The 72,089-nt window shown below is 39.2% G+C and overlaps 1 protein-coding gene and 1 long non-coding RNA gene across 4 annotated transcripts; both read right to left on the reverse strand.

Moving 5' to 3' along the window:
* Positions 1-7,574: 7,574 nt before the first annotated feature.
* wnt7bb (wingless-type MMTV integration site family, member 7Bb) lies at positions 7,575-35,643 on the reverse strand. Of its 2 annotated transcripts, none has more exons than XM_017701189.2 (4): positions 35,243-35,643; positions 25,076-25,302; positions 12,561-12,832; positions 7,575-9,269 (listed from the first exon to the last, which is right to left on the reverse strand). In XM_017701189.2, exons 1-4 carry the CDS (start codon positions 35,311-35,313, stop codon positions 8,790-8,792), a joined length of 1,050 nt encoding a protein of 349 aa, XP_017556678.1. In that variant the 5' UTR covers positions 35,314-35,643; the 3' UTR covers positions 7,575-8,789. The 2 variants fall into 2 exon arrangements, with proteins under 2 accessions (XP_017556678.1, XP_017556676.1); XM_017701187.2 differs by lacking the exon at positions 35,243-35,643 and adding an exon at positions 31,535-31,861.
* A 6,990-nt stretch (positions 35,644-42,633) lies between these two features.
* Positions 42,634-57,281, reverse strand: LOC108429452. Of its 2 annotated transcripts, XR_001858009.2 has the most exons (3): positions 57,052-57,281; positions 45,104-45,192; positions 42,634-43,736 (listed from the first exon to the last, which is right to left on the reverse strand). It is a non-coding gene; the product is annotated as an uncharacterized LOC108429452 (long non-coding RNA). The 2 variants fall into 2 exon arrangements; XR_001858010.2 differs by lacking the exons at positions 42,634-43,736; positions 45,104-45,192 and adding an exon at positions 55,603-56,027.
* Between the last annotated feature and the right edge of the window lie 14,808 nt (positions 57,282-72,089).

Below are 72,089 nucleotides of genomic sequence, written 5' to 3' on the forward strand. Positions count from 1 at the left end.
CAGTCAAAACAACGAAGATGATGATGAGAGGCATGATTTTCAGACCAAGCTGCAAGCTGCACGTTTTGTGGCCCAAAGCTGGGTAAATTCTTGAAGTTGTCAGGAAAGTCTGTGGAATTTGGGAAAGACCGAGCTTGGTGTATTGCTTATATTCACACTAAAGGCAGTTAAAAGAATATGAATTTAAGCAGTTCAGATGAAGCTTTGCTAAAACCGTAGAAATACAATTTAAATGAGTGTCTGTAAACTAGCAGTGTTATTTTATGACATTTACATGACGTGTAATAGAAGACAAATGCAAGTGGTGATTTCCCAACCTTCCCCAAATGCCTCCAGTTATGGCAGTTAATCTTTATGACATGGATGCCACTTATAATGCATTGCTGCACTATTTAGAAATATGACTCAGATCATGCTGAACAGCTTTTAAGTCAGTTCATTAGGTCATTCTAAATGGGATCTAGGGAACCTGTCTTTTGGTGGGCTTGTCAGCCTCTGCTCTTCAAAGTAAAACAAAGAATGCTTGTGCATTACAGTGTTCACACTAATGTCATGTTAAGAACTGACAGTATAACAGTTGCACTAATCCCTTCATTTTGAAGCACAGTAGTGCAACCATGTTTTCTTTTATCACTCCATCTCATGCCATTAACTTCAGAATAACAAACATAAAAGCCATGGGTAAGGGCTTCACAATTGATGCATTGCCCCATCTCCTCTTCACACGATGGGAATAGGGCTTAAGAAGCTGCAGAGTAGATCGTGTGGTGTGTGTGCAGGACAACGGGCCTTTCTTCACCACTCGTCTCTGGAAAATCTCAGATGTCAGTTGAAAGGACCCCTTGACTCCTTTGACTTTTCCCCTCACTCCCTCCTCATTTTTTTTGGTGTAATTTATTTTTCACCACCCTTGTCCTTCTCCCCCTCACAGCTGCATGTTATCTCTGCATGTTAGCAAAGCCCAGCTCATCCAAAGACTGTGAGTTTGATACAGATTGCTGGGAGGAGCTTTGCAGATCCACTCTTTCAGAGCTGTGGAATCTTCTGTTGTGTTAATGTGCAATGTGCATGTCACCTTGAAAAAGTTGTGTAAAGCAAGACAGAACACTGAAAGAGACAGAAGCAGAAAAGAAAAGCAGTGACACTGACAACCTTGGTAATATCGTCACTGTCATATTGAAACCTTTTTTTAAACTATTTAAAATGCCTCCTGCCCTGTACATTTTCATCAGTGACATCTAGTAGGTGCAAAATTGGCCATTTTAGCCCTCTTGCACTCGTATTGCCAAGTAATGTCTTGTTGATTTATTCGTAGGTCTCATGTCAGCACTATCCAGTGTAGTCTCCCCATCTGACATTACTGATATTACAGGCAATGCTGGCCTCTTTTACCTACTTAAGACACAACATCCTTAAGTGATAAATTCATCATGGCAGTAGCAGGAAATAACTATAGTTTTAGCAAGAAGGCCATCATAGAAACCATTTAAAAGTTATATTTGAACAAGAGATCTACAATAGCAAAGTTATAACAACAGCTGGGGTTCAGGCTGAAACTGTTAGTGGCTCAAATACAAATGAGTGGTGTTAATAATTAGTAATGTAATTGCATTATCAAACTGTTACTTTTGACACTGCTAACTAATTCACATCAACTTTTTTCTTCTTCTGCAAAGTTGCCATTTGGGACTTACAAGGTCTTGTTAAAACATTACCTAAATTCCATGATTAACACCCAAAGAACACCATTTGGTGATGTCTTGTGTTTTGTCATTTCAGTTCCATTTTCTCATTCCCAAGAAAATAGGATAATTTGTATTACTTAAAATTTAGCAAATAACCATTTTTCATCACTCTGTCTTTAGTTGTACCTTTCTCAGTTTTCAAAATTTATTTCTTACAAATGTATTAAGGTATCAAAAAATGCTGAATGTCAGGCCAGGTTTTGTCCAAAGAGATGTCTCACTATATATGAGCCTCCTTTAAGGTGTTAAAGAACGTTCTCAGACCCTTCAATAAAACATATGAACTCGTTCACCCTTGTCTGAGTGTATGGCAGTGAGACTACACAACTGCCCTCTGCCCATCTAGTCTCTCAGCATCTATAACCTGCTGTCTGCCTGATGCCTGGCAACTGCTTTCAGCAACACTGCCAGGCCTTTGGTGAAGGAGACCGATGAGGCCCATTTCCAGAAGTCTTGAAAGAGGACTTTGTGCAGTGGATGAGAGAGGGCACAGACGGGTCAAGCCGTGGGCACCTCTCTTGATTCTAGTGGGGCATATTGCCCTGGGGAAACAGGGAAGGATTTTATCTATAGCATCCGATTGGAGGCTCAAGAGAGGATCCTTTTTTTATTTTCTTCTCTTATTCTCACCCTCTAAGAGTTTGTGATGGGAGCTGAATGACAGTTGGCAACCATTCGGCTGTTCGTTAAATCCTTAAATAGCAGCCATTTGCAGTGGAATCGGAAATGTCTCACAAAAGAAACTGCACTCCTCACTGTCACTCACGTTTTACATCTTAACTGACTGCTAACTCAAGCGTGCAGTAAATGTAGACTGAAGAAGACTATAATGCGGTTTCCTATCACAGCTCACTCGTGAAAGCACTGCCAACAGTTAACAACAGATTGTCCTACTCATATTGTTCCGCCGAGTTGGCTACACTAAACCACCCATGATGCTGTTGAAAATGAATGAAGATCTGGGCTCGGTTTCTCAGATCCATCATAGTGTTAAGATCAGCTATCAGAGAGTGTATTCCAAATGGAAATCTTTGTGCTACAGTGGTTTTGGGAACCTTTTCAATATGGTATTCTATTACAATAGTGTACTACACTATACTACTTTAATGCTCCTATTTCCAACACTGCATGAAATATATTTACAGCAGAATAGATACTAAAGTGAGAGGGGGTTCAGGATATAATATGGGCTGGTGGGAGCTTCCTGTCTTCTGTTAGAGTCTCACTGGTGGCCGGTGTAGTCCTGCTCTGAATCAGCACTGCTGCCTGTGTGAAAAAGACCACAGGCATTAGCCTGCAGAATGGAACCCCCAGTGAACTAATGATCCTGACACCTCAACAATAGGCGCTTTAGAAGTGAACACATACGCAGCGGGCTCTGTTTTTCTCTCTCATATTTTTTAATGACAAAATGTTTGTCAGAAACAAACGGATTTATTTTGGTCAATCCCGGGTATAGTACAGGAGCTTAAGTGGTTCCGGGCCCCAGGGTTTCAGACTACTAACAAAACATTCCTTACTTCTGCTTTGCTGCCTGTCTGTAATGCTTTTCAGCCAAGCCTAGAGCCACTGACACCGCAACATCTAGACAACAGTGACACAGCCTACCAACCCCTCCCTTGAAATACAGGACTGTATTTACAACAGTTATGAGGACAGAGAGATGCATTTTGTCTGCAGCTTGGAACGAACTATTTAGTTTGTTTGTTTGGTTTGTTGTTTTCTTTTGTGAGTCTTTTATAATAGTATCCTTTGGATGAACTTCACATATGTAAATTAATGTGTATAAGTAATTACATTTCTTCTCAAAATTATTGTAAGTTTTTAATCTTAATCTCTAGATCTTGTGGACTTCCAATGATAGACTTGAAAACATTGTTAATGTTATAAAGGTTTTATTTCTTGCATCTTTAATTCTGTTCCACTCTTTGAAGAATTAATGTCCTTGCCAAATGCAATTGTTAGATGAGAAATTACATATTTATTGCCAAGTATATACAACTGCTAAGACTGATTGACCAAATAAAATCTGAATGTTAAAGGAAGTTTATGGCTAAAAATAGTGGAGCAATACTGCAGGTAACCAATATAATAGCAGTCTCTTAGCAGACTGAAGATGTACCTTACCAGTGGGCACCATGTTTGAATCCCAACTGTACTATGTTATGTTAAGGGAAGGACAGTGAGGACATTCTGCACAGATTTCATTTCTCTGTACTAGCTTAGACACAACATTGCCAAAGCTATGTGGATTCATCTATTTCAGCTACACCCACTGCTAAAAGGTGCACAAAATCAAGCATATAGCCATTTAATTTTGATAGACAAACATTGGCTGTAGTCTGTAGTATAGAAGAGCTCAGTGACGAAATATCAGTGCGACATTGCCACAGGTTTGAAAAGTGCCTGCTTTCTGTTGCAACTTTCACCACTGACTTCCATACTAACTTTGGAAACAACATCTACATGGAGCTTCCTGGAGTGGGTTTCCATGGCCAAGCAAGCACACACATTGCACAATGCCAAATGTCACTGCTTGGAGTGGTGTAAAGCACATCACTTTTGGACTGGAGCAGTGTTCTTTAGAGTAACTTTTCATGCTTCATCAACTCACATCTTGTCTGTTTGACAAACCTGAGTTTGTTGGATCTGCCCAAATGCATAGTATCAGCTTGTAAGGTTTGGTGGAGGAAGAAAACCGGAACAGTAAACAATAATATTCTAGATAAATGTCTGCTCCCAAGTTTGTGACAACTGGTTTAAAGAAGGCCCTAGAAGGTGCCGTTTCACAAAGTGCATTCCATAAAGAAATGGTTTCCCAAGTTTAGGGTAAAAGAAATTGACTGGCCTGCAAAGAACCCAGACCTCAATTTCATCCTACACCATTAGAATGTATTAGAATGCTGGCTGTGAGCCAGTTCTTATCAGCCAACATCAGTGCCCAACTTCACTTATGTTCTTGTGGCTAAATGAAAGCATAATTCCTGCAAGTTCCTGCAGTCATGTTATAAAATCTAGTGGAAAGCCTTCTGAGAAGAGCATAGCAAAGTGGGGAGCAACTCCATATTAATACTCATAGTTTTGGAATGAGATGATCAGTAAGCACATAAGTATTTTGGCCATATAGTGCAAGTCTGCATAGTCAGTTGGCACTGCTAATCACTTGCTTTCCTTGAACCCACATGAATATTGCATTTCTGGTTGTGTGAAATGATGTAGTGGTTCACGTGCATTGTCAGAGACATGTGCAGCCTTTACCAACCCAGTCTGGCACTGTGGACAAATGATAGAAAAGAGAATCTGGGAATTCACTGTAGAAAAAACAGAAAACTGTTTAAAGAATATTTGTGGGAATCCATTAAAATATTAATTTGCTGAACCACCAAACCCTTCAAAGATCCAAAATGGATTTCTTGCTGTGCCCAGTGGAATTCTAGGAAAGATACATTATTGCACTGTAGCCATCATTTAAATTATACAATGCCTTAAAATTATATACTGTCAACTGTTCAGAACTTCATGTAAAAATTGTGGACTCTCCTTTTAAAATGTTAAGGATCCCTTCCGAGGGCTCTTTCTGTGAGTGAGAGATGGGCTCCTGTTTGTAATGCTGGAGATAACTTTCTTTTGTTCCATGCATGCCATAATCAAGGGATCTGACCACAGGTTATTATGACCATGTGCTGTGTACAAAATAAAGTCCAAGTCAGCAAGTTGTCAGATTTATTGTGTAATGATGTTTTTAATGACTTATGTTTCATTCGCATGGCCATGTGGTCATATTTAGGAGTGGTTGGAACATCTGAATACGGGACTTTTCTCAATCAAGCATTAACTCAAATGTGTTATACAATGAATTTCATTGCGTTGTTTGAGGAAACAGTCGCAAATAAGGTCTCAAGACATGGGAGTGGAAAGGAGGCTTTGACAAGGGGAACAAAGTGACATGCTCTGACAGCATCAAGTAACTAATATACTACATCCTTTCAGCTGTAGGTGGAAAATTTGAGGGACATATTTTTACCCTAAATGCTGAAATACACTGCTCAAAAAAATAAAGGGAACACTCAAATAACACATCCTAGATCTGAATGAACGAAATATTTTCATTGAATATTTTGTTCTGTACAAAGTTGAATGAGCTGACAACAAAATCACACAAAAATCATCAATGGAAATCAAATTTATTAACCAATGGAGGCCTGGATTTGGAGTCACACACAAAATTAAAGTGGAAAAACACACTACAGGCTGATCCAACTTTGATGTAATGTCCTTAAAACAAGTCAAAATGAGGCTCAGTATTGTGTGTGGCCTCAACGTGCCTGTATGACCTCCCTACAATGCCTGTGCATGCTCCTGATGAGGTGGCGGATGGTCTCCTGAGGGGTCTCCTCCCAGACCTGGACTAAAGCATCCGCCAACTCCTGGACAGTCTGTGGTGCAACGTGGCGTTGGTGGATGGAACGGGCGGGCCAGCCCATAGCTTCAATGCCTTCATCTTGCAGGAACTGCTGACACACTCCAGCCACATGAGGTCTAGCATTGTCCTGCATTAGGAGGAACCCAGGGCCAATTGCACCAGCATATGGTCTCACAAGGGGTCTGAGGATCTCATCTCGGTACCTAATGGCAGTCAGGCTACCTCTGGCGAGCACATGGAGGGCTGTGCGGCCCTCCAAAGAAATGCCACCCCACACCATTACTGACCCACTGCCAAACCGGTCATGCTGAAGGATGTTGCAGGCAGCAGATCACTCTCCACGGCGTCTCCAGACTCTGTCACGTCTGTCACATGTGCTCAGTGTGAACCTGCTTTCATCTGTGAAGAGCACAGGGCGCCAGTGGCGAATTTGCCAATCCTGGTGTTCTCTGGCAAATGCCAAGCGTCCTGCACGGTGTTGGGCTGTGAGCACAACCCCATCTGTGGACGTCGGGCCCTCATACCATCCTCATGGAGTCGGTTTCTAACATATGCACATTTGTGGCCTGCTGGAGGTCATTTTGCAGGGCTCTGGCAGTGCTCCTCCTGTTCCTCTTGCACAAAGGCAGAGGTAGCGGTCCTGCTGGTGGGTTGTTGCCCTCCTACGGCCTCGTCCACGTCTCCTGGTGTACTGACCTGTCTCCTGGTAGCACCTCCAGCCTCTGGACACTACGCTGACAGACACAGCAAACCTTCTTGCCACAGCTCACATTGATGTGCCATCCTGGATGAGCTGCACTACCTGAGCCACGTGTGTGTGTTGTAGAATCCGTCTCATGCTACCACGAGAGTGAAAGCACCACCAACATTCAAAAGTGACCAAAACATCAGCCAGAAAGCAGAAAGGTACTGAGAAGTGGTCTGTGGTCCCCATCTGCAGAACCACTCCTTTATTGAATGTGTCTTGGTTATCGCCAATGATTTCCACCTGTTGTCTGTTCCATTTGCACAACAGCATGTGAAACTGATTGTCAATCAGTGTTGCTTCCTAAGTGGACAGTTTGATTTCACAGAAGTTTGATTTACTTGGAGTTATATTCTGTTGTTTAAGTGTTCCCTTTATTTTTTTTGAGCAGTGTACTTTGATGCGCATAATGTGTCAATCTTATATTGTTTATGTTACTTAAATTACACAGAAAAAATCCACTATAATATACCTAAAAGCACAAGCAAAGCAAACCTCATGTTGATCTTCAGTGTAAAGAATACGAAAATGGTTGATATTTATAATGTACTTGTTTCTCTTGTAGTTAAAGAAACAAACTGTAGTGAAAAACTGGACTACACTGTACAAAGAAAGTCATTGTGATTCAGCTGTGGTTTATCTCTGCAATAAAATCCCAAAGTCGGTCAAATGGATATTTATTTAGTTTCATTTGCAATGTACCAGAATAGAAAAAAATATCAGTGCAGCACTCGACAACACATCCAGCAACATTTTAATTTCATGAGTTCAGGAAAGATTTTTAAATATTTTGTCTATTTTTGTTTTTGTTTTTTTTTGTTTGTTTTTTTTTGTTGCTATTTGCTAAGTTTCAAAAAGTAAAACGATCCAAATTGCAGATTGTAGTGCATACCTTACTGCACACTAAGGCTAGGCTACAGCAAAGTAGAACCAATGTTAAATAAGTAAACTGTAAACTGTCCTAAAAAGTGGTTTCTGAAGTCAACACATCATTAATGGTTAAACGATTTCAGGAAAATAAATTGTCAGAGAACCTGGCGGTTTTTTCTTGAGGAGACACACACCTTCAGTCATGAGTTTTTTACAAAGAGTTTTTTTTCCCATTTCTCTGTTTCCTTACACTTAGTACAAAATAAGACATTTCTACCCGTTAGTGCTTTGCTTTTTTTAAGAGACTATAACATAAATAAAAAATTTATTTTCAGTGTTCAAACAGACAGTTCCAGTGTGACTGGACAGCTAACATATTCCACCACATTCCAGTTGGCAGCAGGAGGCTTCTTGTAGCAACATCTCCATTTTCAGTCTGCACTGTCCTTGTTCTGTAGTTTTATTTTAATTTTTACAGAGCTTAACATCATGAGTTAAAATGTTCGTTCCTCCCTGCTCCATTCTATCTCTGTCCCTATCATAAGAGTCAGGCTAACTTAACCATTTCTTTTTTCCCAAACAGTTCCGGTCATTATTGACTTGCTGCCTCCTTTTTGTCCTTCGTTGGTGAGCTTCCTATAGAATTGAAAATATACAGGTCCAAGAATGCAATGCACAGGTCCAACGCACGGCTTGTATCCTGCAGTCATTCTGTTTGAGTCAGTGTGGATACATCAGTGCATGAACTTCTGGTAGTTAAACTCAGCTAAGAGCTGGGCTTAAACCTACTGACAGAGTTTAGCATTTAACCTCTATTGGAAAGCAAAAATAAAACATTCTGCTGTGCAAAACGATGCCATGAAGAGCCGATAGTGTAAAATACTCATTCCGTTTCCATTTTGTGATATTACAAAAATAATATCTATTTCATTCCATGGGTCGTCCACCCAAACTGTCTCCACCCTTCTATTCCCAGCTCACCTGTAACTCTCCCATTCATATTTGTTCATTTGCAGGTGAACACCTCCGTCCTCTCACTACAGGTGTTGCATTTGACAAAGCAGCACCACTGAAACTTGCAGTTACACTGCCATACTTTGGTGTACTGGTGCGTATTGTAGCCTCGGCCACAGCACATGAGGTCACAGCCATCCGTGTGTGGCGATGTTCGATTACACAAACGTCCCTGTGTCCCCACACTGCCCGTCTTGGCGTCCTCCTCACAATAATTAGGTGAACGCTCAATGTAGACTAGATCTGTCTCCAGGGGTTTTTGGTAGCCATGTGTCTTCTTCACCTTGAGAAAGGTGGGCTGGCGCAGTCTGCTTGCCCGGACCACCTCCACATGGACTGCTTTGTTATACTTGTCCTTCAGCACATAGCCGATCTCTCTGAATTTTGGCAGCGTGGTCCAGCATGTCTTAGTGGTGCAGGAACCTGATACCCCATGGCACTTACACTCCAGCTTCATCCGTTCTTCTAGTGCCTGAGGACAGCAATGCAAGAAGAGGTCACGACAAGCAGCTGAATTAGAGTTTACACTAACAGAATCAGCCTATGCTCTTATAAATAAATCTTGACTTGGATATTATGGTTCTAGGAAAAACCTGTAATGTGTAACGAAAATTTATATTATGTGGAGGTTCTTAAACTTTGAAAATGCTTTTCATACAGAGATATCTCAATTAGAAAATCATCCATCAAAAGCTTCTTTGAGGAACAAAAAGTGGTTCTTTTTTTTTTTTAAAAAAGCCATTAACCACTGTTGTTTTTGTATTTTTTTTTCAAACTGAACTCATTGTCTATGTATATTATTGTATCCATCCAGAAGCGTGAAAATGTAAAATGTAGAAGTTTATAGTCCATTTTTGGCCATATCATGTTAATTTTTATTAAATACAACTTTAGTAGAATTATAATTCATGTGAAATAGCTCCATCTTTACTGTTCTGCAGTAAACAAATCCCTGCAGTTCTGTAACTTGCGAAGAAACGATAAACTGTTGATGTAGTTTTCAATGCATTATCCAAGGTTAAAAGGACAGTTTGTTTTCATACGATGGTTATTATAGAATCTCTTGGCTTTGTCATCTGTTTTGTCTTCAGATGTCATATGTTAAAGATTGCCATGACATTTTTAGGATACATGTAAAACAAGAGTTTTACTCTTAGTAGAAGCTGAAATTTATTTAGTGCCTCTTTCACATTCATACGTGCATGAATGATTGCCTTATTCATTCATCATTATTGTTTTCACTATGTGCAGCAGTTACAAATTAGAATCCTTATTATCAGTGACCTCTTTTCAATGACGTTTGAGGATCTACTGCATGTCCACTGTAAATGCAGTAGTTTAGTCTGCTGGCATACCAAATGCTTAATATTCAACATTACTGATGACTTAAGACAACCGCTGAACCAGGCTGAATACATACTGAAAGCAAGAAGCATATGCCAGTTATATGTCAAAATGGGGGAAATAGACTTAGCAGTAATACCCTACTCTGTAATTCTCTCTACCTTCTTGGAGACCACATCTAAGGACATGGAAAATAAATCTAAATTTCATGTAACCATTCACCATGATGTTAAAAGGGGACCATTCTGTTTTTTCATGTGTTGCAGATCTTTTGTAAGGCCATACCATTTAAATGACCATTAACCAGCCATGTCTGGATCAAACCGATTTAGGGATTTGGTACAATTGAAATGAAATAAAAACACTTATAAACCATGTTATTTTTTTCTTTATTTAAGTTAATGCCTCACAGTAATCCAGACTCCCCCTTGTTCCCCAGTATATAGCATGGCAGTGGTGATATCCTGTACTGTCTAGGACTGAAGAAGTGGATGGCATGATGGCATTGAACATGTATCCTAGTATATGACCAGTGCCAGACCTACGTTTGACATTGATATCTATTAATGTGAAAAATGGTATAAAATATCACATCTTTTGATTGGGCACTTTTCTAGTTTCTTGACCTACTCTTGTACCAAGCCAATTATTCTTTCCCTGGAAAACTTGTGCAAATGAATTAATTATTACAACAAAAAAAATACTTTGACCAATGTTAGACTATTGTCAGTTGATTTTAAGAAGAATGCATTCAGTCAGCGTAATCTTAACTGTATGACCACCAAAAGGGCTGCTAGCTCATCCATGACAGATGTTTCTATAGTTCTGAGTTACAGTTCTGAAGTTTTCCCCCACAACAGGCCTTTTACTTTAATGCCTGCATGGCTGTACACATTCGAGGGGATCCGTTTACATTCACTGGGCTGATGTGCACCAGTTTTGCCCCCAATCCTTCAAAGCTACCTCTAACCACACACACGTCTGATTGCAATTGAAATTCCAGAGCGGCAGCCCTGATCCAGCCCATTGCAGAGTCACATGGTAAATTCAAATCCTCACAGCCTCCCCTCCTTCTGCTGTGATGCCACTGCTCAACTATTAACATGATGGGTCCTTTATAAAAGGCAGAAATAACCCAGCGCAGTGGAGCGAGGGCTGTGTTTTCAGTGCAGCAGAGAGAGGCTCGCAATAATATCCTGTTACTGACTTTACACTTCATGATTCCACGCAACGGACCGGAGGGGGATTGGAGAGGCTCCATCTGGCAACCGCAGGCCAGGCTCCGCTCGGCTGGCTCTCCCAGCTCACACAATAAAGAGCAGCATTATTAATTAGATCCATTTGCCACCAGAGCACATTCTGAAGTGAAGGAGCAGTGCTGTTAGGGTGCATGGTATTTTATGTTCTTGAATGACTAATAACAAACAAACATGGCCAAAGAGGAGCAGAGCCAAAGCCAAACTGGAATCAGGAGGATGCCACAAGATGGTGGAGGGAAAACACACAGTAATTGGCTAAAGCAAAACAAGCTGTCGAAAATGTCTGACTGTTACTTATCAGTCAGAGCCTCCCCAAAATCATAGCCTGTAAGCCCTGTTGTGGGGTTTTTTCTGGTATATTTTCAGCTTGGTGTGCATAAAAAACACCTCAAACACTTGTTCTACACAAGCAGAGCACAAACAAACTATACCACATGCAGACTCTTGCACACATAACAAGTATTTAGCATGTTTTGAAGTTTCACCACAGTGGACACAGCATAGCATGAACATGAATCAAACAGATAAATGCTGAAAAGACAACTAGTAGTCCTGGTTTAATTCAGGCATGTTTTAAAAGCCTGTGTGGTGTTTGCCAGAATCTCTGCTTTCTTGGGCTACCATAACCACATACTGGTGGAAACGCGTGTGGGTTGCTGTGAGGCTCAATGCGCTATAGATTTTTCTAACCATGTTATGCTAGGACAGCTGCTCACTGTGTATTTACATTACAAGACATTCATCAGAAAATCCACAGTTGTTCCAAGATTTCTGCACAATTAAATGGTTAAGATGTAAATAAACTAATTCAGAGTGATTTAATATAAAATGCTTCAGTCTAGAGAAACTTACTGACTCAAAATTTTTGACAGTGGTGGTGATAGGAACCAAACATCTGAACATTTCTCTACAGTTGCACTGTTTTACATCCAACCACTCTGAATGATTTTGTTTTCATCTCAATAGTTTTTGATAAATGTGTGTAATTAATTTAATCCCTTAAACTGAAAGCATCTTAGTAACTTAATAACTTAGCATATTAATGTCAAAGCAGTTACCAAGTAATTTACACTAGTTACGGAATAAAAATAAGTAACTATATAAAAGCTTCAAAAGGAGTTCAAAGGGTTAAAATGTGATCAGATGCTTTCTTGAGTTACCTTTCTCCCTGCTTCATTGTTGTGAAGGTTCATCAGTCGGCGGGCATTTTTTTTTATCTCACGAGCATCCACAAACCTCCGGGAGAACTCAATGCCATATTTGATGTCAGCTGAGCAGCCCCCCCATTTCCAGCCTTCCTCCTGGTTATAGTAGCCCTGTTTCTCGCGGTCACAGCCACAGTGGCTCATGTTGCCCTGGCTGCAGGCCGCCGTCACTGCGTGAGCCACTCCTGCTGCTGTGATGGCGTAGGTGAATGCTGCCTCCCTGCTGCCTGGGGGAAAGAGAGATGAGCCTGTGAAATCTACTCCAGTTACCACACATGCTCATTCTAACAGTTTATCACTAATCCACAGTACTGGGCAGGAACCTGCAGCCCTATGAAGCTACAGTTAAATGTCTTATTGTTTCAATGCAGATGATTTCCGAATAGTAATTTGATAAAATGGCTTTAAAACATAAAATCTCCTTTTTTTTAGATATCTGTTGCATTTTTTCAGCCACATTTCATGAACTAATACTAATATCAAGTGCCTGGGGCCTTTGAGCGTGCCGTATACCTTTTTCATCCTCCAGCATTTTTTCAATGTAATCTCAATGCTGCATCTGTAGCATATGGTTGATTACTGTGGATGATATTTCGATGTGTTTCAATGTACTCAGTAAACAAACAGAAAACCTCAGCACCTGCCCACTGGCTTCTATTGTGTGTTTTCAAAGGACAGGGAAGTGTGTCAAAATTGCTATATGTCTTTCGTAAACGACTACGATACTGATGAGGCAGATGGAGATTAGGCTTTAAAAAAAAGCATGTGTATTCCTTTAATGTAATGACTGCACAGAGAGAGCTATGAAGCCCTAACAGACCGCTTGTTCAAGCACCAAGCTATGGCATTCTGTGAGTGTGAGAAAGTAGCATAGGTGCTGTCCAATGTGCTGAATTCCTCAAGTAATGCACCTTGCCAGCTGGCCACAAGAAAGAGGAAAGGTCTGCAGGGCTCTCTGCCTCTGGAGATGGTTAGAAATTCTTTGTGGGTACAAAATATGTTGCTAATTTTGTAAGAAAGATTCAGTTGGCTTTGCTAATATCATTAAATGCACCCTTGTCTTTTGCACAGCAGGTATGTAGGTGTGTAGTTGAAACACACCTACTCTGTATAATTCTTGAACATAAATGTATAGTACAAGAAAATCATTAACACATATAAGCCCAGGGAAGAACATGGCACACATGCTATAGGCTTTAGAGAAGAATCAGTGTTAGTCCTAGCCTATGCTAATTCATGCAGTGCTAATGCTTCTCATAGTGCAGTTCTAGTGGTGTGGAAGAGCCTGGTAGACACCCTGTCCTTATAGGATATTTTATCTGCTGTTGTTTTTCTGTTTCATCCTCTGCTCTCTTCTCTTCTCTGACTCAGCCAGACATTGACTCACAACCTACTGCTCACTGCCATTCTGCTTACCAAGAAAACTCTGTATAGCCAGCTTGTTGTAATACAGCAAACCCACACACATACACACCAGCTAGTGTGTTGTCACACACACACACACACACACACACACACACACACACACACACACACACACAGCTTAACAAACATATAGTGCCAGGATAATGGTAAAAACACATACGCGCTGCAGTATGTTGGGTCTGGAACTGTTGAGCCTGGTAATGAGAGCATAGTACAGCAGTAAGAGAGAGAGAGAAACTCTCAGTGTTTATAGGATAACATGGATAGTATGATGATCAAATCATTTTTTTAAAGTTATATTAACAGATGTTCAGGACATGTGTTCCCTTCTCCTACAAGTTTGAGGCCTACTTACAACAATGGTAATACATCACTTTTCACCATTACACCATTAAAGACTATTTTCAGCCTCAAACATCTGCACTTTGATTACATCATGGTGTACCAGTGGGTGAGGGAAAAATAATCAACCAGTAATATCATGTTTCACCTCTCCATTCCACCACCCCCATCTATGAATGAGTGAAACCGATCAGCAGGCTCAGAGACCATCCCTAAAACTATGTTTCATTCAGAAATACATTACGGTGTGGACGGAAAATGCTTTATGATTTACAATTCAAGCTGACTTAACTCCTAATACTCTTATGGGCCCAACACCATTCTGTCTTTCATGAGCAAGAAAGAACAGGAACATACTGTATGCTTTCATTAGAAGCTGAGGCAAAGAAGTTACTTATATACGAAATCTCTCATTACATTATATTGATGAATAGGGCTTTCTTCATCTCATACCCGCTCCCTGTATGGTTCCTGAAATGCTGAAGTGAAAAAAAGAACCTGAATATTCCAGCCCCAAAAGCCCTGTTCCAGGAGGAACCACCCTGGGATAGCCTTGTGCACTGCCAGTGGAAAACTGGACTGACCAAAAAAACCTCAATTAACTTGGAGCAGTCCAGAAAGAAGAACACAGAATTATTAAACCATGTGGCTAATAGAGTTTGGTGGCAAGTGTCTGTGACAGAGTCCAAAGTCGAAGAGAAGAGATGCCTCAGATCAATATGAAACAAAAGTGACTTCTCCTCCTTTTTCTGTTTCTCTCTTTCTGTCTCTTCTCTTTTTCTCCCCCTCTCTAGCCTATAGATAGACTCCCTGCACCACTCCATCTGTGGAAAAGGTGGGCGTGCGACTGTGGCCTTCATGACAAGCTGACCACTTTGGCGGAGGAGAGCGGACCACTAAACGGATCTTGTATGACACAGCAGAGCAGATTTACAACCAAAGAGAGAACGGTAAGTACTAAAGTACACATTCGCTCTTTCCTGATGAATTTTGGACTGGACTACCCAGTGTGGCAGTGTCCAGTTCATTCATGCTTCTTCAGGCTGAGGCCTTTAAGGACAGTACACTAGACCGAGTTGACATCAACAAAACAAAGCTACATATTCCTGCATTTAATCCCCTAAATGGCTAAGCTTTACACACTACTATAAAACAAGCATAACTTTTTGCATTGTAGTCCATGACGTTACTGAATAATAAGCTTAATTTAATAAGCTTGGGGTTTTAGGGAGTTAAAGTAATGCACAAGAATATGGTCACAATACTGGCCTTGTTTACAAGCAGCTATAATGCTGTGGAGTGAATGTTAAGTGTGTATATAACACATTTAACTCTTTTACTTAAAAAAATTGAGAAAAAATAAGAAAAAGAACAAATCAGGAATGCAACTGGAACTTTTTGGGTCTCATTACATGGCCTCATTACCACTAAACTTGGTTTGTTTTAGATATACTAAAAATTGGCCCAACCAAGCTGCAGCAAGAACAATTTACTCTGACTCAGAAAAGTGTCTAAAACAGCAATGTGCCACTTTGCGGTAAAACAAATTAGTCAGAGACTGAAGGAAAATTACACATTTGCACCTCAAGGTTTGAGCAAAACTGAGCAATTCATGCAATAAACACCTACAGAAAGTCCAGAGTGGTTGAATGTTGTTCTGCAGACTACTGTGAAATAACCAAGTGAGTACACTGTGACTAGGCCTAAGGTCCCTCAAATGTTTATTCATTACTGAAATGTCTGCCTCTATGTGTCTGTGACACCACTGCAGTTGCACTCTTCACTCCAGTTCTTTACAAAGCAAGCCTGCTGATGCTTAAAAAAATACTAAAGAAAAAAGTGGCACCCGCTGGTGGTTGCAGGGTGCTGCAGGAATGGAGTCATTGGTGAGACAGCTCTTTCTTACAGCAGATTAACATAGTTTCAGGCCTTCTCAAAACAAATGCATTGAAGATCATTTTGAAAACGATTATTAAAATCATCATATAATCACAATGGCACAGGGCAGAATTCAGTCGCCATTGCTAACACCGAGTCCTGTACACTAAAGCTGTGCATGTAATGCTGTTTACGTTGCTATCTCTGAGGCCTGAAAGCCCCTGGCTCCAGCTGGCAAAAATAAGTCTTGCTTTGTATATCAATGGTAGAGAAACTGATTAATGCACTGTGCACTACTGTTTTCCGTTCCGTTTTATGTAGCGTTGCTATGAACATGTGCACCCAGCAAATTATAGACAAAGTTGTGGTCCATGAGGTTTGCACCTAGAGGAATTAGCACAGCCATGTTCCTGGTAAATAAAATAATATGGTTTTACCAGAGTGGCATATTTTACAGCAAGCGCTTTGTTAAATGTGCTGTAATGCATGCATGGGTGTGAGTGTGTATGTGCATGAGTATGCACATGTATATGTGTATTTTTTTATCCATGCCACACTGGGAGGAGGGTAGGAAAAGAAGAGAGCAAAAAACGAAAAAAGCTGGCAGCAAGGCATTAGACCTCAGAAAACCTCCATTACTTTTTAGTGTTTTCTCCACTGTTACACTGTTACATTTCATTCAATACAATAGTTAATTTTTAAGCCCCTAATCAGTCAAACTAGTTGTAGAGTAGAAGAGTCATTATTCACTGAAAAGCTAGAACGCGTCGTGCCTACCCCTGACCTGAATTATGGCATGAGGTGTCTGTGTTTTATATGTACATATACTTACTGCTATTAATGCAATGTCTGTCCTGGTCTTGGGTTTGTAAACCATAAGAGTTCAGTAGAAATTGTACTAATATATGAATATTAATTTATACAAATATATAGGGGAGGGCAGACTAAAATAGGGTAAATGTATTGTGGATTTGTTTTTATAGTTAAACAGGTTTAAGTAGAACATTATTGTAGTCATCTCATATTCGCATAGCAAAGTCATCTCTGAATTTTTACAACAATTGGACAGATATTTCATTTTTCATCACAAATGTTTTTATATTACCAAATTGTGTGCTGAAGTCACAAAATTTAAACCTGTGTTGTTTTAACCATCCTCTTGGTGGATGTTATATAGTATTGTTTTGCAGCATGTAAATTCCAAGCTGAAGTATAGCCTCTACACTGCGGGGTTACTTGTAATGTAGTGTAACAACCAAGCCTCCCAAGTTTTATTTTTAATGAACAGATTCATCAAATGTACAACAGATAATGTACATATTTCATACTTTATTAACATCCCTATAAGAGTATACTCAAGTAAATATGTTTTAATTTTATTGTGCTGAAATTTGCTCTTCTAGTTTGTAAATACATTTGCCATGTTTGGTACTTTCAGTTCACTAATCATATAGGGTAATCATGTATCAGTATATGGGCAGTCAGAACAAGACATTAAAGGCACAATTAATGAGTTGTGTACATTAGTTGTGTAACAGGATTTTGTGTCCATTCATATTTGAATACTCCAAGGTTTATAGCCCTACCCTACCCTTTATAGACATTACATGCAATCTTTTATCACATGTGGAAATACAGTGCCTTGAATATTCAAAGTGAATGCGATAAGGGGTAAAAGATTGACCATTGCAGTAGGAATGCAGCCAAGTTCTTTCCTACCAATCAATGTGGTGCATTCATCTGATCGTGTAAAGCTGAGCAAGCTTCATCTGATCTCCTAACATCCTGTTTCCATGCCTCCACCAAGCCAAGCCAACACAGACACACACAGATTGGCCTGATAACACGGCCTACTCATCCATCGTCTATCCGTCCTTCCTTCCATCCATCCATCCATCCATCCATCCATCCATCTGTCTATGCATTTGTCCCTGCAGTGTTCCAGTCACGCCTACACTGGCCAAGCCAACAGACAAAGATGGGACTGATAACACTGCCTACCCAGTCATCAAATACCCAAGTCATCTATCCCTATTGCCAGCCAACCAGTTGGCTGTCCATACAACAAGGCTGTGTTGGCTAAGGGCAGTGGGACTGGCTGGGGATGGGGACAACCAAGTGGAAGTGTGTTGTGTCAGCACAATCTCCATCAGCACAATTTGAACACTGACAAGCTCTGACAACGCCACATTCAAACACACACATGCCAATAACCAAGGGGTTGTTTGACAAACTGAAAATATTTTGACATTTATTGCATTTGCATTTAACATTGCACCTGTCAGTTCCAAAAGGCATGTTCAAAAAATGAGGCAAGAATTCAATTAGCAGTTTTCTGGTTCCCCATTCTCTTTAATATCCATTTTATATCGGACAAACATAGCAAGCTAGCAAACTGTACATCTTAAAAAGGTAAAGCTAACACTGCCACAGGACTTTGGGTGAGAGGTGGGCTGACTATCTTCAGGGTGGAATCTGCATGGAAATGACTGGACCTAGTCTATTCAATCCCAAAACTACAACAAGCATTGTCATCTGTGACCAGTAATCCTAGTGGAACTCAGTGTGTCTAGTGCAGACGCTACATCAGGTTCAATGTTTTCTCAGGGGGTGGTCAGATAGACTATTATGGCAATAAAGACCATTGGCTGCTTCTGATGTGTTTTAAGTGAGGGTTTATTTGAATGCCCTTAAAGTTTATAGCATGTGCTTGACACTGGCTCTCCATACTATAACAAGGGAAATAAAAGCTGATGAATGATGTTTGAGAAGGCCAAATAAATAATGGTAACATAACGGTTAGGATTATAACGCTCTGCCTATTTTTACCATCTGTAATTCAGTGGAAGACTTGCATGTGGGACCTACAACAGCCAAATATGAAGATAATGTTTAACAAAGAGAAAAATATGAGATGTTAAATATGCCACTTCTGCTCATACTACCTATCCTTTTCCCATTGTAAACTAAAGTATTGTCAAAGCACTCAACCTTTCTCTCCCTGTTATTCTGACTCCTCTCTCTCTGTGTTACCCTCTCTTTTACTATCTCACATGCTAGGTCTGAATGGAGCCCACCATCTGAGGAACAAATGCCAAATCTTTTCTTCTTCTTCCTCATTTTGGCCTTATTTTGCATTCATGGTCATTCAGATCTTTTTCAAAATTACCCGTTCTTTCTTCTTACCTTTATCTTGCTTTCTCTTTGTAAATCTGTCTCTATGATCAGGACACTTAGTTCCTGATACAGGTGTTTAATCTGATCCCTGCCGATAAATGCCCACATGCTTCCACATAGATATTTTACTCTCTCCAAGTGAATGAGCAGTAAGGAAGTTGTTTGATGATAAGCACTGTATCTAATGATGAAAGAGTGCTTTCTGTCTCACACATTGTGGATGTGTATTGTTTTCAGTTGGTTTTAGTGGATTATGCCCTGGTTTAGGAGTAGCTCACATATAAAACATTACAAAAAATGAACATAAGATTTAGAACTACATGTCTACATCATTAAATGTCATTTTAGAATTCTGAATTGGCAATGTGAAGCTGTTATGACAAGAAGGGATCTGTAAACTGGAAAGGTTTCAGTGTCCAAAATGCTAAATAAAGTGTCTCTGAGTTGAGAGTTCTTTTTAATACTGGAACATGTAAAGCCTTACTTGAACATGAAGGGGAAAAAGAGTTTATGCTTTCCCTCCCTAAAGGCCACATCAGCTAAAAGGGACCAAGCTTAAAAACAAAAGAAGCATTTGTTGAACTGTTGGCATTTAAAGCAAAGATGAAGCAATGATGTTTCTGATCTTATTGATGGAACCTCCCAGCTGAGTGTCTACATCACAATTCAATTGAAAAGAAACCAAGGGTTGTCAAACGACATTTCTCTTAAGTTATTCAACTTACAATACAATCCAGTGCAGACATAAATTAAACCACATGTGTATGATTTCTGGCGTGAGGGAGAGTTGCTGTCTATTGTTAAGTTGTAGCAGACAGAAATTTGCAGTTAAGTTCAGATTTTTTGAGAAGCTAAGACTTCTTTGGCATTCTTTGAGGATCAATTTTCACCACAGATTAGGGCAAAAACATTTTTGAGAAAAAAGGGAGCCCCATCCATTTGCTTCAAATGAAAATCTGGAGTTTGCCATCTACTGTCAAATGATACTATTACATCAGTGTGACAAGAATGATTGACATGATGTGTATAAGAAAAACGCAAAGGCGCATTCAGATACTTGCTTGACACGGAATGTAATATTTCAGGCACTGCATAATTAATGTTATATAATGCACAGCATAATGTAATATAGTAGTTTCCCTCTTATTTACATGAACTGCCTTCCAAGTTCTCAGAGAGCCAGAATGTACAATTCACCATTATGTTGTTTTGGAATACAGTCAGCAACCATGCAAATCATCCTCCATTTCATCTTTAGTGGTTTGATACTAAATATTAAAAGGCAGTCGACACAAAATAATGCCGATGCTCACATATCTACTTGGGAATATTCACATGGAGAAATAAACATAAGATTGAATAAATAAAAGATTAAATATAGAGGAAAGAATAAAGACAAAAGGATGCAAATCTTAGCTTTGGCAAAGCAAACTAATTTTTGTGCAGAAATATGAAAATTGTGTCATTCTACTCCATGTAAATGGCAAATGGCATTTACATGGTGAGCGCTGCGGCAGACCGCAAGCACTTGATATGCAACCACGCGCAGTGTTTTGTGATTCAGTACTATCTGCTAGCATCAAAGATGGGAAAACAGTAACATGGAGAATGAATGGCACCACATGAATTCCCCAAAAATCAATGACTATGGGCAGATCTGTTCAATTTATTGTAAAAGTTTAGGGGCTTTTTTCATGCAGGCTGTCAAGCATCTTTGCATGTTTGTCATACATCAACGCTCACAACATCCCTGAAAGCATAAAGGTAGCCCAAAATTTGCGCATTTTTTTTGTTTGCTGCAGTTGTTTGCATTTTTGTTTTATGATTAATGATACTACAAATAAGACCAAGTAATAGCTAGAAAAAACAGGAATGCTTAGGTTTGCAATATTATGCTTGCTATGGTGTTTTTGTTTTTCTTCTTTTGTTTTGTAATGTAACAAGTACATCAGTAAATCTGGTTGAAATATGAGCACATAATGACAAGGACATAGCTGACTAACTTAAGAAAATTGCCAATGACATTTCAATATGGAAAATGTTAATATTATTCTGATATTATTGTGGTTATTCTGAAATAAACTGAAGTGTATGCACTAAATGCAACCCCCTGAAACACAATGACAAGCAGCAGCAGCTCTTACTTATCTATTTGACTTTAAATGTTTACTTATCCATAAACCCTCTAATCGAAAGGAAAAGTATATGCATAACCTTACTACAACATAAGGCAATTCCAGTTTCAGCTGATCTACAGTAATGTAGCTATTAAATACCCATAAAGGTTTATCCCTATCTCAGTTTGACAGCCTGCACTCTGCACAGGTACTGGTTTTATATCCGGGTTTGGGTCCCTAAAGAGACAAAACAAGCACAGCATAATGGAAGTTGTATCAGTTATATACAGTTATATAAACATGTTCACTAAGCAACACTGTGTAGGATAAAAGGACAGAAGAGCTTAGCTGTACTGATCCAGTTCTAAAGATTTCCTTTCAAACTAAATGTAATATTATATGGAATCAGTAAAAAAATGCAGCAAAAACACTTCAGTGAATTGTAGCACTACATCTGTAACACTACATTTGGAGTTCCTTGGTTTTAAATAGGCATATTAATCACACCCTGTCCTTTTAGTGCAAGTTTGGAATAAATGTAAGATTTCTCGTATGGTTAAGAGGCCCACCCTGTCCGCCCCTCTGCGGGCCCTCTTGTGAAGTGAATGAGGGCAACACAAGTTTGAACTCAAGCAATTTTTCTCTGAGATCAGTGACAAACTCCATTCACAGGAATACACACTGAATCACCTGGATGACAAACAGGCCAGGAAAGTAAACACAAAAGACGTAGAGTGCTTCACTTTTTCAACTCCATTGTGTAAAGGAGACAGAAATGACCCAACTTAGTTTTTATCTCAAACACAAAAACATTTAAAAAGAGCTTCACAACAATATGTATAATGTGCCACAGGTTGGATATTTATTGGCCTTATTTGAAAACACCCGTTTATCATTATTAGGGCATAACATTAGTAGATTAATAAACTATGTTGAAACTGGATACCATCTCTGAAGTTCCATCATAACAATATTTTTCCCTGAATATTATTCTGCCATACAGATTGTAATCTTTTTGTTATCGAATAACAAAAGCAAAACTATTTTTCATGAGCCACACTGTCCTGTAACGCAGACACTAAGAAACAGCCAAATCTCCTGTAATGCTGACAAACCAGTGATTAATTTCAAACATAATGAGAACCATTTAATTATTTATAATATTTATTCCATTTTTTCAGTTGCTTTTTCTTATGTGTTATCTGAGCCTCTCAGCAAGAGGATACGGAAAATCTTCAGCTTTCCTCTCTTTACATGGATATTTACATTTACAGAGTATTACTGAAATGAGGATCAGATTACCTGACAGTTTTTTGAAACAAAATCTTTCCTTGAATAAAATCTTCAGGGGCTTGGTAATACCCAATAACCCTGCTATTAATGTGTGCAGAACTGCAAAGCCAAAGTAAAAAGCTGACTGTCCAAGCTAACTGAGACTGGCCAAGGAGAGAGCGAATCAGCTTTGTGGTTAACTGATCTTTAACTCTTGAAAAACAACAGTATCCTTGCAAGGAAAATGGTTTAGTGGTTACAGTTTTGAGGGCATGCATTACAAAAAATGGGCACTGGGAGCAATCTTTTTTTTAAGATAACTCTGATGAAGATTGAGCCCAGTTCCTGTAATTGTCTGGAGGCCTTACTGAATCTTCTTGGGATGCTCCATTCAGTGAGTTTCATGGTGAGGAAAAAACTGTGGTCCATATATTAAAATAAAAATCCAAAAATCTTTCCATCAGAATTACAGGCAAGCAAGGTAGGATCCAGGCCAACAGAAGAGCATAAGTCAGAACATAATATGACTACTGAAACCACTACAAAGCCTTTTACCACAGCTCCAAAAACTGATAGTGCTGAGGCTGTTGTGGTTAGTCGTGCATGATGTGGGACAGTTAAAACTTCACTCTTTTAATGTCTCTCAAATCACTAATAAAAACTTTTCTTTTAACAAGAGCACAAAAAAGACAGACAAATGTCAAATGAGTGCCGAATTAATTATTGGTAAAAACCAATGTCACAAATTTTAACTTGTGTTACTTCTTATCTATTTCCATTAAACCTGAAGTTGACTATGTGCCATTTATTTTCAAAGCTGCTAACCACACAGTGAAAATCACTCTATTGAGAGTTGTAGAAACCACATCCAGAAATGTGAAAATCTGGCTCTTTCTGTTCTCTTCACATAAATACTATAAGAGACAAACCATATAGCTTTATATACTTCTGCATATTTGCCAAGATGAGAATACCATCCGTCTATGAAGAAGAAGAAAAAAAAAAACACATACACACAAGCAACTGTAAATAAATCCTTCTGTTCAAAGATCCACCACAAATGTGTAAAATTTCCTACAAACTGCAATGCATTTTGCGGAACCCAAGTCAAGCAAGCCATTTGGAAAAGCAGTGATAGTTAACAGAGCAATTGGCCTCAACTTGCAGTCTGACCACATTTTAACAGCAACAAAACAGTCTTAAATGGAAGGAAATATATAAAAAAAGACTGTAAAAGGCACACTGCTCTATGACCATCTCTGGAATGTCTCTGAACAAAAGCAATGTAAATGTTTGTCGGCTTGTAGCTCATTTTGACTGTATAAATATAAGAGGGAGAGAGAGAGCAAGAGCGACAGAGAAAGGAGCAGCAGGCAGCAACAGCTTTTACAGATTTTACCATAGGCAGTTGCCTCATTTGCAGTATCATTCTTTATTATCTTTTTTCATTTCAGTTTTGGCTTTTGATTTTGCAGTCTAATGTGTGATTTCAACTTGCTTTTTGCCTTAATATGCAAATCATAAAAGGCCATACCAGAAACTGAGGTTAGGATGTAAATGTTGAGGACTTGCAAAGATTGTAAAGAATGAGAAGAAGTTTGTGTATGCAATAAAGGAAAAGAGGGATTTGAGCACCTGACATGTGCTGGGCTTTTAATATGCAGTGCCACATCAATCATTATAGATGTACAAGCATAGTTTTGCAAGCAGGTGAAGTTCAAGTGGTGGGCTTGACCAAGTCAAAGCATTACTGAAAGTTGTGTGTAACTAGGGTTTGGCACATGGTGAAAGCTGCCTCTCATATCACTGTTTCTCTTCAAAAGAAGGTTGTTTGCTTTTGTCACTGCAATAACAACAGCTACCCCTGTAATCAAGCTTGTATTTGTTCCCCTACAGAACCTCATGAAAACAGTCACATAATGCTAGAGAAGAGATGTGGAAACAGAGTTAAATGCATTGTGCTTCCACATATCTTTGACAGGGTATGCCCTTTAAAAAAATCATAGAATACCCATGACAGCAGTTCTAACAACAGGGTGGACAGGATCAAAGAAACCTGAGACTGAAAATTGACCCATTCTTTGTTTAGGCATCCCTAAAAACATTATTTAATTTAAATTTATCAGCATAGTTGCAAAGATTGATTTGAACAATTTCTCTGGCCAGAAATCGTCCTATTTTACACCATGAGATGAGTTCTCCAACTGACCTTTTTCTTCTCTCAGCGTGAACCAAGAATAGTCTTTAGCACTGACTGACCTACTCGTAGCTCCTGGCCGAAGACTGTGCGCTCTCCCAGGGCCGAGCAGTTCCAGCGGCCATAGCGGAACTGGTACTGACACTCATTGATGCCCATCTGAGCCCCCTCGCCTATTACGATGATGGCGTCTGGGCGACTTTGGCAGATGGCCCGCTGGCGAGGAGCCAGGCCCGGAATCTTATTGCAGATGATGTTGGCACCCAGGGCCACCACGGAGGAAAGAGCCCTTAAGAAGTAAAGAGAAGCAGAAACAAAGCTAGTTAGAACAGAGCACTGTAAAAATGGTATTGGCTTGGGTACTGTTAACTAATACCAAACCAAAGTAGCAAGGAGCAAAGGTACTGGGCTACTTGAATTTACATGACTCAGTGAGTCAGCTGGTTGCACTTGAATTAGATTTGTCACATCAACACAAGCACTGCTTTTCAGTTAACTGTGATTAATTTATATGTATCATATATATCATATATATCATAGTTTTTTTTATATTGCACCTTTCTCAAACCTAAGGATGCTTTACAATTACAAAATCAACAAAAAACACACATCCCCAAAGTTGACTTCACTTAGAAAGAACTGACGTATTTGAATAATGTAAATTCAAAGCAGCATTTTATTTAGTGTACAATGTCAAAACGTTCAGTATGATTTATATGCTGTTATACAGTCATATCTAAGCTGAAATGAAACACCAGGAGACATAAATATTTTAGTACCCACTATGTCACCATTTTAAACCAGGCCTTCTATTCTCCACTGTTGAATGTTTCACAGCAGTATAACAGGCATTAATGAAGGGGAACAAGATACACAAGGCCAGTACTGGATTTCCTTACCACTACTCATCACAAGCTCCTGAAAAGTGTTTATAAATAGATACCACAATATATTTTAGAAGGTATGAAGGACAAACATTTGACAATGCGTGTCAGAATGATCAAAGCAGAAAACGATATTTTGTTTATTTGCTTATGGATAAGGTCTCTCCACAATGGTTTGGCATAAATCCCTGTTAAAGTAAGTTGGGATTGTACACTAATTGTTAGGTAACATAGCTGGAATTGTTTCCAGACCTAACCAACTGTAGGCATGCCGCAGGCAACAACACGATTTGTAATTTTTGCTTTTCAAATTTAGAAGTGGTTCACATCTTGACCCTGAAGTCACCATAAATGTTATTCCTATTCATTTGGGATTTCATGGTGTTTAGAAAACAGATGGTAAAACACAAATAACTGTCTTATCACAAATTCATCAACCGATCTCAGCTTTTGAGAAGTGCAGATCTCCATCTGTGGTCCCTACATATTTATAAAATTGATGCTCCCAATATTATTACAATATTAGATATATTTGGACAATCTGCAGTAATAAAAATCATCAAATGATTATTTCAACAACTAGCATTAATGATCAAATAGGGAATCAGTGACCACATGCCACTGATGAAAGCTTAATTTAGAAACAAGAAAGCAAAGTATTCAACTTTTAGCACCATGTCCACAATTAATTAAATATTTTATGTAATCATGTGCATTTGCTTTTAATATTAATAAAAAATATAAGGAGCGCCATCTTTTAACTTCCTATAGGGAGTGCAATCTCCTGGTTTCTTATTCAGAAATTAGCTCTTATAGTTCTCATCGTCCTGTCATAGTGTTGATACAGCCCTGACAATCATACCCCAACGTGCAGTGCGTATTTTGGGCACGGTTTGGGTGTATGTTAAATAGCAGTGCTAAACAACCCGGCCCTTTTGTTTACAACCATCTAACCCATCTAGATAGATGCCTTTCAAACATATCAGACACAAGACCCATAAAAGCCAATGGAGGCACATGCCAGCTTTGAAGTATGACGTCGACCACTGAGGACTCTACCACAAGCAGGGCAGGCTGCATCATGCGAGCTGTGTGTCAGCAAAAAGAAAAAGAACTAGCAAAGGAGAGGAGGGGGGACAGTTACAACTTATAGATTCCCCTTCAAAACACATGAAAGCAGGGAAACAAAGGGAGAGAATGTTCATTGGAAATGGGATATGGTTGGCTTGGGTCTGTTTTGGTTGCATTTCCATGTCCACAAAGGCTTAAGAATTATTCTTAAATGGAAAACCACATGTGCGATGGAGACTAAGACAAGGAACCAATGAATGTACCCTTCACTCTGGATTTAGGATACATCTCTTTGTTGCTTCAGTGAATTAAGTCCCTATGTTTCTGCCTGCAAATGGGAGAAGGTTAAAGCATATGTACAAATGAAACTGTAAAGGCGATTAGTAGTACAGCAGTAGGATCTCATGATAGCATCCATGCAATTTCAAAGAAAGTGGTGCAAAAATTGTATGAAAGCTACGGGTGGGTTTAGTGGTCATTGCCATAGCTTTTGTTACAAGCCCATTCATAGGAAATCCAAAGAAAAGGCCTCTTTGTGAAATAGAGTCAGTCAATATCTCATCTCTGGGGACCCCTGAAAAAATATTTAAACAGAAGTTACACATTCCTTCTTTGAATGGCAATTTTGAGGCAATTCTCAAAGATGCTATAAGAAACTTTATGAGCACCAGGCTATGGAAATCTTTACCACAATTCACTGAGAAGGACTCTGTTGAGACTGCCCTGTGCTTTGCTGCCACATCAAGCCTTGGTTAACTTTTTGAAAGCAGTCAGATAGAAAGAAATAACATTTTGCGGATCTAGCAGGCAGTCCTATGAAACCATTTCTGATGGCCTAATGCTTTATTATATATGAATTAACTCACAAACAAGAACAGCAGACAGTGAATAAGTATGTTTCGTGCTTTAGTACTGATTATGGGAGTAGGTCAAATATGTTATTTATTAGTGTAACAGAACATATGTGCTCATAATCCAAAGAAATACTAAATGTAAGGATAATGAACCAGTTGCAGATGTGCAAACGTATAATGCTGTAATTTTGGTTAAGATGAGAGCAATCTGTGTAAGTGTAAATAGTTGCTCTTTCAGTACGTGTCTTTGGCTGTTTTTGATCATCAGCTCAATTCTATTTTCCCACCTCAATTTATGTAAATGTGCAACTTTGCTATTTGGCTTAAATGTCATTTGAATTACTAGTGCTTTCTCTAAAATACAGCACAAGAAAAGTTACTTTAAATCTGCATACATCTGCTCGCCCAAGTCAAAGTGCAAAAAGCATACCCTGCAGCAGAATACGTGGCTGTAATCCCTTTTTAAATTCATTTGCAAACAAGCATTCGAAAATTGTATAGAAATTATTTTGAGGTTATTATATAGCAAGATCTTCTTTACAAACAAATGAACTGTTTCTTCTTATTGTTTATTTGGATCTCTGTAAGACTATGTATTACAGCATCTCTCCTTTCCAGCAGCTACACTGCACTGACTAACATGTATGCTTAGGGCTGATTTTGGTTAAACAAGCTGAATATAGACTGTCTACCTCAGGCCAGGTTATGAGGAGGTAGAGGAACGATGAGGAACCACAGACAATTACTGGCTAGCGTGTCTGTGGTGATGTCACTCGACCATTGCATGCAGTCACAGTTGTTTGTTGACCATGTCATGGCTCAGTGGTGAGGCTTTCAGGAAACTTCCATGAGTGTATTGCTCACCATCTTTGCCTCTGAGTTCTCACGGCTCTCAGAGGTTCTCACAGGCTAACAAAGGTGAATGGTGAACTGCGGTACACGATGCTGACTTTCTAACTTGCAAAGGCTCAGGAGTACTGAAAGTGTTCTTGAGTTGTGGGTGGCATATGTAAGATTAAAAAGAGTGTAGTACCAAAGTTCTGTACCAGCTACATTACTTTGATCACACTGAGTAGTTCTGGGGGCACCATCTCACATGTTTGTGTATGCATTGGTTAAGATAACTCAGTTTGACCATGGGTTGGGCTATAATAAAAATAGATGAAGAGATATAAAACAAAGACAAGAGACATGCATGTGCCATGTTCAGTTTCAGTATTCTTACACGGTTGTTTCTAATGAATGTCTTTCCTCTAATATATATGTAAGCAAACTGTGTGAATTCTCTTCAGCTGTGAATGGTGGAGTATTCTGTACATACCTACATTGTTCTTGTACATCCCTGTACAAGACCAGAACAAAAATGCAAAGCCTGTCTTCAACAACCTATTACACTTAAAGGATCTAACGGGTAAGTTTAATTGTGGTTGATGGAAAATATAGGGAAATAAATCAGACCTTTGCCGCAAAGAAGATTTCAAACATAAGCCGGACTTCCTGGTAAATGACGAATAAATAATCCTGCAGACGAGTAAATGCACTCTACATTTAAACAAGAGAAAATAAATGTTCTCTCTGTGCTTGGCTCAAGCTATCATGCAGTTCCCTCCACTTAAAACAAATCCTGCTAAAACAACCTCAAAACTACCAACATGAACTGGCTGGCACCAGATGCTTACGGGAAACTAACAACTCTCAACCTCACAACCTCGCTCTGCTCCTATAATTTACTGCTCTTCTGTGTTCACAAAGGCAGCTGCATAAATTGTCTATTCATTTGATAAAAGTGCATTTGTAAAATCAGTGTGGCAGTTGTAAAGCATGGCCTTGCTGAGAGACTGTAGGTGATGTGTGATGTTAACGTCATGCTAACGTGTTTATCATAGTGACCACTCATATAGGAACTCCCCTTGACATATAAATAAGATGAAGCTTATCTTGACAGAAAAGTTGTAATAAGTATTACAGAACTTCTGTCAAATATACAGTCTGGCCATTTGTTTAGAATAACATATCCCTCTCAAAGACCTGCTCAGAATTTCAGTGTATAATACTACTATTACTTATAATAACAGTATTTATTGTTATTATTATTATTGTTAAATTCAGTTATTTTCCAGTATTGTGTGTAATTTGAAAGCAGAGGTGTATCCTGGTGTTAAAAGGCGTGTTAATGAGCAGCGTTTTCTCTGCCACCCACCACGACACCTCCTGCCCCCTAAGCGATTTAAGACGTTTAAAGGAAAAGACAGCGCTGGAGAGAGATTATTTTAAAAGAAGAAGACCACATCCTTACTTTTTATAACCCTCTCAGGAGCTCTGCCACAAGTGTATTAAATGTGCTATACGCCGAATAAAGAAGGTTTAAATTGTAAAAACAAACAATCGTATGTCGAGTGCAATGTGCAAACCGAGGCTATACATAGGCTTAGCCACTGCAGCCAAAACCCACATCTATTTTAGCTTCGGGTTTGGGGTCTCCGGCGTTAAAATCTGCAGCCTAGTCTGATCACCGTCCCCAAGGAGTAACAAAAAAAACGAGCTTTAAAGAACAGCTCTAATAGTTTGACTTCGGAAACATGGGGAAGACTGCCGAGAAATAAACTAGACAATTGCCGAGAAATTGAAACACTGAAGAAAAATTCAACAAAAAATGTTCCAAGTGTTTTGGAGTAACCTGAACCTCTCAAATCTCTGTCTGCAGCGACAAACTCTCCAGCTTCAGGGCGTCAGACGGACCCTTTTATACAAAAGGTCCCACCTGTGCGAAGCCTAAACCACATAGAGCCTCACCAGCTCGGCTCCCTGACACATCTCTGCCACTCAGTGGCCAAATGAGATGCGTTTAGAGATAACCGCGCTGTTTTAAGCTCTTTTGAGAAAGACAGAGATGCGACAGACTCCGACCAAATTTCTAACACAATGAAAAGCAGTAACTGGTAGACAAGTCGTACCCAGCTTTCAGTAAACAGACCATCTATTTACCGAAACGACAAAACTAGTCACAGCTCAGCCTGCTTCATTCCCACGTGCATCACAGACTGACATGAGGCGCCTGATCGAGTGAGACTCGTTCGAAAAGGTCCTTTAAAAACGAACGTGTGAACCTGATGACACGGAAAGTACTTTATAGTGTCCAGAGACCCAACAGTACCAGAACTCGTTTCGCCTTATTTCATCAGCTCGGAGTAGCATCAGCAGCCGAGTCTGTTCTGAAAAGCAGGCGTGCGAAATGTACCTCCGGACTTGCTGTAAACACTTCATGACTTCTTTAAAGGATAGCAGCATCAATAACCCTGGCTACTCCTAAAGGCTTGCACACAAATGCCATCTGTTACAAATATGGGAGACATCGGCTTCTTTTCCAAACGCTGTAGCGACTGTTCAGGGTTTAAATGAATATTCTTCCTTGTTTCATCAGCTGAGACGAGAATCAACTTTGCATATTCTTTTAAAAGCATGCATAACACGTGATATAATTTCCCCCCAAATGCTGCAAACACGACATTGACGGTGGTTTATACCTCATTTTAGAAAGGATGAATTATAAAAAGGAGGCATAAAAGATCACTCATCACAAACACGAGGTGGCCAGAGGCATCGTTTTAAACGCTACAGACACATCCACGGGCTACCCCCTCATCACGGCACATTACTCAACTCCAGCGTGCTGTGGCTCATCAGGTGGTCAACTCGAGCAGCGCGAACTTACAGGTAGCTGCCGCTGGTCAGGATGAGGAATATCTGCGGGTAGTAGACTGACAGCAGCACACTGCGCGACGACAGCACGATCATGGTGACATGGAGCAAATGGCCGCTTTTTTTCCTCTGATCGATGGAGAGAGAAATAGCCAGCGTCAAAACTCCGTTATTCCCGATCCGTGTTTAGTCCCCCCTTGCGTTCAGACAGTACACGCTCGCTCGCTCTCTCCCTCTCTCTCCGTCTTTCACTCTTTCCTCCTCTTTCTCCGTCTTTCACTTGCCTCCTCTCTCTGTCTCTCTCCTCCGTCTTTCAGTTTTTTCCCACTCTCCCTGTCTTTCACTCTTTCCTCTCTCTGCCTCTCCGTCTTTCACTCTTTCCTCCTCTCTCTCTCGCTCTGCCTGCCTGTGCGTATGTGCAAATGCATGTGTGTGTGTGGATGTGTGTGCCCGGTTCGATGCTCTACCCACCGCCGTGTGTGCGCGCGCGGACCGAGTGTGTCATCTCTCGGCGCAGCGCAGCTTTACTATTACTGTGTGTGTGTGTGTGTGTGTGTGTGTGTGTGTGTGTGTGTGTGTGTGTGCGTGCCTAGGCTGCCTGCGCGCGCTGGGACGATGATTGCTTTTTAAGGATTGTGCATTATGGAGAAAACGTGGCTCGCGCGCTCTCGCTGGAGCTTCTGGGGCTGCCATTGGGCAGGAGAGACGCCTATCCGCCCATTTTTTAGGAGAAGAGGGACCAACCTGCACTACCCAGTGCCCTGTGGAGCCCACCTGCTCATGTCTCTGTTATCTCACTGCTGTGGGACACTTCCCTGCTTCAGCCCAGCACCCTACCCCCTTACACCCTCCGCTCTTAGAAAAATGTATTCTGTATAGCACCAATAGGTTCTTTGACTAGTGGAGCCCCTTTTGGTGGTGTATGGAATCATTTTTTAAATGTTCTTTAAAGAACGGTGTGCAACAGGTTTTCCATGATAGAGAAGCACCACGTAAACATGTAAAGAACCATTTATGCATTCACATGGTTTTTGAGTGTTCATGGTTTTACACATAACCAATGTCTTTACTAAAGAACCCTTGAGGAACCAAACCTTAAAGGGTTTGGGCTTATTATTCAGTTAATCTTCAAGAACCTAAAAAGGTCCATAAAAAGGTGATCTGATTAGGATATGTCAAGTGGTTGCAATGAGCAAAATGTGTTGCATAAACAATTTTATTTCTAAAGTACACTTCAAGAAAACAACTGTGTTTATGTAATCATTTTTTGTGTAGGAACACTTGACACATTAAAATCTTGAGCCCTTTTTTTCAGTCTGGAAATACACAGTGGAACAACAGGATGTTCCTCCAGGGCAGCAATATACAGCAGCAAAGACAACACACTGAGCCTTTGTACACAATGACCAAGACATAGACTGGACAACAAGGCAGTAAGCAGTTCATCACTAACCCTGAAAAATGGTGATCTGAATTTACATGATCCCAATATCAAGTGGTTGCATATAATTCAAATGTGTTAATTTAACACAATATTTGCCAACAGAAGTCACCTCAAAGATAGCAATTGAGTTAATGTAATATATTTTATATATTGATATACATTGTTATGTTCAGACTACAGTAAATATACACCAGTGCAAGTTTGGGTTCAAAGCCAAACAATAAATACAATACCATTAACACACATGACAAGTATTGCATATATAGTCAAATGTATAAGACTGTGGGTGTAGTCCTAGATATACTTTGCAATCTTATGGGTTCTTACTCAGTAACTACTATAAAACTAATATGCTCTATATGTAATTCAGAGAGGCGCTGAAGTGGTCTTACAGGCTCTCGATGTTAATATTCAATATTAATATTCAGTTACTTATTGAGGTGAATATATCTAGAAGCTGATGGCATTTCTTCTCAGTCCTCAGTCCATGTATTAACTCCCAACACGCCTGAATCAGTCAAGAACACTACATATGTTGTGCAGTTTAAACATCATCATTGAGGTGAATGCATCTACATCAGTGGTTGTCAATCTTGCTTATAGAGCACCACTGCATGCACATTTTAGAGTTTTCCCTGCTTCTAACACACCTGATTAGTCTAAGGAACTACTTAATAAGCCCATTCTGAAACGAAGTGAATGTGTTAGAGCAGGAAAACTCTATGAAATGCAGTGGTTTTCCAGGAGCAGGACTGAGAGGTTTCCCAGCTCCAGTTTTATACTGTGCACCGCAGTTTTTTTTTTTTCCTGCTCACCTGTGTTTTTCCCCCCAAACCTGATTCAGCTCTAGATGGACCACTGATCATTAGCTAATGATGTGACTCATGTTTGCATGTTCTGAATACATTTCCATCAGCATTTACTCACGCCAGTCTTATAGTCCACCAGTTTAATGTTTTTCGAACTCTTAACACACCTCATTCAGCTCAAGAAAAACTATGACTCAGGTGCAGGAAAATATAGAGTGCAGGTGGACAACAGGACAGATGTTGAGAAACACTAGCCTGATGACAGGCCATGTTCCACAACCAAGCAAAGACCTCAGTGCAGATGACATTTATAATGTCTGGTCTTGAACACACTTGAGCCAAGTAATCAGGAACACTGAGTACCAAGTGAATACTGTGTGCTGAGAATGAGTAAAAATGTGGCCTGTCTGGGGGTCCCTGAGGCCTCAGCTCAGAAGCACTGTAAAGTACAGACTCCTTTTAGACAGACTAGTCTACTGTTACTTCCAGGCTGAATGAGATTATCTGTGAGCACAAGCACCTGAAAGCCTATCTGTCATCACCCGCAGTGTCGTATCCCAGCACAGAGCTGGTATAGTGATAGGTGCTCACTGCCTCTAGCTGCGGAAACAGGTTTGGCCTGATAAAGCGCAGAGATATCTCCTGGTCTTTACTTTACTCTTCCCTTCACATTTAGTCTTATCTGCTGAGAGAGTGGAGATTACAGAGGCCGTTATTCCAAAAGGCCTGTAGCTGCGAATGACCAACAGACTGACCAATTTAATAACATAGAGTTGAACTTTTAGGCTACAACTTGCCTCACACTGAGATTAATAAAATTATGTAATAAAACAAGACAGCCAAGTTTTGTTAAATCAACTAAGCAGGTGAGCAAATGCTTAATGCTCATATTATTACTAAAGCAACAGCAGATAGTGATGGATTATTTGAGGAACAGCTTTTGGTTGTTAGTAAATATGAGTTGCTGGTTAATCCCACAGTGCCAGAGTGTATGCGAGCACAGGTGAGGTGTTGCAAAATGCGCTGCAGCTGCGTGTGCGTAAAGGAATGTGGAAATACAGCTCGGCATGCCGTTATTAATGAGGGTTCACAGAGGGGAGAGAGAGGGGGAGAGCCAAGCATAGACAGCAGCGCGAGATCATCCCCTCCAACACGTTTAGTGATTTGACCTCAGGGTGCTTCGAGCGCACTCACGCCGAGGTGAGCAGTTAAGAACAGCTTTAGCGGAAAACAACACAGGGGCCTTTCACAGAGCGTAACACTGGCTCTAAATGCAGGAGTACGTCAGGTTGACTGAGCAGGCTGGTACATGAGCCAGCAACAGTACCATAACGCGCATTATCTGTAATTAGGACTGAAAGCGCTACTGAACAGACAGTTAAGAGGAAAGGTCGTTCCCCACAAGCTGCTGAGTGTAACTGAAATAATGTAAGGATTGAAAAGACACCCAGAAGCCCCCGCAACTCACCCGAGCCTCAGGTAGACGATGCCGAAGCAGAGCAGCACTTTACAGGTCCACAGTCTCGAGGGGGTGGGCATGGTTCGTCCACTCTGCGTTCAGCCAGTGCGGCTACAGCGGCGGCATCTACTCGGCGCGAGCGCGCTTCTGGTCCACGTTAAGTCTAAAAGCTGCGAGACGGCGAGAGCCATGCTGAAAGTGGGATCTGAGCTTCACGGATGGCGCGCGGTGTGTTTGTGTGAGTTAGTTGCGCGAGGGCAGTGCGCGAGGTCACGGCTGCATTCCTCCAGCGCGCGCTCTTTGTTTCAAAAGGAGTTGTGTTTCCTTCCAGTCCCTTCGCCTCGTCAGGTGAACCTGCCGTGCCTTCTCAAGTTCCCTCTCTCTCTCTCTCTCTCTCTCTCTCTCTCTCACTCTCTCTCACTCTCTCTCTCTCCTCCCAGCGCGCGCGTTGTTATGCACCGACGAGCATCGACTGCTGCTCCTCGTGCTCTGACGACATCTTAAACTCCTGTGGGTTTGCAGGTAGCCGAGAGCAGGTAAAACCCAAACCACACCCCCTTCTCATTATCAGGTGCAACCAAACCACGCCCCCTAATCCCCAGTCCCCAGACACGAAAAGCTGCTTCGTTAGAGCAATGCGCGCGCTCGCAGCAGAGAATCTGTATGAGCGATACAAGAGTCACGCGCTTCTTTTTCTAATGCAGTAGTCCTTCGTAATTTACGTAATCCAAATGAGTGACTCATTCCCAAATGAAAAAACTATATAACACCCACGCAACTAATAGCAACAGTAAGCAAAGTGGAATACAGTAACTGTTTGGATGAACTGTTTCATACTACAGTGAAATAAAGTACAACTCAGCTGTTACTCAAAGTAAAAGGTAGCAAATCTGTTGATGTTATGTAATTGCATAAAAGTGCAAATGATGCATTTGTATGAATCATGTAAATTCAAAACAATTTTTCAAGATATGCTGTTTGTTCTAGATTTAAGAAGGCTATTTTTAGTGCAAGTGTATTGTCTCTGCTGTACATTCCTGGTGTATCAATTTGACATTTTATGGTCTAAAGCAGTATACACTTAACTATTCCTGCTCTGGCACAAGTGATCGAGCTCATAACTGATTATGCAGCCTCTCATGAGTTACTACAGGTGTTTTGTGGCAGGGAATCTGTAGGGAAGGGGCTTCATTGGAGCAGGATTAAGAAAAACTAGTTTTTTTCTGTTGAAGTATGCTGGGAGAGCAAAGCATGTATTACATGTGTCAAACACCCTTAAATGGGGTTCTGGGTTCTTTAGTGAAGGCAACCATGAAAATGGACAACTACTCAGTATGGTTAAACGGTTCTTCACTATGATGGATAACCTGAGAAAGAACCTTTTAAAGCTGGTTCTATGCAGCACCGAAAAGGGTTTCACTATTGTTGCCAATCAAAGAACGTGTTTTTGGTACTGTATGGAATCTTTTTACACCACTAAATCTCATTGTATATGTTTCCTTTTCTTATTCTACTCTTATTCTTTTAAAATACATGTATATTGTAGCAGTCCAAAAAACAAACAAAAATTTGTAGCTCCATTTTTTTCAACAACTATACTTTATATTGTTTAAACATATCATTATGAATGAACTGACAGAAATACTCCAGAATTATTTGGAATTGGAATCTCTACAATAAGTTACATTACAAGTTAAGAATATTTTGGTTTCTCTTGTAAAGTTACATTTCTGTAGATTTGTAGATACATTTTTGTGACAATATATATTCATCATTACATGCAGAGTAATCAAGTGATACATCTTTCAAAGATAAAGGAAAATAATTGTATTTTACTGAAGACCTTGATTTTGCACTAAAGCAGGGTTGCGGGGTTTCACACTGTTGCCTAGAATGCAGCTCTGGCAACCTTCACTGTTCCAACAGACCTGGGGTGCCATGATAAAGAAAACTCCCCCTTGTGGTGATAAGCTACTTAGTTACTGTAAAAGCCTCAATTACATATGATTTCATAGGATTACAAGGAGCCCATTTGATTAGCATAATCTGAACAGCTAATGTTATTAAGTATGGTACTAATATGTGGCATTCCTTTCAGAATTTTGCTGCTATGGTAACACAAGAAATATAGGCTTCTTCTTGTGTGCAGACTGGTTATGGGTGGTATGGTGTGTTCTGTTCTCTATAATTTGGTAGTACAGAAGTGGTGGTGCCTATCCTTAGCTAATACTAATGATATGCGAGGCATGTACTTCTGACAGCAGCAGAAATATAGTTTACAAAAGGTCTTACCTTTAAGAGCTATGTTCCTGAAATCTGCTTCTACAAAGAGCACATTACAGTATGTGAATACTCCCTGTGAATAATTGAAACTTCCTTTAATGAATGCTGTACATATTGTATGCTCATCCTTTTATTGGTTACTGGTCAATGACAGTGCCACTGTGGACCTCTCTTGCAGACGAACAACTCAGCAGACACACAAAATGAAAACGTAATGTTCTCTATTCATGTAGTGGACGTCACTCATCTCTGTCGATGAGACGTTGTTGACATAGAGAAACAGTAAAAAACCTCAGAGGGTCTTTGTTCTAAGAAATGGCATATTTTACTCTTCTAAAAACCTAATTTCAACATAAGGGCACTGCTTCCAGATGGACGTCGGTACGACTGAACCTCAGTATAAAAATCCACATGTAACTTAACAGACTCGTTTTTGATGTGTTCCTGTAAAAAGATGCTATTGTTTGTCATTGTGGACAGAGGGTGGGGATTTTCTCATTTACTTTAATTAAAATCTTCAAAGGACCACCACTTTTATGGAGTTCTAATGTCAGGACAACATGTGTCAGTTTCGTGTACTTTTCTGCCATGGAAGATCACGTCATACTTGTGTATGTGTTTGCAGATGGTCTTCATTGTTTCTTTTAAGTAGAATGCCTTTTCAAGAGAAATCCCTTTAGTAATTAAAAACTGGTGTACATTTAATTTTGAAATGAACTATATTGTACAACGAACACAATCTGAGCCAGCTGTTTCTTCAGTATGATCTAACTGAACTCCTGATCTCTACCAGTTCCACCTTCCACAGCAACCAAAGGCCTGGAAGTGCTCAAATACTAAGTTTTAAGGCTTACCTTCTGCCATGGCTCTATAGAAACACAACTTAATTTAGTAGAATATAACCAAGCACCTCTGCTCCTGCATACTAGAATATTGGTCTTGCACTGTCACCTGCAAATTCAATGATTTGGTTAAATGCAATAAAGCAACTGATTCTTTTCAGCTCCTTTCATCTTTCTCCTTCCCCACACTGCTGAGAAAAGGAAGGAAAAAAGTGTTCCTGCTTTCATTTTGGCCTAGCTATAGGAGATATGTCTTCCTGTCTCTTTAAATATTATTAAGTAGTCTTGACCAATAGCTAAATAAGAGAAGCCACTGGGCATAGCTCTGTTTGTGTGGGAGCTGGTTCAGCTGGAACTGCGGCCGCACTAGGCCAGGGGAATGGATTTATCAAGCATGCCAAACCAAGAAGAGGCGTCTGGGTCTGCCACATCTGCACACACGCTACAGCCCCTGGACGTCCCAGCCTCGGAGCCCCTATAGGCCTCCCATGTCATGGTGTAGGGCCTCAGAGCTTCAGGACTTGTTTCCAGAGAGTTTCCATTTCAGCTTTACAATCATTCATTTCTTCCTCCATCCTCCCATTCATTCACTTTTATAAATAAAGGTCCCAAAAAGTGTTCTTTGGAACAATGTGACAAAAGAACTACTTTTGGTTTTTTTATGAACCTTTCAACGTGTGATTTATTAAAGGACAATTTTTCTAAAGGAGATACATGAGTATGACAGACCTTCATAACATTTTTAAGGAAAGTTCTATACCAAGGAAAGAGTTTTAAAAGCCAGCAACCAGTCAAGAATGTACGTGCTCTTTGTCCTGTTATGCATATCATTCTATGTGATACCAATATAGTTTAGAAGAATTAATTCCTTCTTGGGGTGATAAAGTCAATTTATGGTGCAAAAGAGAAATGGGTAACACTTTCTATGAATCTTACGTTTGTAAGCATCTATAAACACATTCATAACATGTTATAATGCATTCATAAGGCATCATAAACATGGCTATATTTATAAAAAATGCATAACATGATATAGGCATGCTTATTATGCATTATGAACTGTTAACATTATGCATTATAAGTACTGTTCATAACAAATAAGTGCTCATAAGTTGTATTTGTCTGCTCTAAGTAAAGTGAAGCATACTGTACTAAAGCCTCCTCCAGTGTTAAGAGTGAAGCTTCAAGTTGATGTATGTACTGAAGGATTTACTGAAACACTAAAACACACACAAAGCCCATTACAGGCTTCAAATGTCAGATTTTAAACTAGTACTGCCATCAGTTGTGTTTTACCCAATATAGGAAAGGCAATGTACACCACCGTTAGTTTGGCTTTAACTTAACACTGCATATCCAATAGAATGCTAGCAGAAATTAGCGTTACTGTACTGTGTGGTGTTACAGAGTGAAGGTTTCTTGTGCTTGATGTTAGAACTGGTGAGGGAACAATTTACAGTGAGAGCACTCTACTATCTCGCCTCTCCCTCTCGTCAATAAACTTTGTATTTGTCTTTACACTCTCCAGGCTGGTACTGACAGAATAACATGTTAACACTTCTTATAATGCATTATATTAACAATTCATAATGTATAATAAACATGGCTATGAAGTGTAATTCAGAATAATTTATTTTAATAAATATTTATAACCATGTGTATAATGCCTTATGAAGGCATTATAACATGTTATAAATGTGTTTATACATGTTTATAAATGTGACATTTATAGAAAATGTTGCCAAGATATGTTTATTAAGTACAAAAAAGGAACGCAATCAGTGAAACAGTTTGAGTGTTCTGAAATGTGCTGCAATATGGTTTTTTTCAAGAGAAGCTTTGTTTTTTTTGTCCTAGACTTGTTAATAGCACAATTTAGGAATGGAAGGAAATTCCAAGGTCACTCCACAGCAACAGTCTGGAGGATTACATGACAGAATTCAATATGATTTTAGACTCTACCAGTCATGTGCCATTGTGCATTACTCATTAATGCTCAGTCATGTCCCATGTAGTGCTGAGGTTTTCAGGGCAGCTGCATATGCAGATGTATCCAGCTATATCTGCATCATTATTTCTCCTCTGGCTGATTACTCTGAATCTAAATGCTGCACTATGCCCTTCCAATGGAAAGCAGGTTTTCTGAAGTTCTGGACCTTACTGCCAAAGCCAGAGTGCCACATTTTGAGAACTTGACTCAACAAACGTTCAAAAAGGAGCTGTTTTTTTGCTCACATAAAAACCTTCAAATGCTAATTTGCAATGTTGCCATTTCAGATATGGTTCACTTTGCCTGGGGGATCTTAGCCAACCTGTCAAGTACTCTGTGTGTTTTTTCCTGTTCAGCCAACCTCAGAGACGGCTCAGGACGTCTGTATCGATTTACCCTTTTCCAACAGGACTAGTGACGCCTTGCCAAAGCGCACTCAGATACACTTGATTAGAATGGCTCTGTGGCTTTAAAAAAAAGAAAAGACTCAGACTTGAACTCCAGTACACCTCTTTATCTTTGAAAGAGGGGATTTCTGCTTCCTCCTGTCTGGTTTCTGTGCCAGCAGCATGGTGACAGAACCTCAAAACTCTTAGAGGACCCCATACTGTCTCTGAGCCAAAATGGCCCTCTGTACTATGCATGTGGGTGAATGCTGAGGAAGTATAGATAAGACCTGAATGGCTGGATTGAGTTTCTAGCCACTGAACTACAGATCTGTTCTGGTAACAGACAGACCACTTGCAAAACACAAACTGCACTGCTGTTATGCCACCTACACACACATACACACAAAGAGGTTGAGAAAAAAAACACATCATAATGCATTTTATCTGTACCCCACTATACGTTCTGAGAAATTGCGCCTTCCCCACAAAATGAAACAAAAAGTGACTTAGACGTTAGTCATTATGCCAAAGACTAAAACTTTCAATAAGGCCTCAAAGCTGTATGGTTTCAAATAGATGAAAATCTGTGGCTTGAGGTTTTTATATGGTTGTTAAGGTACGTGAAAATGGTTTCATTCACAATTAAAGCTAAGCTAGAGTGCAGTTAGTGTCACTCCCCTTTATATTCATTACATAACTCTTCAGATCAACTTAATTTCTGTAAAACCAAATTTCAACAGGAAGGGTACAACACACATTTACCAAGTCAGTCTCTCACTGCATTAGTTGTCAAACAAATATGTCCTGCGAGTCCATGCACAAACTATTTGCAAGGACTGCTAATTGCAGGGACTACTATCAGATGAAAGAACAGGTAAAGAAAGAAGCTACACAAAGCAAATGCTTTCATCTCTGCTGTAAGGAAACGGGTAATTAAGTTGATGTCCTTCAATGCTGCTAGTATCAGGCTTTGGGCTGCTTTAGCATTCATACTACAAATGTTATTTGGTGATATGCATCCCTGAATACCTCTAAAAGTGCTTTAAGTAATTGGATCTCAGTGCATCTCCACACCTGTACATAGCACTGTCCACTTATGATCAGGTCACCCAGGAGGCATGTTATTGCCAGGTGTTAATGGAGCTTGTATCAGCTTTGATTAATCAGTAACTAAGATTAGGCTTAGATCAGTCAGATTCTACTGTATTGTGGCATACATGTACCACCCACAGTTACCCCAAAAGAGATGCGGATTATGAACATTAAGCATGTTAAAATGTTTATCCATAAATGCAAAGAACTATTTCATCTGTACGAAAGGCATTGCTTTGATTAAATTGAGATTTCATGAGAGAAAAAAAGGATAAAAGATCCCTTTCTGTGCTAATAATACTTTTAGTACATTACACATACACATAGTGCATTTCAGGGTTTGACAGAATAATTATATAGCTCATTGTAAAAACAAAAGAGCGAAAAAATGAGGCATATGGTGGTGCCTTTGTGCCATACAGTGGAAAGGAAAGAGTAAATTTTAATGATGTTTCATCACCCTGTTCATTCCTATTTCCTTTAAGAAACATGCAGCATGTCTCTCATGTGGAGTTCATTGAGCTATGGGAGAGTGGTGAGTGAGGTGTTCATTTATCGAAGGAGGGGCTTTGCTTATATGAGAATGATTCTGTCTCCTACTCTCTTTCACATTTGCTCACTAACACATGCACATGCACACCTTACAGACACCTGTGGCTGTTTGAACTGGGCCTTATGCAAACATGGACACTATGTTAGCCCACTGTAGGAAGCCGTACATAGTGAAAATACCCTGTGTTGTGAGGGTGTGTGTAGGTGGCTGGGTGTGTATACTATGCTTGTCTATATTTGGAGGACACAGTGTTTGGATGGTTGGACATTTTATTGCCTGTGCATACACACATGATTGTAGATCAGTAATAGTACAAGTCAGACTTCAGGGATTGTAAGTGTATAACAGCAAATGGATACATGTGAATCATTAAAAGAAATTATCTACTGTCAGAGTCCATGCTTTACTTAGTTCATTTTCAGTCTAAAAGAGATATTTCTGAGAATAAGAGAATAAAACAATCCACTTATATAAGGCAGGTGAAAATATGGAAAAAAAAGTATTTAAAGAAAAGTTGGACTCATTTAGAATCAGATTTATTGGTCAAGTATGTTGACACACACAAGGAATTGGGTTCCAGCCTTTGATGTCTTTCTACTATTAAATGCAATATACAAACAATGTACAAATAATTTACAGACAATACTCAGTATACACAGTATACAAGCAATATGCAGACTATAAATGGACAAGTAATATACAGACAATGTACACATTATTTTCAGACAATACACAATATACAAGGGTAAGCAATATACATAAGTGTGTGGCAGTGCAAACAACAGTAATCTACATCGTATATGGGAATGAAATTGTGCTGCACAATGGTCTGAAGTAGGGTGTTATAACTGGACAAAAAAACAAGATTTGCTATGGCCTAGTCGTTGAGATTACTAGTCAGCTATTTGTGAGGAAACATACTGTTTCTGTGTCTGGCAGTCTTACTGTATAGGGTTCTGTAGCACCTGCCAGGGGGAGGAGTTGAAAAAGGTTGTGTCATGGGTGAGAGGAATCAGTAATGATTTTCCTTACCTGTTTCCTGGTTCCTTGCTTAGAAATCCTAGAGGGTGGTAGGGGAGCACCAATGATTTTTTTTTTTTTTTGCTGACTTTATTGTTTGTTGCAGTGTGTTCTTATCATGTTTTGTGGCTGCTCTGAACCTGACCATGATGGATGTGCACAGGACAGATTTGATGACTGCGGTGTAGAACTGGCTCATCAGCTCTTGTGGCAGACCCGACTTCCTCATCTGCCGCAGAAAGTACATCCTCTGCTGGGCTTTTTGGAGGATGGAGTTGATGTTGGTCTCCCACTTCACGTCTTGGGAAATGATAGTTCCCAAAAACCTGAAGGTCTCCAAGGTCAACAAATATTGAATGTTAGATATTGTGAGGGGGAACAGTGCTGAACAGTGTCTCCTAAAGTCTACAGTTATCTCCACAGTCTTGAGCATGATTAGTTCCAAATTATACTGACTGCACCAGAACACCAGCTGTTCAACCTCCCTCAGATATGCAGCCTTGTTGCCATCCTGAATGAGTTTGATGACCGTAGTGTGATCTGCAAATTTAAAGAGTTTAACAGATGGATGCTTAGAGGTGCAGTCATTGGTGTGGAAACAGAAGAGCAGTGCTGAGAGCACACATCCTTGAGGAGCACCAGTGCTGACTGTCCATATCCCAGAAGTAACTTTCCCCAGCTGCACTTGCTGTTTCCTGTCTGTTAGAAAGCTTGTGATCCACTGACATGGCTGGGGTAACAGTGAGTTTGGAGGAGAGGACTTCTGGGATGATTAAATGGCAAACTCAAGTTCACAGGATCCTTGCATATGTCCCTAAGCAGTCAAGGTAGTGCAGGATGTAGTGCAATTCCATGTTGACTGCATCATCCACTGACCTGTTTGCCTGGTAAGCAAACCACAGGAGATCCAGTGACATTTTTCAAATGGGCCAGTCCTGTGATGGAGGGTTTCTTGGGGACCAGGATGATAGTGGAGCATTTGAGGCAGGGGGGATCTTCACACAGCGCCAGGGATCTGTTAACGATCTTTGTGAATACCAGAGCCAGTTGATCAGTACAGGCTTTAAGACAGGAGGTGTGGAAACCCTGTCTGGACCTGGTGCTTTTCTGATCTTCTGTCTCTGGAAGAGCCAGTTCACATCCACTTCACAGGATCCACAAATCTTGAGAGGTATTACGGGGTCTCATGTTGCTGAGCTGAAGTGACTAAGGGGTGTGAATTTGTGTCTCACAAACCTGCAATAGAAGTTATTCAGATCTTTGTCTGCTTTGACAGGGGGAGGTGGGCTTCTGTAGTTTGTAATGTCTGCAAAGCCTCACTGCACTAATGCAGGGTCATTGGCTGAAAACCGTGCAAGACCTGGCAGACCACCAAAACTCAACAGCAGATAAACGGTACTTAAAGCTTACATATTAATGAGAGAAAAGAAAACCAAGCTCCACTTGCTGCAGATCTATAAAAAAAGCATGTATTTCTGTCCATCCTTCCACTGTGAGAAGACTGCTCAACACTATGAGTCTGAAAGGATGTGAAGCTGACAGAAAGTAGACAAAATAGACAAAAAGTTGAGAAAAAAAGGAGAAAAAGAACATTTGCAAATCAAGCAAAGAGGTTGCTGTTCTCAGAACAATGGATGGACAATGGATGGACAATGGACAATGAGTCTGGATATCAACATCTTTGAGTGCATTTGGAATTACCTGGAATGTGAGAAGCAGGAAATGCAACCAACTTCTAAGACTGAATTTTGGAGGTATGGAAAAAGATCCCTGCAGATCTGTTTGAAAATCTGGAAACAAGGCATTCAAAAAGAATGGAGGCTGTATTTTAGACAAAGCATACAGTAAATACTGAAAACATATATTCAGCTGTTGAGGCAACCCTGTGTTCTTCTGTTAAAATAATGTTTTCTGCTTTTTCCTAATGGTGAAAAATTAATAACTTGTACTTAATGGTTTTGATGGGAAATTAAATAAATAAAGGATAGCATTTTGCACAGTACTGTATTTTTGTTATTGTCTTTATTGTGTCACTTATTGATCCTGGTGCAATATTCTCCTATAGCCCCCTTGCCCCTTCTCCCTCTCTCTCTTTTAATCTACTCAATGTTTAGTTTACATTCAATCTGGAAGCTTTGGTCTCCATCCTGTACCATAGAATCCTTTGTAAGTGTAGATGGGCACATTACATTGCGGCCTGGCGCTTTGGCCACCAGACAAGTTCCTTTTGCACAGAATCAAAACAGCAAGGAATATCAGTATCAATCGCCTCTCAGCTTCTCCTTCACCACTTCAGTCAGTCTGTGGTTTGGCAGGTCCTCCCGTGTGTGCGGATGTATTTGAAGATTAATATGAGGCATTATAGTAAAACGGAAACTTCATCGGTCATATCAGGCCAGTTGGAGTTATAGAGTGTATTATGATACAATAATTTCATACAAGTTATTCAGTCCCGTCAAGGTTTAGTTGTTCTATTGCATATTGAATTGAGTAAACACATTGAATATATGTCTACTACAATAGCAGTGAAATAGCAACCAAATGGCTTTAGCTGGATAGGTGCTATCACAGCAGGCAGCAGTGGGCCTTGTGGCAAGCCATGAAAGCATGTTGCTGTTTGTCAAATTTACACCCCGTCTAGTGTGTAAATTTAGATCTCTGGAGATGACCTATGGAATCCTGCAGTCTAGGGTCATGTTTCAAACTGTCTGTAGTGACTTTGCTGATCCAAGATCCGTTTTGGCCTTACATACAGGGAAAAGAAGTATTGAGACACCTTTGTTAAAAGTTACACACCTACTTCATTAGGAACACCTGTACACCTTTTCATTCATGCAATTATCTAATCAGTTATTCATGTAGCAGCAGTGCACTATATAAAATCACGCAAATATGGGTCAGCAGCTTCAGGTAATATGCACATTGACCATCAGAACGGGGATACAAAAGGATCAACAGTCTTTAGAGTTTACTCTATAAATAAAGGTAAAACAACAAGTAAGTGGCAGTTCTGGGGATAGAAACACCTTGTTGATGAAAGAGGTAAATGGAGAATAGCCAGACTGGTTAAAACTTACAGTAAAGCTACGGTAACTCAGATAACTATTCAATTGTACAGTTGTGGTGAACAAAAAATGTGATTGAATGCACAACATGTCAAACTTTAAGGCAGATGAGCTACAGCAGCAGAAAACCACATCAGGTTCCACTTCTGTCAGCCAGGAATAGAAAGCTGAGGCTGCACTGGGCACAAGCTCACTAAAACTGGCCAGTTGAAGACGAGAAAAACATAGCCTGGTCTGATTAATCTTGATTTCTGCTGTGGCACACAGATGGTAGGGTCAGAATTTAACGTCAACAGCATGAATTCATGGAACCAAGCTGCCTTGTGTCTGTAGTCCAGGCTGGTGGACGTAGTGTAATGGTGTGGGTAATATTTTCTTGGCACACTGTGGGCCCGTTATTACCAATCAATCATTGCTTGAATGTCACAGTTAATTTGAGTTTTTTTGCTGACCGTGTGCATACTGCCATTGCCATAAATTACCCATCTTCCAATGGCTACTTCTAGCATGCATCCTGTCACAAACGAAAGCTGTCTGGTATTGGTTTCACAGACAAAACAATAAGTTCAGTGTTCTTCAGTTGCCTTTCCAGTCACTGGACCTGAATCTGATATAACCCTTTGTGATGTGGTAGAATGAGAGATTTGCAGAATGCAAGTACACCTGAAAAATCTGCAGGAATTGCATGATGCAATCATGTAAACATGGATCAGAATCTCAAAACAATGTTTCCAACATCTTGTGAAGTCCATGTCATGAATAATTGAGGCTGTTTTGAGAGTGCATATAAAGTTCCATAAAAATTCAATCAAGTTTAGATATAAGTACTTCAAAATGTTCTCATACAAATTGTATCTGATTAATTAAAGTGATTATAAATGCTAAGTATTTATAAAAGACTGTGTTGGTTGGAAAGATCAGTAGTAATCAGGTGAAGGAGCTTCCTAAAGTTCTCAGGGACAACATCATTAAACAACACTTGAAAGGAAAAAGTTACAGAGCCACAGCAAACTGTTAAAATCCCTTTCAGTAAAACTTTTTTCAGAAGGTTCATGGAATAACAACTTAGACAGGTGCACCATGCAAGATTTCACAACATGCACTCAAACTAATAAGGAAGGTAAGAGAGAAGCCTGCAGTCACTCACAACAGTTGTTGAACAAACTGAAACCAACAGTAACAACAATGACATTCCTTAATTAAATTCCGACACGCCACACAGAATTTCTGTTCTGAAAAAGAAACACAGAGATGTGTGTCTAAACTTTGCATGTAAGACAAAATCAGACAAACTCACTTGGAACAATTTGCTTTGCTCAGAAGAAACTAAATATAATTTGTTGCCAATAATTCAACTCATCATGGAGAAAAAAAGGGTTGCACGTATGATCCGAAAAACACCATGCCAAGTATGGAGGTGGGAGAGTCATTTTTTCAAGGTAAAAATGTTTGCATAGCATAGCCAGTCTCCTTTTTTAACCCCAAGGAAAATTAAAGATTTTGAAATTCGCAAGTCAAGTAGGACCCTCACGACTTTGAGGAATTGAAGACAGTTTACCACGATGAATGGACGTCTCAGAACTTTAACTACCAGCAATAGCTTTGGAAGAAAATATTACAAATGCTATTTCTATGCTATTAATGCAGTTTCAAGTGGATAAATGAACTGTTGTAACAAGATTTTATAGACTTTATTTAAAGCTAAAGTTCATAGCTTTAATATACATTTGTTTTGGTCCAATTATCATCAAACATCCATACAATTTAAAGGAGAGCTGGTGTTTTCAAATTAGTAATAATAAATAAATAAACAAATAAAGACAAAATAGAGATAACAATTGTTGTTATGGCAGCAATCATATGGGTACAAAACTGATATCAGTACTTTACATTTAATTGGCATTACATGATCTGGTCTGTGCTTTAATCTTAAGCTTGCCTGAAAGCAACTTGTCAAACACTGCTCATCATTATAACTGCTGAGCATAATGCAAGGTGGATATTTGATATACTGGAACAACCAACTACTGCTGAGGACTTTTAAAACAGTCTGCACATTTTCAGTTCTAGCGTCAGTCTGTCGTCAGATGATCTTACGCACGTCAAAGGTTTCATATAAAAAAGTAACCTCACACAAAGTAGCAATTTAGGGTAAGCATTGTTCAAACAAGTCTGCATGCACTGACAAAGCATAGATGTTTGAGTTTTGTTAAACAGGTTTTTTTAAATATACAAGTGACATTAACTCTAGTGAAGTCTGTCATCATCATTGGACACGGATGAGTCCATCTCCTCAGAAAATATGCCTGCGAAGAGCCACATGCTTTTTTTGCACATGGATAAAGAAGGCAACACGCTGCTATGTTTCAGTAATGGGGCATCATAGAAAGGTTTGCTTCCTTTAAAAAATGAAAGTAACTGTCAAGCAAAAATTAAGAGTATGCAAGCCTCTTTGTTTACTCCCGTCTTCTTTCAGCTGGACACTCAAAGAAGAAGACCACAGACTAGGAAGTTCTAAAAGAAGCTGCACCTAAGCACAAAGCTGAGATATAATCTCTACCTGCCACATATATGTTGTATCTTCAGTTATTACTTTGTTAAGTTCAGTATATTTCTCTGTACTCAGAACTTAACTTAAAACTCACTGACTGTGAATTGAAGACATTAGGGCAGTTGCTGAATTCTAACAAAATTACATACTAAGAATACAATACTTATGATGAGACACAGATGACAAAATATCTTGTATAAAGCTGTTTGTAAGTTTTACTCAATCTTCAAATAAAGTAACAAAGCAGTTCCAGTTACATTCAGTTTAAGGTTTACTGGCATCATGAACATTTACTGACGGAATTCAGCAAGTGCCAAATTGCTTCTACTTTAAGTGAGTTACAAAGAAATGAGTTTTATGTTCTTTTCTAAGAATAGAGAAATGCATCAAAATTATTATCCATGATAATCAAATACATACTACAAATGTGATAGAGATTAACTGTAAAAATGCTGGAATATTCTTTCAAACAGAACTTCAGGAATTCCTAGACAAGTGGCTCTCAAGGCGGACAGATAGTAGGACTGCAGGGACACAATGGGCTCCAGCCGAAGTGGCGCTTGCTGGAGCTTGGCTTCAGCAGCTTGTGTTTGTGTTCTCATGTGGTGAGGAGGGCAGTGCGCTCCTTTTTGACTGTCATTTTTCCCAGTCTATGTGGCTGTTTTCAGCAGTCTGCTGACAGGCTAAATGACAACAGCTTGCAGAGTTTTGTGTGTGTGTGTGTGTGTGTGTGTGTGTGTGTGTGTGTGTGTGTGTGTGTGTGTGTGTGTGTGTGTGTGTGTGTGTGTTTGGGGTGTTCATCTTCAACGAGACTAAATGAGACCATGACCTCATTGTCGACATGGATGACAATGACATTTTCAGAGCTGTCAATAAAATGCTGTTTTTCAAACACAAGAGCTTTGAGTTGGTTTTAGCCTCGCCAAATGTATGATGAATTCACCCCTCTATATTTCAGCTTGCATGATGCTCCAGAGGACTTATAAACAATTAGGCCACATTCACGTGTGAAAGTCATTAGTTGCTACACAGGCTCTGATTTCTAGACCACTGAGCAACAGATGATTGTAGCACTGTGTTACCAAGGCCTTGTAGTGCACTATATATACACATCTTTACTCATATTTATAGTGCTTGATTTGAAATTTTAGCTCAGTTCTTATGAACACATGTATAAGACAAGTGTCCTCAAACTCAGTGTGACCTATTCTTATTCGTAGAACAAACCGACATGAGACCGGAGTTTCAGACATGCTATATTCAGGTCAGATGTGCTCATTCTTTTCACAGGATTTATTTGTTTTTGGTCAAAATGGACTCTTTGGCCTTGGCCAAGTCCAATCTTGCACCCGGGAGTGGTGAGATGGGAAGGAATTAAAACTTTTCCATTGACCAGCAGTTTACGCCGGCTGAAATTCTGGTCCCAATTGAATGTTTTTCCCGTCAACGAAATAAGAATCATCAGTTCTACTTACAGGAATGTGATGAAATTTTAGTATGTCCTCGCTTTAAAACTGTGGACGCCCGAAAAACAGGAGATACGTCTGCGGACAATGGAGTCCCTTGGTCACCCATCAGTGCACAAGGCAATAAACTTCAATTTAGTTTATCATAAAAAGGCCTCAAAGCCATGCTATTACAGTTCCCAAATGGACATCTTATGAATGCCAAATCATAGAGGAGAGATATTTTAAAGGATTTGGAGAGTATAAAGCAGAAATATGGTCTGGAAAAAATGATTAATTCCCTTTTTTTTTTTTTTTTTACATAAAGACATTGAACTTATTTTGTAAATCTCACTCAGAAATAAAAACAAAAATACAAGAACACTCTTATTAAAAAAATTCAAGTGTTCTTTTATGTTAAATATAATACTTTTTATAAGTTTTAAATATTTTAATTTGTCACTTTCCTGATGTACATGCATCACCCTGTAAATTGTAAATCAGTTTTTGGTGGTAATCAAATATAAGCAGCCATGGTTTCCTTTAGTTAGTTTCATCTTACTGCTGTTATTCTAAATTCAAAAAGCCAGTGTTGACATCGCAAATCTCAGTGATGATGACACATTTATTATGTTCACTGAAAGACAGACACTATATTGTAGTACATAATCACGAAGCTGGAATCCCTCTTTTTTATATAGAATAATGACAATGCTCTGCTCTGACACGCACTGTCAAGCAGTCCAGCTGCATTTGAAAATATGCATAAATACTCACTTATTCCAGTAGATGGAGACAACGTTTTTAAAATGCACATAAAACACCACTAATAGAGAGCAGTTCATCAATTGATGTATATGTCCATTACTGAAATTCCATATCACTTACTAAGACTTACAGGCTTTTGGGTCAATCATATTCAGTCTATGCATTTGTTGTAAGTTGTTGACATATTTGTAGACACTACAGAGAGAGAGAGAGAGAGAGAGAGAAAATACAGAGAAATAGTGGGAAAGTTATTAAACTTATTTATAACTGGTTAATAAGCAATGCATCTTTAAATGCACTTTTTATATAATCAGTATTGCAAGTTGTCCCTTAACATCAATTCTACCTCAGTGTCATCAGAGAGTTCATAAGCCTCACTAACCACTAGAGGGCACAACTCTATAAGAATTCACAGCTCACTGCACTGCAGAATGCCCTTTGACACTGACAAACAAAGCAAGGCTGTGCATTTAGGAGAAATCTGTCTTCCTCTGCGCCGCCATCTTATATTGCAGTGGCCAGTGTTCTCAATGTGCTTATTTCCCATAAGAGATTAGTGAAATCTGTGCAGAAATATATCTCAGATATAACCAGATTAGAGTGAATAGGGAAAGATTCACTGATTAATCTTTTTTTTTATCTGCAGTGTATCACAGAAACAGAAATAAAGTCCACTTTTAGTATTAAAAGTCTGCTATTAATACTGTGTAGATATGACTGAATGCAGTGCTAAAGTAGCAAGTTTGCTCTATACAGAGTGGCTATCTGGTGGAGGAAATAAAGGCAACAGCATGTGGAAAAGTTACATGAGCTCAATAACAATGTAAGTAACACAACTAAGCCATATTAGATTGAATGTCAGTGAATAGTATATGTCAGCTGTGTAAAAGACCATTGGACTATCAACATTGTGAGACATTTTACTTTGCCAAGTACCTTGTGCTTCACAGGTAAAACAGACTTAACAGTCATTGTCCAAAAGCCACAAGGGTGACTTACACAATTATTTCAGAAGTAAAGGGGAACAATCTCAACACCAGACTATATGCCAAATCCAAAGATTACAAGCTTAAAATCACTAAGAGGGGCAGAGAAACATCAAAAACTGTAAGATTGGTATTTATGACAGAGTTGCCAAAGCTAAAAACCAATGTAAAAAGCTCAAACTTAAACCCATCAGCGATGAAGAGAAACTAACAAGGTCTGATAGGTTTTTCACATTTTTTTACATTTGTTAACTTTCTTGAAAGTTAAAGGATGTAATTAACTCACAATGCCTGCTGTTAAACAAGCTAATCGAGCCATATTCGCATCATTATCAAAAAAAAAGTGTCTCGTTTTTTCCCCAATTTTTATTTTTTCTACATAATTGAAACACAGCAGTTCATATTTGTTGTGTGAAAATATCACCAACCATATTGTGTGAAAAGTGTACCAACCAATAGAAATGCTCCAAAATGATTTGAAACAAAACCACTTTACCTTAACTTAAAAAGTGAATAGTATTTTTTTGCCGTCTCCTGTGAAGTCACTTTTTTTTCTTCTGGACAGTGAGTCTTTTTTAGAGGCCAAGAAATATGAAACCATGTATAGGACCAGGTGCAATACCGTTCTATCACAATGTTCTTGAATTCACATTTTTTTTACATTTGTGTGGGGTCCTAGAGTGCAGAGTGAAAAGTAGATTTTCAGCTTTTTCATCCCTCAGAGAACCAGTGGCTTTTCTTCTCAGAGAATGGTTCAATATCCCACTACACATAGTTCAAGACTTCCAAGAAGGAAACAGCATTCTAGGAAGGATTGAAGTTACACTGAAGGCAATAGTTTTCCTGCCCTTTAAGTACTTGATACTGTCCTTTTCCTTTATTGTGTCCACTCTCTATATGTGAGCATTGCACAGCATAAAATCCAGATGAGCAAGGTTCAGGCCTGCAAAATGCCTCAACCATGTAGCATGACTGGTTGTTGACCTTGAGAACAGCATGACCAACACTCCTCTTATAATCTCCTTTATTTTCTCATTGTCAGTTCTAATCATCCATACAGACATAACTGCCCAAAGACAGAACACACTCACATGACTTTGTTCAATGCTGAGGTGTTAGTGGAATGTACACATTGCACTGATGTAAAACCAATTTTGAGATTCCTCTTTTATGTTTTACAGAACAACTCTCAAGTCATAGATGGCAGTAATCTGAGGTATTTTCTACTCCTTACTGTGTGTCAATGCTGCATCATTTCCCCTTGACCCTGCAGCGATTCAACGCTTTCCTGACCCAACACACCTGATTCAGCCCATAATCAGTTGAGCTGGATCAGATGTTTTAATGAAGGAATAGCTGAAACCATGCAGAGCTGTAGCTCTCCAGAAGCATGGCCAATAAACCCTGATTTAAACAGCTGGAAAGCTCACCTAGTTAGCTCTTTAGTGTACACTAGATAGTGCTAGCTGCTGCAAACAGCTAAATTTGCTTAACATACTTAAAATACGCAGGGTGACTTGCTCATAAAGTCGGACATGTCAACGCAGTCCTCTGTGGCAATAACGTTAGGCCATTACTCAGTACAACATGGTCTGCCATGTTCGAGTCAGATCATGGCTCACTGTGCGGGCGTGGCTACATGTTTAGAAGACCTTTCACTCTAAATCAGTTAACCAATATAAAGTGCAGGTGAATGCCCTTTTCTAAGACCCATCCCCTTTTAAAAAGTGCCACAAATCAGAAACAAACAAAAAAAGTTAAAAAAAAAATACAATGGCAAGATCAGCGAACAGAAAAAACAAGCAAAACAATGAGTAAGATATTTATATTAGACTGACCGAAAATGAGTAGTGATAGTTTTGAAAAGTTGAGTCTGAATTTAACTCTCATTTGTATTCGCAATATATTTTGGACATTTTTATTCTTAATATATTGATCTTGGATTTTATCAATTTATTCGAAACTTCTGGCACAAAATTAAGTACATATTGGTCCTACATTAACAAAAGAATGGTAACATCTGCTTCTTCAGCATGATGCACTGCTAATCTATGAGCAGTTTATGGTTATTTGAATGCCATGTTAAATTGTTACAAAGGCAACAGTTAACTGCTCTCAAATCAGAGGCTAACAATAGCAGTTCACATATGTATGTCATTAGTGACTCTGTTCACACTTCCACACATTTATGCATGCTGGATTAGATTGCACATGGAGATGAGAGTGAAAGGGGCCTCACTTGATTGCATATCTCCCTTGGGCATCAATATACAATACCCATCTCCTCCAATTCAGCTCTTAGACACTGATGGAAATGATATATGATTCAGACATCACCTCCTGCACTTCATGTTTCAACTCAATCATCAAAGTTTAGATATATAGAATGTATAGAATTTCCTTCATATTGGTTCTTGAATATTGTGTAAAAGTCCAAAGAGGACAGCACTAGAGTAGAGCACTAAACAAAAGCTCAGTGCAAGGCATTACAGAGCTAAATTACAGTTCTTTTGCTCCAATACATGACTTCTAACAAACCCAAAGAAGAAATAGTAAAATATTAAAATCTAAATATCAAATACCCCAATAAACACTTGTGTCAGTTGTCTTTAATAGGAGCTTCTGTCACACCCAAGTCCTGAAATGGCTATAACCATACAGAAATCTCTCAAGAAGGTGGTGGAACCTCATGAGAACAGTGCTGAGTGGCCCCCTATAGCTGTCCCTGTCCTGGAGAGCCACGCTATGAACATTTATGCGCTTTCCCTCATCCTGTACACCTGATTCAGCTCACTTACTAATAAGCAAGCTCCACATAGGGTCCGCAGGACTGATTTTGGCATCATTCATTCTAAAAAGAAAGGTGCCAAAAGGGGCCTTTGAAGTAATGCAAAAAAACCTTTCAGTGGATATTTCTTTAAGCAACAAAATTGGAGATGTCTGAGTATAAAGACCTTTTTTTAAAGTTCTTTATGTAATGTAAAGCTTCTACATCAAGGTTTTTATTTGAATCATACGTCTAAATAAAAAACATTCCGGAATCTTTATTTTTAAGGATGTTGCTGAATACAGCTGCAGTGGCTGATGCCTTGTGGGTACTCTGAAGCTGAGTGCCTTTGCAGAGGGGATGTCAACAGTCTGTAAATCTGTGCCGTCCCTACATCTGTTTGTGGAGGACAGCCTGAGCTGTTGAGAATCCCCCTTAATCCAGTACAGAGAGAAAGAGCAGGGCACTCCATAAAAACACTGGCCCACAGAAGAGGAGTGTGATATAAAATTGATTTGAATTTGATCATGGTAAGCAATGTATCATGTTTTTTTCCTCCTTGTATATGCCATTACGTTTTGACCTCTGTTACAGAAAATCAGATACACAAGCTGCAAGTAAACTTGAATGCCCACTCATTTTATGTAAGTGCCAGCACATCATCCATAAAACATGTATAAAGTCAGAGAACACAAAAAATCACAGTGCTATATATCTGTTTTTTTTCTGTCTGAAGCTGAGCATCTTGCAATCTGTGTGTGGATAGATTCCGCCTTTTCATGCTGATCTAAGATTTGCAGCATCTCTTATAATGACTGACATTAGGATTGGACAAGATAGTCCTAGATCAGGGAATAAAGGGCAACTCAGCTGTTAATCTGCTGCTGTTCGCTTCTCCTGATCCTACAACACGACCAGGCCATTGGAGGAAAGACATCACCCGCAGCCCATCACACTGCTGCTGGGATAATCTCATTAGGCCTGTCCCGGAGTCTCTCTGGGTCTCTGAGACAGCACGGGTCATCAGGGGCGTGTGTCCTACTCTGTCATTACACGCAACAACACTGACATGAGACACCCAACTCCAAAACACATAGGGGCAGACATGCAAGAGTTTACATGAGGACAGCAGCCTTACTAGCATGATGAAACTTTAAACTGACATCCATTAGTGAAACAAATGTCGGTAATACAGGCATTATCAGTTGAAATATAGGTAAACTAGTATTTTTCAGAAATTATTTTGAGATATACAGGTATTGCTGAACCATGAGTTGAAATTTACAGTTTTTGTTGAAACATTAGTTAAAATATTTTAGTTTAAAGCTGGTAATTATTTAAACTAAAAGGTTAAACAAGTAAACACATAAAAATCCAGCATACACACACACACACACACACACATATATATATATATGTGTATATATATATATATATATATATATATATATATATATATATGTATATATATATATACACACACACACATATACACACACACACACACATCTTAAGGATTTTAAGACTAAAATTAAAGACTTAATTAAAAATTAAATAAGACCAAAAAGGGGTTGGGAGCATGGAATTCAGCTTATAGTCCACTTTACTGAAACAACCACAAGGACGGTTAGCTGTGTGCTACTACTCAACACTAAAACACATTACTGTAGCCTACATTACTACATCAGCTATAGGCAGGAGTGCAGCACCGTGTGCTATAAATGTAGCACAAAAAGTCTTTCAGTTCAGCTGTACAGTGCGGATTTCCCTCTCATGCGCTTTTGGGATTAAGGGGCTGATGTGTTCAGTGTGTTGTAAACAGCAGAAACAGCCTGCCACACGACTTTGCCGTGTGATTCTGCACTTTCCCTCTGCAGCTCCCTGAGTGACGGTGCTGTGGTCGTTAGCCGAAGCTACATTTTTTTGTGAACTCGTTTGAATTTTTAACGGTCGCGCTGAGTGGATGAAGGAACCCGGTGAACTCTGCTAAACCAGCCCTCAGCTGGCCTGCACCACAGCTGTGTCACACGTGAGGCGATAGAGAAAAGATTATCCTCAAACACTGACCTCTGGACACCGTTTTCTGGAGACACAAAGAGTAGGAGTTTGATTCGTAGACGTGAACTTCATGATGCCTTTCGCCTCGACAGTTTCCACAGTGGGCTTTTTTTTTCTTTCACGCGCGCGGTTATTGATCACCGGACTCGAGCTGAGCTGACCGAGGAGGCGGGAAAGCCCAGACACAAACAGCGAGGAAAGTTTGACTTCAGCCACCTCTCAGGTCTGTGTCACTGCCATGTCCTGTGCCTTTCTGTTCGTGACCCCGTGTTTTGTTTCCTGTGAGGGCGTTTCTTTTTAAATCTGTGCACCCTGTGGCCTGTAGTCTGACTGAATAACAGTGGTTATTTCAGGTGCCACTGGGCTTTAAGGAACAGGTTTACGGTTGTAATCTAATGCTACGCTGTTAGTCCGCAGGTACGACTGAATTGAATCATTTTAGCTGAATTTTGAACAAATAACCTGGCATATTTTCGCCGTTTCACCGCGCACGTTTTTGCAGTTTCTACTGAAAATTACTCCTTCCTAAATGTTGAATTTGACAGGCCTGTTACAGCCTGACTCAAAATAACAGACTGCAGTAATCTCCAGTCACAGATTTTACATTCTTGTAAGGCAAGTAATATTACGAATCGGTTAACTAGTGTAATATTAGTGTAGTATTGCAGGGGGTTGTTTTATTTAAAAGTAAAATCTTCAGCGTGCTTACGAGTAGTAAAGTGTGGGTCTAAACCAAGAGACGCATTAAACAAGGAGGGAAAAGTGTTCTTTTTCAGTTTTTCTAGCACAATCACGTCCTTCTTCCATGTGTCAGTGTATGGTTTTTTTTCTCTGAGCTTAAAATTGAACACAAAACGTCCTTTTCTCACATTCCCAAATCAGTCTAAGACAAAGAGCAAGATTTATCCACTTTTAACACACATTACTAAGCTACGGTGTTACCAGATAAAGAGTTGTACCCTTGTAATATCATATACCCACTGACCCCAGATGATTTATAAATGTGGTCCTCGTATCATTTCAGTTTTGTGTATCCAAACCTCTAGTCATTTCAGTTGTTGAGAGTAACTTGACCATAAGTGATACTGTTGTGGTTTTGGCGGATGTGAGAGTGGTTTTGGCAGTGTATGTTGTAGATTTAAATGATTTGACTCATAGTGGTCTCACTCTTTATTGGCCTCTCAGTTATAAACCTGTCTTACATTATTAGTAGAACATGGTGCCACTTTTGCTCTGCTCTGTTACACTGATAGGAGTAATACACAACTTCAACTACTTCAACTAGCAGCGTACTGTATGATCAAGTATTCATTAGTATTGTATGTTGGTAAGGTTAATGGTAGAAGCATGTTAAGGACATGTTTCACAAAATAGCTTGTATTTTGTTTTGGTACATTTGCAATATAATAATTATAGTAATAATAATTACACCAACAGTAATTTATCAGGTCATGGACATCTGTTCACAAAGGCTGTCATAGAAAACAATAGTTAAAGGTCTTCTCTAGTACGTTATTATTTTATTTCAATTTAACTAAACATTTGAATCATTTTTGCTGAATGAAATGTAATCTAAAGTGATAACAAATATCAAATATGGTTTCATTTAGTTAAAAGTGAAAAGCAGGTTATTCAATGTTACTTTCTTTGCCTGAACTGTTCAGGCAGCTATTACTTATTGCATTAAAATCTTATTCCAGTATGATAATAACAGATGAAAACTGTTTGCCGATATCTGGAAACTGTTCAGAAAATAAAATATCACTGACACTAAGAAACGTTTATAATGTGATAGCAAAGCTCCCTGGAAAATTAAAAGAAAGGTCTTGAATATAACTGCAAGAGCCAGTATAGCTCTGACTATTACCGGTATATCTGACCTGAAAGTAATTCTGCTTGAAAACAAAGCACGCTTGCAGTTTTATCTAGAAAGTTCTCCAGGGGGATCTGGTATTGTTATAATTAGCTCTGTATATCTCTTTGTTTTCCGTGAGAGTAAACTGGCTGTGTCACAGTGAAGCAAGAGGGCTGGATGGTCATTTGAGGACACGAGGACACATAGACACACAAAGGAAGAAGAAAAGTATCATGTCGACAAATAAATGATATTTTATGTTAAAGTAAAAAAAAATCCATATATGCTGAGTCTGCTCTATTAGATTTTACTATTTGATTAAAAATAAATGCATGACTTATTAAAATAAATAAATCATTTTTGAATTGTGAGTTTGAGTTTAGGAATCAATATTGTTTAAAATCTCCATATTCCAGTGACACTTCCTAATGTACGTACAGCATGACCAGGAAGAACTACATTGGTTTTTGGGATGCCACCTACTTTGTCCTTGTAGCTGTGGAAATGAGTCAGTGCTACGTGCATAGTTTTATGCAGTAGACCTGCATTTTGGTTTATAATTCATCTGAGCATTTGGTCATAGCAACAGGCTTTGGTCTGTAATGGTAATATCGGTCTGTTTAATTTTCTGCCTGTTGCTTTTGCAGCTTCTGAACACTGTGAGTTAGTCTGGTCTAAGAATTTGAAATCATTAGTAACTACGTTCAGACTTGATGTGCAAAGACAATGTTCTTTGTAATGTCATTTGTGCTTACTGTTCTTTTTTAAGCATTCATGTGCTTAACTTAAATCATCAATTCGGCAAAGAATCTGCATTATACATCAGTATATGTGTGTGTATAAGCGAGAGAAAGCGAGACAGAGAGAAAGAAAGAAAGATTGTGTGTGTGTGAGCGCCTTTCCCTCCCCTCCCCCATCATTTCCTTGTAAGAGCTGATGGAGAGAGGAAAGAGTTCATCTGAGGACAGGGGAATGCTTTTCTTTCCAGCGTGAATCATTTAGGAAAAATGAGCCCCTGGACTGAGTTGCCCCTGCATTTTGGCATGTTTCTCTTCTCTGCTTTACTGTCTATTTTGGCTGAACTTGCAGTTCTTCATTTCACTGCCAAGAAAACTTCAGGTCCTTTAAAGATACAGCAGGCAAAAGCCAGTTCCTGACTCAACCGCGTCCTTAAAGCAAATAAAAATAAATCTCTCTAGGATTCGGCCATTTCTTCCTGTTTGGTTGAGAATTCCATTGGGAGCGGGGCTGTTTCCCTGTGTGTAGCTCACCCTCCTCATGGAGAGGGACACTTTTATGGGTTTTCACAAAGTGAATTTACATGAGGGGCATCTATTAACAAGAGCGAAGAGCTGATATCAACGCAGCTCTGTAGGAACAGGTTGCGCACATTGCTGATATTAAGTTCCTCTGTAAAACTGTCTGTTATAGTGAAGTTACAAGTAATACTTTGAAATCATACTTTTCTACAACATTACATTAATACCATAACTACTTAGATGCTATGATTTTCTTTTGAGTTTTGTTAAATCCCCACCACTGCATTTAGATTTTTTAAAAATATAGTGAACATGCAGTAAAATTCCCATGGCTGATCTGCACTAGTCCCACAGCATGAATTGGAGATTTCTGTGGCCCGTGCTTTGATCGTTTTTCTGTTTCCTCATTATTAAAGGGGAATCCTACCAATTGTACAAAATGTTTGTGTAATTGAATTATTAACATGTAAATAAAGGTAATGTAAAGTGGTTTGATAAACCTACAGATTTGCATGGTGCAAATATGAACATAAACCAGAATTTCAAAGGTGTGTTTCCCACATCTTTTGGATTCCATCCCCAGAGGCTGTTTTGAGAGCAAAGGGAGGTCCTACCCAGTATTAGTACAGTATTTCTAATAAAGTGATTGGTGTGTGTATACACACTATATTGCTAAAAATATGTGGACACATTACCATCACCCTTGCATGAACGTGTTGGACATGCCATTTCAAAATTGTGGATATTAAAATTAGGTACACCCTCCCTTGGGGTTAAAACAGCCCCCATTCTTCTGGCAAGCCATTCTTCTGGGAAGCCTGTTTTGGAGGGTGTCTGTGGGAATTGGGCATTGATGTTGAGGGCCTGGCCCTTGGTTGATGCTCCTGTTTATCCCAAAGCTGTTCTCTGCAGGCAACTAGAGTTCCTCCACACCAAACTCATCAGACCCTGTCTTTATGGAACTGGCATTTTGTTCAGTCAAACATGTAACATGTCGTGCTGTAACAGGAAAGGGCCTTCACCACTGTTGCCATAAAGTTGGGAGCATGTAATTGTCTAATCTTTCACTAAGAGGCCATACCGAAGCCCTGAAAAAACAGTCTCAGATCATTATCCTTCCTCCACCAAAGTTTACTGGTGGCAGTGTGCATTCTGGTAGGTAGCATTTTTCTGACATGCACCAAACCCAGATTCATCCATCAGATTGCCAGATAGGGAAACTTTTTCACTGCTCCACATTCTAGTGGCGGCGTGTTTTACACCACTCCAACCAGCGTTTGGCATTGCACATAGTGATCTAAAACTTGCGTGCAGCTGCTCAGCCATGGAAACATATTTCATGATGCTCCTGACACCCATTTCTTGTCCTGAGTCTGTGGTAAATGATGTGACAAAGAATAAGCTATTTTTATGCTACCTGCACTCTGTGGCAGTTTACGCGGTCTAATGCTTCATTGTTGAGCTGTTGTTGCTCTAGATGGAACCATTTCTTATTACTAGCACTTACTGTTGACCAGGGCAGATTTATCAGTGCAGAAATTTCACAAAATAACTTGTGGCGAAGGTGACATCCTATGACACAGCTATGTTTAAAGTTACTGAGCTCTTTGGTATGACCCATTATACTGCCATTATTTGCAAGGCTATGTGTCTGATTTTATACACCTGGTAGAAATGGGTGTGACTGAAACAGCTTAATAGTTAGGAAAGGTGTTTGTATATTACCATTAGAGAAAGTGCAAGCTATATGGCTCTGTATTTCTCACAAATGGTACTCTGTAATCGTTTATTGCAGTAATTCTGCAGAGTAAAATTGCTTTTCTAAATTTAAATCAATTGTGTGTTTCTGTTGTGCATGTTGTATAAGGAAGGAAGTCTGCAGATGGATTCATTTGAAAAAATTTTCTGGGTTGGTTTATGGTATTTGAAGCAAATATGTTGGAGTGCGTGGCCACCAAGGAACAGATCTTGCCCCTGGCCGGAGCATCTTCAAATAACAAAGTTTATAACTTTTTTATGGTATTATTTGTTGTGGCCAAGAATAGCAAATGATGCTGATGATGAGTTTAAGGAAATTCACCCAGTGTAGACTGCTCTTTTGGAAACTGCAAATTGTCCAAGTGCTAAGTCCTAATGCGTTTTCCTGGCCGCACTTTAGTGACATGAAGAAGTTCTGCAGGTATTCAAGGGTGTGTAGGTTTAAAACAAAAGATTTGGAACACACTGTTTGACATTGCTTGTTGCTTGGTTATAGCTCCAAACACAGTCATCATTTTCTAATTATTTGTTCTGTGCTGTTTAAATGCCTGAGGTTCACCCTTTCCTCACAAGTTGATGAAACTGAACTTCATTTTGTCCATCCATTTACAAAAATAGTGATAACAGGTTAATAAGAAGCTAAGTTAGGGTTTCTCCTGACTTATCTCCATTGCCCAGGGTTTCTCTCTATTGTCTGTCTGTCATGTGTACGTGGTGTTGATATCATCAGATGTATACGGGGCCAAAGTGGTACCACTGCACAAAATAATTTTTTAAAATACAGTGAATAAGGGAGTGTGAGGCACAAACTAACACAGGGTGAGAAATTTATATTTTATGTAGTTATACAGCTTCAGGTCGAATGCCACCTACTCCTATTCTCGACATAACATCTATATATTTTCAAAGCCAATGGACAGATTGTCTTAAGATTAAATTTTTTTCATCATAAGAGGTTTTCAGTTACTGAGGTGTGTATAGAAGTCACTGAATTCTGTCCTGTGTTTTTTGATTACCCTTTTTAAGTTTCCACAGTGGTTGTAATATTTTTACACTACATTTATTACATACACTACATACTCTTCATTCATTTTCAAGAAGTGCAGTTTTGTGGTTAGGAGTTCATTTCTGGTCAGTTGCTTTATCAGAAGAATTCATGTGTGACTGAATGTTGAACATTTACATATGTTTTTATAGAAGTGTGTAATAAAACAACTGTAAATACTGTTTATACTGTAAAGTCTATATAAACCTCAAATGGATTTACTTTTGATTATAAGGGCTTGAAGAATGTTATAAGAAGTAGATTATTTGTTTAATTTCTTTCATTTTCTTTAAAGACCAAGAAAATCTGTGATTAAAGCCTACCACATCTGGAGCGAGACACTTATCTCTACCGCATACTGTTATTTCAACACAACAGATCTTCATCTTCATTCATCTTTAAATTTGAAAACAGATATATTAATGATAGGAAATTTTATGAAAAATGAATAATTAATAAGTCCATACAACAATTAAATGCATTAACCTGTCATTTACATCCTGTCATCCAAGCCACATGGAATGTGTATTTGGCCAGGCGGGCTGTCCAGCCTATTTTATGATTGAAAAAATTCTGTATGTGCATATACAAATTGTCACAGGAATCCTAGTGTAAGCTTGACCCTCCTGCTTTATGCATAAAATTAGCTAGTTCTAACTATACTTCCCTTGTCTGATGGAGGGCAAAGCTGTCTAGTAAAGTCGATGGCAGCACTGATACACAAAATGGTCAGCCAGATGCCCCAGATGAATTATTTTTCTTTCATTATTTTTATTACATCAAGTTTATAAAATGCAAAAATTTACAAAGATATGCTTGAACATTTTTCCATCATCTTTTTTTTTCTTCGAACAAACAGTGATAATTCTGTCAATCTCATTTTGAAGTAATTTAATGTTAAACAGTTTGCCCTAATGAGGTTTTGCTAGAGGGATATATCAAAGGCTCATGGAGGCCCTGGAGAGTACATGTGTAGAGCAACAAATAGAAGCACTTGCACAACATCATGAGAATGCATACACACTTCTTCCTTTCTCTAACATTAGCGTAGTTAGCTTTGTTTGGGAATAAACATTCACTAACACTGTTGTAAGTTGACCTACTTGTTCAAGCTAATGTGAAAAGAAAGTCCAGTCGTTGGTCAAAGGTTTTAGTTCCCCACACACTGCATTTGCTCTCTGGCTAAACTAAGCTTTTCCTAATCTTGTTTGAATTTCTCTGTACTTCATGCATTTAGTAAAAAAATGCCAGAGTATGTAAATGAAATCATTATGTCCAGACTCATTGGTAAAGCTAGGGAGTGAGCTAATGCTATGCTGAGTAGAATCAAACCCCTGTTCCCTGCTCAGTAATGCTATAGGTAGGCTACTTGTGGTCACGCCTCCTTTTCTGTCTACAGCTGGTTCAGCTATCTAGGCAGCAGCATCTCCTGCGCTGGTAGCTTCTTGTCTTTTGGTGAAGTGACCTTCATGGTCTACCTTTCATTAGGGGAATGTGGGGCACAACGTGACACAGGGTAAAATGAAGTTGAGCCTCTACACAGCAGGGTTAGTTATTGTTTTACCCAAAAGGTACCCAAAATAACAAACAAACACATTCATAGTCCCTCATGTAAATAAATAGTTTAAAATATTTTAATAAAACGTGGATAGATAGATGTCATGTAAATAAAACATAGTTCTGTTCTATCATGCTGACTCAAAGTAAATGTTCTGAATAAGGTCTCCTGTTAATCTCATTTACATCCCCTAGTTTTGTCCTTTTTAAAATCAGTGTGAGACTTCAGCAGTTTTCTTCTGTTTTTTAAATTAGGCTCCAGAGAAACAGCCCTTAGATATATTTTTACTTAGATCAAAATGCTGTCTTACAAATTACTTAACTTTTTTTTTATCTGAGTCATCTTAGTGCAACTGAATATTATTAACTTATAAATAGTATGTAAAGTCGCTTCCTTTTTTACATAGATCTCATCTGCATCTCAGAGATCTTTTAGTGATGAGTGCAAAAGGAGAATTCATACTTTCCCATTTATCTCCAGAAACTTCTGTGTTAATCTCCTCTTTATCAAAAATGGAGTTTAAGAGAAAGAATTCAGAAATCCATGATCATTGATTTAGTATTGAGAGATGCTTTATTTTACCTGACACAAAGAAAAGTTGCTCTTAAGAGAGACATTTTTCCTTTGGGGTTATTTGCTGTTCTGCTTTGAGGTCAAAAGTAATTTCTCAGTCTATTTTTTAGTAATATTTATTTTGCTGAGCATATTTTAATTTATTTCAGTTGGGAAGCTGGTCAGGTTCAAACACCGCAGGATTATACAGAAATAATTATGCTTGCTTTGATCTACCAGACTTTTCTAGCAACTATTACAGCTAGTCTCTCAGCCTGTTACAGTTCACAGCCCCCCACTCCCTTGTATAAAAAGGATTAATCTTTTAAAAATATCACTTCATTACTTTATTTATGTAAAAATAAACCTCAGGGTGTTAGCAACTTTTGCTGTAATTTCCTTAGCTGTTTCCCGTCACTGGTTCTCCAACAGCCCGGTCATAGATCTGTTTCCAAAGAAACTATGCCTTCTAAAGGTGCTTCAGACGCTGCTGTGGTTCTTTCCCCTTCTCCTATGGTCTCAGCAGCTCTAGCTCCTGTGGTCCTAACCTCTGATGCGGATCCAGCCCGTCCAGTCTCCAATGCAGGTCCAGCCCATGTAAATAATATCAAGCGCATAGGCCATCCAGACACATTCTGTCTCCTTCACTGATACAGCTCCTGTTGCTGCTTCCTCCACACTCAGTGTTGCACTCGCCCTAAAAACTACAGCACCAAGAGCACATTGGGTGCAGTGCATGTATACATTTACAATTGTTCATTCATTTGGCCAGTCAAGAGAATTGGGGAATGCATGAAGGGCTGCTGTTTCCTGCTAAATCAGTGTGATTTGTGATATGTTATTTTGCAGGCTATGGATTTTTTAAATTTTGGTCCAGTTTCAACTGCAGGACTGAGTTATAGTTTAATAAGGCTGTGCTTAGCTCTGGTTAGCAGAGCAGAGATCATGATACCAGGGAAAAGAACTTACAGAAGTTACACATGCAGCAAGTAAGTGAGATTGTGGTTTATTTTGTAGTATCAAGCACCGTTTCAACCAAACAAGTAAATGAATAAATAAATAAAGTCTGTCCTAAAACTGGCCAGTAATATCTATCAAAACCACAGTGATGCTTGCAGGATCCACAGTCATGTCCTAATTTAATCCTGAATCACAGGCTTAGAGTGAGAAAAAGAGACGAAGTTGAGAGAATTAGATTTTTCATCCCTTCTCTCCCACCTCATCAATAACGCTGATAGCTCCCCTGGCACTGAAACAGGGGAGTGGTTCCGGCTTGGTTTGGATCAAAATGTAATAGACTAGGGCACCAGCTGGCCTGTATCTTTCTGAGTTATGACAGCTCCAGGCTGGCAAGTAGCCTAATTATGATGAATAATTGCATCTTTACTTGCATTTTTCAGAGCTTTGATCACCCAATGAGAGAAGAGGGAACAGGGAAACACCCATCTATTGGTTGTCTCTTGTATCTTGGAATAGGTGTGGCTAGCAACAGAAATCAAGATTGGTTGAGGGAGAAACTGCACTGCAGTGCTTCCCCCAGTGTTCACCCTGAGAGATCATTAAAGAATTGACAGGCAAGAAAGTGGTTGTGTTTTATCTAATACTTAAAATCACATATGCTGTGTATAAATGAGATATAAAACAGAACTTGTCTATGTTTAAAACCAGTTCATTGTGGGGACTGGACTCCCTCTTAGAACTGTTCATACAGATATAATTCATGCCTTGGGTGAATATAAGTTTGAAGTTTGAGGTCAGCAAGTGTCTTAGATCTTAGATTTACTTCTGATGGACAAAAATCTAAAATTAGTTTTGGAATGCATTGAATTTACTTACTACTTCTTACCTTTATTTTCTTGTATTGACACTTATGCTCAGGTACCCATGAAGGATGAAGTAATAGTGTAATTTTTAATATCCATTGTAAAATTGCTGTATTTACGGCATTTGGCTGACGCTCTTATCCAGAGCGACTTACAATTTGATCATTTTTTACACAGGGAGGCCAAGGTGGTGTTAGGAGTCTTGCCCAAGGACCCTTATTGGTATAGTGTAGGGTGTTTGCCCAGGTGGGGATTGAACCCCAGTCTACAGTGTAGAAGGCAGAGGTGTTACCCACTACACTATCCCAACCACTTAACACTGAACTCACTATGTCTTTGTTCTAGTCTTGCCACATCACATTCAAAGTGCACTGCTTAAGAAAAAATTGTCTCCATGTTTTTTGAGAGAACTTTTTCACTTATAGTGTAAGTATGCAAAAATGCTGGAAACAGCTTAGAAAAAGGCATTTGCTTAGTTTAGTTATTCATGAATGTTTTTGCTCTTTTTTTTTAACTTAAAACTATAGTGTTGCTGGTCATTGGTAAGAGTGGATATTTTGTATTTTTGTGTTTTGGTTTCCCAATTAAAAGCTGAAAAGCACAGTTCAACATTTTTTTACATATTAGACCTCAGTAAATTAGTAAATGATGTCAGATTCACACTATATCTGGAGCCCAAACAAATTAACCACACAATAAGCATTGGAGTTTGTACAGAGTTAGATCTAAGGTACGTTGCAGATAGATAACATCTCATCTCTATCAGATGGATGACTAAAATTCACTTCAGTAATGCTTTATTATGCTTGCCTTTATATGTATAAAATAATCTCAACTTCAGCCAGTGTCAGAATCTTTGGTGGGGTAGGCTAGATTAACCTAGGTATTTTTGCACTGATGTGCTGGTTCAGCATTATATGTTTCATGACTACAGTCAAGATCCAGAGATCCCGCAGAATGAAAATCTGTTACAATCTACTCAGCATGTTAGTGCTCTCGCTGCTAAAATCTGCAGGATAATTTTATGTTAGAGTTTCTGGTTTATGTCATTTTAATCACTAGAAGGTTTGCTGTTTGCTAGGATCATTATTTCTCGCATAGTTCCATGCTACTAGCGGTCTGCTTCAGTACCAAGTCCTCCCAGCCTTCTAATGATCTGGTTTCTATTTATACGCTAACAGCAAATGACAAAAACATTTGCTAGCCTAATTTTATGAACATTTTTAATAGGCCAGTAGAAAGTTATATCAGGGAAAATCACTAAAGAGAGGCTTTGAAATAAAAGCAGAACTGCTCAGCAATTGACTTCTGGCGCTCGGGTTTTCTCTGTTACAGTTCCATGTATTATCTGGCAGGGGCACTTTTGGAGGGAACTGGGCCCAGAGACGCTCGTTATAACCCAGTTTTAAGGAGGTGTGTCGAGTGCTAGCACGTCTGGTTTGGACTGCAGCTTTATTCAGCACTTTTCTTTTGTTCGGCTCAGTAATGAAATGTCAAACCCTCCTCTTTTCTGTGTCTCATAGCAACTAAGGAGGCCTAGAAAAAAGGAGCACAACAGACTTGGACAGGAAAGCCATGTGCTGACGCTTAGGCCTTAAAACCGTTTTCAGGGATTTCTAAAGCTATTTTTGTTTGCATCAAATAATGCCATGGTATATTCCCACTGACTTCAATGATTACACATTTTACATGTCAAATAGAACTATTTTACCCCATGCTGAGAGGGGAAGGTAGGAAATCTGATTGCCTTGTTTAATTCCAGCTGGATACGTGGGCAACGGATTTGATTCCACACAAATACTGTAAATGTAAGCCATATACTCCAGCTTTGAAACTAAGATCCTTTAAATTAGTTTCAGATTTTCTTTTTTGCTTTTATGTAGCAAACATCTTGTTTAACATTTATTTAATATTGACAGTTTGTAATTGTTTGTGAATTTTTAAATGTATTTTTTTTTCTCTGTGTCTTAGCCAGTGTGTTTTAGTAAACATTTAGCGGTGGAATGTGTGTGAATTTTAGGCAGTGGTGTGATTGTTTTAGGTTTTCTTTGTCTGAAAAGTTTCAGATTTTAGTAGTGAACAAACAAGCATTGTGGTTCTCGTGATGTATCTGTCATTTTCCTGCTTATTTTTCTGCACCAATATGGGAATTGGATGATGAGAATTTTCACAAATCTTCAAGTACATTTCTGCCAATGTTGATAGATAAACATTCAGAAAATGTAGAAACTGGGACTACATCTACCTAGATTAGCATTATGGAGAAATACAACATGTACGTTTACAAATGAAGGAAAATGAACAAAATGCCGATGTAAATAAAATACAATAAACATACCATCAAATATTGGTTTGAAATGTCAGTTAAACAGCTGTCAGATGCTGACATTTTTAAGCAGATATCTGCTGATACTGATATGATTCGCTATATCATTGTGCATATTGCACAGTGTCAGTGTGCATCTCTATTGCTTACTATAATAGTTTACTTAAATAGTTTACTTGCTTATTATAATAGTTTAAAAATGCTTACTTTTGGTCACCGTTAATTTTGAAAAATTTGGTCATTTTTTTACAAACTCCAATCTATGAAACACTGTAGGCTGGAATGTGTGTTAAAGGCTTTGTGTGTGGCATAGTGTGTGTATTTATTAAAAACCACCCCACAGTATGAGCCTATGGGAGTAGTGTATGCACACACACAAATGTGCATTTGTGTGTGAACATCAGAGGGGTTATCAGTGCCATACTGTGAATAGTTATTAATGACCAGTCAAACAAAGCCTTGCCTATAGCAGTCTGAGTGCATATTTAGATCTATGGTGTGTGTCAGTGTGATTGAGAATGTCAGGGAGTCATTGGGGTTGCAGTGGATTTATTAATGGCTGTAGTTGTGTATGTGAGTATGTGTGTGTTAAAGGGGTCATCGGTGCCACAGCATGTGTATTTATTAAACTCCCCGCTGGCCAGGGAGGCCTGCACTTATTTACCCTGTGACCCAGACGGCACCTGTCTGCTGCCATGGATACACCAGGTCCACAGCACTGCCTTACTGGCATGGCTCTTGTTGGCAGCGGTGCCCAGTCTTATCAGCAAAGGATTAGCACGGCTCCTGGCTGGCAGAGTATGTTTATGAAGGCCCTAGTTTAGACCAAAGATTGCTTATTAACATAAACAGGGATGTTAGTGCTTTTGCACAAGGACTTGGGGTTTCATTTGTGTGAGGCATGGAGATGCCTGTTCGACTTGTTCTTCATTATGTTGATCTCGAATTAAGATTGTTGCACGTCATGTATTATTTTCCATGCTTTTTACAAAACAGTTTTGTTCTTTTTGTTCTGTGGCATTTCCAGAACAGGGAACCACACTGAGAACTGAGGTTTGGAGACCTGCATGACAAGTGCAAAATGCATTGTCCTGCCAAAACAGATTTAGGCCCAGGCTGGCGTTCTACACAGGTTATTACCTCAAATGTAGGTAAATGTCTGCATCACATGTGTTTTTGGCAGAAAAAACTTGCCTCTGACTGTGTTGGTTTGATTTCATAAGCTGTGGTTTAGCCATTATTCTTATGAGTCATGAGTGTGGGTTCAGGTTGCACATACAAGACCCTGCAGAGTGGAACTGGAGACTCCGATGTAGTACCACAACCTTGCTGATTGTGAAAGTGGGAATTAAATATGATGCTCAGGTTTATCTTTTTTAAACAAATATCTGCCAGTTTAGCTTGATATATATATATATATATATATATATATATATATATATTTTTTTTTTTTTTGTGTGTGTGTGTGTGTGTGTGTGTGTGTGTGTGTGTGTGTGTGTGAGCAATTATTTCACTGTATTTTGATATTTTTAATGTATGTTAATAAATGCATTTGTAAATTTTGTAAATTTTATTAAGCACTATCTATACCACTGTAGTATTTTCAGTTTGAGTGTCTTGTCAAATAACCATTTCATGTAGGTACATATATAGTACGGCACAGAGTGAAACAAGAGCAATTGAGGTCAAAAGCATCTCCAATGTGTAAGTTACGCCATAAGGTGGCACCAGTGCCCTCTTTCTTTGCTGAGTCTGCCCAGCCAGTGCCCACATTACTGAATGTGAGCATACAGACTGGAATCCCTTCAGTCAACTTCATGTCTTGTGTTTTAGTGGCATTTCTTCTGAAACTGCACCGCTTATATGTTCATTAATATATAGTAAGTGAATTTCATGCATTACAATGAAAATCATCAGTATTACATATTTGGAATTTTTTGTTTTTGGCATTGGACTGTCTGTGACATCTCAGTTATTAAGCTTCATGATGTGTCTGTCTGCTCTGTTGTCTTGTGTCATCCATTTGTCTCTCCGTTTCTTTTTCTGCCTCTTTCACCCTGGTAAAACATGACCATACTAATACAGGTGTGTACCATATGCGTACGTGAGTGAACAGTGTGTCTGTTGCACTGGACTGGGATTTCAGAACGAGAGAGAGAGAGAGAGAGAGAGAGAGAGAGAGAGAGAGAGAGGTTAGAGAAATATGAACCAGGTGGATTAGGGTACAGGTCCAAACCACTTTAACAGATGCATCTCTCTCCACAACCATGCAATACCCTGCTGATTTTCCACTTGAACAAGACTTCACTGCTGAAATAATGAGGCAATAGATTTCTCCAAGAAAAGAAACTGCAATTAGTTTATTTTAGTTATGGACATTGGTTATGGACAGTGTATGCTCAACACTTAAGTCAGGGTAAGAAAACACAGAAACAGAGCAGTTCCCCAGCTCATAGCGTCTCTGCCACATCGTATAAAATGACAGCCCCCATACCCCCAACAAAATAAGGCAGACAAAATGCTTTAGTACAGGAAAAAAAGAAATGCAGATGTATTAGGAAAACAGACATAAAAAAAAACGTATTCAGAATGATTCCTTGTAGAAACTTATTAAGTTTGCATGCATTTATTTGGAGCTGTGTGGGATGATGCAGTGGGGTTTGCCTCTCAACAGTTAACTCGCACAGCTGGGCTTTCGCGCAGCATTGTGGGTCTTTTGGCTGTCTGACAAAGTGCCTGCAAGGCAACCATAAATACTCCATTACTCTGCGCAAGTGAAAGCTAACACATCTTAAAAGACAATGTCATAGACTTTAACTTAAGTGCAATTTAGTAACATTTAGACAATTTCACATCTTAATTTTTTTGTGC

The sequence above is a fragment of the Pygocentrus nattereri genome, chromosome 11 (genome assembly GCF_015220715.1).
Source record: "Pygocentrus nattereri isolate fPygNat1 chromosome 11, fPygNat1.pri, whole genome shotgun sequence".
NCBI classification, from domain to species: domain Eukaryota; kingdom Metazoa; phylum Chordata; class Actinopteri; order Characiformes; family Serrasalmidae; genus Pygocentrus; species Pygocentrus nattereri.

Coding starts and splice junctions, on each gene's coding strand:
- wnt7bb (XM_017701187.2), bottom strand. CDS start 31,617: ATGATCGTGCTGTCGTCGCGCAGTGTGCTGCTGTCAGTCTACTACCCG. Junction 25,303..31,534: donor CTGACCAGCGGCAGCTACCT/GTAAGTTCGCGC, acceptor TTACTTCTTAAG/GGCTCTTTCCTCCGTGGTGG. Junction 12,833..25,075: donor CGGCCAGGAGCTACGAGTAG/GTCAGTCAGTGC, acceptor TCTTTCCCCCAG/GCAGCAGGGAGGCAGCATTC.